Source organism: Schistocerca nitens, chromosome 2, assembly GCF_023898315.1.
Source record: "Schistocerca nitens isolate TAMUIC-IGC-003100 chromosome 2, iqSchNite1.1, whole genome shotgun sequence".
NCBI classification, from domain to species: Eukaryota; Metazoa; Arthropoda; class Insecta; order Orthoptera; family Acrididae; genus Schistocerca; species Schistocerca nitens.
Genome location: NC_064615.1, coordinates 377,198,942 through 377,271,030, shown reverse-complemented (window position 1 = coordinate 377,271,030; position 72,089 = coordinate 377,198,942). Strand labels below are relative to the sequence as shown.

The 72,089-nt window shown below is 42.9% G+C and overlaps 1 non-coding gene across 1 annotated transcript; it reads right to left on the bottom strand.

Moving 5' to 3' along the window:
• Positions 1-28,271: 28,271 nt before the first annotated feature.
• On the bottom strand, positions 28,272-28,346 carry Trnat-ugu (transfer RNA threonine (anticodon UGU)). The gene has a single exon. It is a non-coding gene; the product is annotated as a tRNA-Thr (tRNA).
• Between the last annotated feature and the right edge of the window lie 43,743 nt (positions 28,347-72,089).

Genomic DNA, 72,089 nt, shown 5'->3' with positions numbered 1-72,089 from the left:
GACATTTACACAACTTTTCATATTATGTTCAACGCCTATACAATTTATTTACTTGACAAATATTTTTACTGTATGATATGCTCAATCATGAGCAAGACTGAGTAAGACATGACGCACAAGTGTGTTCGCGTCTGCAGTGTTTAGACGTCACATTAGCTAAGTGATGTAGTGTGGTTCGTTGTGTCAAAAATCAAAATGGTACAGTGATGGAATATTGCCTCAGTTATTGTTATATCTCTCATTACATAATGCAGAGTTTCTCATTCTTAGCCCCGACGGTGAAGAAACAAACGTACAGGTACACACACACGTTTTATATATGTACGTGTGTGTGCAATTATTAAAACTAGTGGCAACTGACAGTCGAGTTTTTGTTTTTATTTGGGATAATATTTAGTCTACGTTAAAACTTTTATCCATTGTGGATACGGGTCACTACAACTGTGATGAACAAAGGTTTTCAGAACGCCTTAGTATTCCTTTTTGAGTACCTGAAAAAACTAAAGCACATTGATGTGCAAAAGTTAAAGATAAGGTATTCTGATAAAGTATGACACAGTCACGCACCCAGCAGAATTCGGACGCGAAAGTCTGCGCATTTATATTAACCTCAGTGTTCTTTGCCGAACGCAGAAGGTTGTAACATTACCAATTTGAGTGTAGATTTAAAATAAATGATCTTTCGATTTCAAAGAATATAATTTAGCTTAAAATAATTTACGTTTACCGCAATGCTACTCACAATAACCTCTATCTCGTGTGTCAAGCAAATGCAGAACAGAGCTTTTTTTCCTTAAGAAAGAATCCCTATTACTTTTTCTTTGCTCATGAAATGAAGGAAGAGAGGTTGGTTGTTCACATTTGCATGGACCCATTGTTTCTACACAGTAATGGTCATTGTTGTGACGGACGAAAAACCACTCGTCGGCACTGTGGGTGGGTTCTTAGATTTACTTCAGGAGGAGGCTGAGTAGATACAACAACACGCAAACAAAAATTAGTCACTTTATTATAAGTTGAACAAAACGAAATACTAACATTTAAACAATACATGTCCACAGGACTATGTATATTTGTTACTGTAGCTGAACGCTGTTGTATCACTTGATACAGTATAAAATAATAATCTCTTCTCTCAATATACAGTTGACTATAAACTTTGCTACCGTGCTATCTGTAGTGAGAGACGCTTCGTCCGGCGATGATTGCGGAGTGGGCTGAACGGCACTCCGCTCTGAGGGCAATCAGTCTTCAACAGTGGCGGCGTATGGAAACTCTTGGGAAACTTTACGCCGACCTTTCTTATCGCTGCGTTTGGTAGCAACTATGCTTATTTATCGTTCCGTCGCGGGGTACCAACTTTGTCATGGTACCTCGTTCTTCGCACGAGACCACAGTCGTATTGAAGAAAACTATCATTAACGGACTTACGTCAAAGAGAATAATGTGATATTTACAATCCCAAAATCGGTGAGGAAGAAAATTGCAAGCAGCCACAGTTTTTGACGAATAATTTATCCCACTGCAACTAGGTTTGGGCGTAGGCGCTTCGTCAGAGGACAACAAGAATTTCTAGTCGAAATTTCGCATTTTTGTTCTTTAATGTAACAGAACATACGGATCCATGATTTTGAGGATTACGAAAGCTTTAACACTACATTCGAGGCCTATACGTCTTACACATACGGGGAGAAATATTACTTTATACTTCACAGTGTATTGGTCGACTTCATTAATGTATCTTATATCGAATCACGAGTCAGACTTAGGACAACATCATGGACGTATGTGTTCACATATGTTATGTTTCCATCTGACGTCACAGCAGTTGAGGTATAGAGTTGATTGTACCAACGAACAAGATGGTGCACAGGTGGAATACTTATACAGTCATTGGTTTGTCTCTTACTGTATAATGCAAAGTCTCTTATTCCTAATAAATTTCAACCAGCTTCCATCATTTTGTATGTCTAGAGAATGTAGGTATACTGTAAAACACTGATAAGTCGCTGCCAAGTTATTATTGCTCAATGAAACTAGGACCATATATAAAAGAACTGGTATAGTGCTGTACAGAAGGTTACTGAAAGAAATGCGTAATGAGACGCACAGAAATGACACTTTTAGACAGAGACAATAGTGACACTGATGTTACAGCTGTTTAAGGCGTGTCACGAACATTACAAAAGGCGGGACGTGGTTGTTAAGAGGATGTGCGTTCTCCACGGACAGCAACACATGCTCTGCAATGTGATCCCTGTTAGCCACGAGCTTGGTGAGGAGTTCTTGAGGTAGGGTGTTCCACTCCTCCATCAACGCGGTTGACAAGTGCTGAACGGACGCTGGCGAAGCTGGACGTGCTGCTGAACGTGGCAACAAAACACATCCCACACGTACTCGATGGGATTTAAGTTGGAGGAATGGGCAGGACAGTCTTGTCCACGACTCAAACTTCCATTGTCACCGAGGTATCGACCTATGGTACCTGAAGACTACGAGAGGTTCTCCCAGGGGTATACGGGAACAGCAACACTGGTTGAAATGAATCGATAAAGAGATATACAGTGTGTTCCAAGACGAATACCAATGAACCCCCCAAACAGTTTCAAACGCCTAATTGCTTTACTAATGAGTTAATGTGTTAAATGTTTGCCTTCAAGCATATAAGCGAGAAAAATTTTAGGAAATATTTAGTTTTACTTAAAGGCTTTTGGAAGTCTGTTAATCTTCGGAAGAAGTCACTAAGTTCAAATGGCTCTGAGCACTATGGGACTTAACATCGGAGGTCATCAGTCCCCTAGAACTTAGAACTACTTAAACCTAATTAACCTGAAGACATCACACACATCCATGCCCGAGGCAGGATTCGAACCTGCAACTGTAGCGGTCGCGTGGTTCCAGACTGTAGCGCCTAGAACACAGTTCCGAGAGGCGTTCAGTAAGTTATACAATACATTTATGTTATTGGCCAACTTCGGTTTGAAAAATGCGGTATTTGACGTAGGGACATGGTGAAATATCCCCCCTACAGCCCTTATAGTTACATGAAGTTCCGATAGGTGGTAGCGCTATACGTAGCCTTCAAAATGGCGACTGGCGACTGTAACGGATGTGGGTTCCAAGCAGAGAGCTGTCATTTTCCTGTGGTAGAGAACCAGAGCCTCGCAGATATTCATGCTTGCCTACAAAACGTCTACGGAGACCTGGCAATCAACAAAAGCACCGTGAGTCTTCGGGCGAGGCGTCGGTTATGATCGCAATAAGGTCCCGCATATCTGTACGATCTCCCGCGTGCCAGACGGCTGCACAGCTGGGACTCCTGCAATTCTGGAATGTGCGGACACACTCATTCCAGGTGATCGACGGATCACAGTCAATCATGTCGCTGGATAACCGGACGTCTCTGTTGAAAGCGCTGACACACTCATTCACCAGTTGGGATACTCAAAGGTGTGTGTCCATTGGATTCCTCGCTGCCGGCCGGTCTTGGCCGAGCGGTTCTAGGCGCTTCAGTCCGGAACCGCGCTGCTGCTACGATCGCAGGTTCGAATCCTGCCTCGGGCATGGATGTGTGTGATGTCCTTAGGTTAGTTATGTTTAAGTAGTTCTAAATCTAGGGGACTGATGACCTAAGATGTTAAGTCCCGTAGTGCTTAGAGAGCCATTTAAACCATTTGATTCCTCGCTGTCTAACAGAACACCGTAAACGGGAACAAAGGACCATCTGTGCGGAATTACTTGGGCGTTAGAGGCTGATCGTGACAATTTCTTTGTCAAACATCGTCACAGGCGATGAAACATGGCTTCGTCACTTTGAAACCGAAACAAAATGACAGTCCATGGAGTGGCGCCACACCACCTCTTCTCCGAAGAAAAGGTTCAAAGCGCACTTTCAGCCACGACGGTCTTCTGGGATTCTGAAGGTTTTATCCTGTTTGATGTCCTTCCGAAAGGTGCTACGATCAACTCGGTAGTGTATTGTGCTACCCTCAGGAAACTGAAGAAACGAATTCAGCGTGTTCATCGCAACAAAACCGCCACAAACGAGCTTCTCCTTCTCCATGACAACGCAAGTCCTCACACAACTCTGCGCACCCGAGAGGAGCTCAAGAAACTTCACGGGACTCTTCTTCCTCCTCCACCCTACAACCCGGATCCCACACCTTCCGACTTGATCTGTTTGGCCCAATGAAGGACGCACTCTGCTGGAAGCAATACGTGGATGATGTGGACGTTATTGATGCAGCAAGACGTTGGCTCCGACGTGGGCCACTAGACTGGTATCACGCTGGCATACAGGCCCTTCCTGTAAGGTGGCGTAGACCCACCTGGATAGCCGTGCGATCTATTGCACAACTTTCTGGGCGGGAAGACGTGTCGGTCCCCGGCACGAATCCGCCCTGCGTATTAGTGTCGAGGTCCGTTGGGCCGCCTAGTCTGTGGATGGTTTTTAAGGCGGTTTTCCATCGGTCTCGGCGAATGCGGGCTGGTTCCCCTTATTCCGCCTCAGTTACACTACGTCGGCGATTACTGCGCAAACACTTTCTCCACGTACGCGTACACCATAATTACTCTACCACGCAAACATGGGGGTTATGGTTGGTGTGAGACGTTCCCGAGGGGGGGGGGGGGGGGGGGAGGTCCACTGGGAGCTGAACCGCACAATAACCCTGGGTTCTGGGGGGGGGGGGGGGGGGGGCGGTGCGGTGAGTTAACTGCTGCAGCCTGTTGTGGGCCTGTGTACCACTGAGGACGAAGCCTCTCCGTCGTTTCTAGGTCCCCAGTTCAATACAATACAAGGTGGCGTAAACCCGTCACATTGAACGGATATACAATCATGCTCATAAATTAAGGATAATGCTGATACATGGTGGTGTCTGCAGCTCGTGGTCGTGCGGTAGCGTTCTCGCTTCCCGCACCCGGGTTCCCGGGTTCGATTCCCGGCGGGGTTAGGGCTTTTCTCTGCCTCGTGATGACTGGGTGTTGTGTGATGTCCTTAGGTTAGTTAGGTTTAAGTAGTTCTAAGTTCTAGGGGACTGATGACCATAGATGTTAAGTCCCATAGTGCTCAGAGCCATTTAATTTATGAGCATGACCGTATATTGAAAAAGAGTTTTGTTGCCAAAAGAGTGGGGAGTAGTATGGTGTACTCTGAATCCTGAATAAAACCAACCTGCTTACATAAAAATGTGTTGCATTACTCATTGAACGCCCCTCGTAGTCATAATATTTCTTATGTTTTGCCTGTCAGTTGTCTGTTCTATTTTAAAGTAACTTCTATCACCACACAACACAACTATATATTCAGTGTTTGAAAAGACGGATACGCACTACATGTCCGGCCTAGCTGGTGGCTATACAACGCAGCATGTCAACTTTATGCTGAATGTTACCTTGAGAGGCAGTTACCTTGCGCCAGAAAATTTGTACGATTCCACCAAGGCTTGCGAGTAACAGGCTCATTTGCGAAGAGCGTTGCAAATGGAGGGATACCACGCGCGATGTACGAACCCCTGAGCCTGAAGAAAGGATTCTTCGTACCGTGAATGAAACTGCATCAGCTAGAACAAGGAAATTTGCGACAAGGCAAGGCATTTATCACTTGACCACCTGGAACATCCTGCACGAAAATCTTGTGTACCTGTACCAGCTACAAACAGCAAGGATTAAATAGGCTGTCTTTGGGCCAAGAATAACTCTCTGCCAAGGCATGTTTCTGCAGTTCTTAGCATCAACGTTATGCTCTGAAAGTGAATAAAATGTACATTTGAGGTAAAGTACACAACCAGGAGTCACTACAGGGAATTCTTTTCATATTTGCTTAACGAAGACCTTCGTGATCTTATAAATTTTTTGTGTTGCTTTGATGTCAAACATACGAGTAAGGTGTCTGACACATGTTTTTATATACTCTGTATTCACTATTCCTCCTATGAAGTAAATTTTTCGATAGGAATGAAATCACTGAATAAGTAATGATATGAAATAGCATTAGTGCAAATTGTTCAGATGTGTTAAAGCTGCAATGTAATGAAAATGCCTTGCAAATATATGCCAGACCGATACTCGAACATGGAGTATTGTTCGAAAATCACAGGTTTAAACACCAGTCACAATGAATATGAAGATGGTATCTGTTCTTTCCGACATGTCCGAAAGAGCAGATACCATCTTCATATAGTTAAGGCTATCCGGCCATTGACCTTCTTCTTTTGTGTGGATGCACACACATTGCCCGAACTGTTAAGGGAATCGGTAAGATTGTCTGCCGCGAGTAACCGAGTAACGAGTGTAATGGGCAGGGGCATTACGATTGTAGTGTGTGGACATTAAGTTGGGAATGTGGGTCTCACGGGGGGAGGGGGGAGGGGTCGTGCAAAGGATAAACCCTGCAGTCGCACTATCGTCTGTGGCTCCCTCTAGTACCATGAAAGTTATTTCCTGAAGTCTGAACACTTATCTTATTATCCCGTCCCTTCTTCTTGCCAGTCAGTGTTTTCCACATATTGCTTTCATGGCAGACCCTGCGAAGAACCTCCTCATTCCTTACCTCTCTGTGCCCTCGGTGGCTCAGATGGATAGAGCGTCTGCCATGTAAGCAGAATATCCCGAATTCGAGTCCCGGTCGGGGCACACATTTTCAATTGTCTCCGTTGATGTATATCAACGCCTGTCGAGAGCTTAGGGTCTTGATTTAATTATAATTTCAGTCACAATGAAAGTCCTGGAGACGTGCTGAGATACTGTAATGCTTAAGGTAAAAGATCGTGCTATGCAAAAATTCCGGTTCGCGACCCAGTCCAGCAAAAATCCGCTATCGTCCGCCATATTCATTAACATTATGAGGTTAAATGCAGAGGAGAGAGCAGATAGGTGGAAAGAATACATTGAAAGCCTCTATGAGGGTGAAGATTTGTCTGGTGTGATAGAAGAAGAAACAGGAGTCGATTTAGAATAGATAGGGGATCCAGTATTAGAATCGGAATTTAAAAGAGCTTTGGAGGACTTACGGTCAAATAAGGCAGAAGGGATAGATAACATTCCATCAGAATTTCTAAAATTATTGGGGGAAGTGGCAACAAAACGACTATTCACGTTGGTGTGTGTAGAATATATGAGTCTGGCGACATACCGTCTGACTTTCGGAAAAGCATCATCCACACAATTCCGAAGACGGCAAGAGCTGACAAGTGCGAGAATTATCGCACAATCAGCTTAACAGCTCATGCATCGAAGCTGCTTACAAGAATAATATACAGAAGAATGGGAAAAAAAATTGAGAATGCGCTAGGTGACGATCAGTTTGGCTTTAGGAAAAGTAAAGGGACGAGAGAGGCAATTCTGACGTTACGGCTAATAATGGAAGCAAGGCTAAAGAAAAATCAAGACACTTTCATAGGATTTGTCGACCTGGAAAAAGCGTTCGACAATATAAAATGGTGCAAGCTGTTCGAGATTCTGAAAAAATTAGGGGTAAGCTATAGGGAGAGACGGGTCATATACAACATGTACAACAACCAAGAGGGAATAATAAGAGTGGACGATCAAGAACGAAGTGCTCGTATTAAGAAGGGTGTAAGACAAGGCTGTAGCCTTTCGCCCCTACTCTTCAATCTGTACATCGAGGAAGCAATGATGGAAATAAAAGAAAGGTTCAGGAGTGGAATTAAAATACAAGGTGAAAGGATATAAATGATACGATTCGCTGATGACATTGCTATCCTGAGTGAAAGTGAAGAAGAATTAAATGATCTGCTGAACGGAATGAACAGTCTAATGAGTACACAGTATGGTTTGAGAGTAAATCGGAGAAAGACAAAGGTAATGAGAAGTAGTAGAAATGAGAACAGCGAGAAACTTAACATCAGGATTGATGGTCACGAAGTCATTGAAGTTAAGGAATTCTGCTACCTAGCCAGTAAAATAACCAATGACGGACGGAGCAAGGAGGACATCAAAAGCAGACTCGCTATGGCAAAAAAGGCATTTCTGGCCAAGAGAAGTCTACTAATATCAAATACCGGCCTTAATTTGAGGAAGAAATTTCTGAGGATGTACGTCTGGAGTACAGCATTGTATGGTAGTGAACCATGGACTGTGGGAAAACCGGAACGGAAGAGAATCGCAGCATTTGAGATGTGGTGCTATAGACGAATGTTGAAAATTAGGTGGACTGATAAGGTAAGGAATGAGGAGGTTCTACGCAGAATCGGAGAGGAAAGGAATATGTGGAAAACACTGATAAGGGGAAGGGACAGGATGATAGGACATCTGCTAAGACATGAGGGAATGACTTCCATGGTACTAGAGGGAGCTGTAGAGGGCAAAAACTGTAGAGGAAGACAGAGATTGGAATACGCCAAGCAAATAATTGAGGACGTAGGTTGCAAGTGCTACTCTGGGATGAAGAGGTTAGCACAGGAAAAGAATTCGTGGCGGGCCGCATCAAACCAGTCAGTAGACTGATGGAAAAAAAAAAGAGGTGTGGATTTGTAGACAAAAAAACTTTCGCCTTTGCCGTTTTTCATATTCACACCATTCGGCTGTTTATCACGTGCCCCATCGTTGCGGTGGTGTATTATACACGGTGCTTATTCAGAGTCACTGTCAGCGGAAATTCCGGCTCTTCCACTGCTGAGCAGCTCCGGTAAAACCCCTCCGCTCTTGTCACGGAGTCACACGAGATGGCGAGCTGGAGCGAGGTAATTGTCAGAGCTGCCAACAGCGGCCATCTCGCCAGTGGACGAGGTGCTGCAACTGGCGTGGTGTGCTCGCGCCCCGCTTCCCGTCCTAAATGAGGCGTCCCCTAGTCCCCACACAAACCTTCCCCCCCCCCTCCCCCCACCCTCTCTCACAGACAGAGACTATGGCCCAGGCCACGGTGCCAATTGGCCCACAGCTCGGCGCCGACAACCGTGGCTCTCAACGCTGAAAATAATGGAAGCTCAGGCAGCCAACTATCTGCAGGGGCCGTCACCCCTGATTCCTTATATCGTGTGTCACCGCAAATGTTATAAGCTGGTCTGTAGCATTCGCCCCCTCATATAAGAGCGCGTGCTGAAAAGTAATGACTTCGATATTTTTATGTGAAAAATCTTAAATATTTGTAAATAAAACAAACGTTTTTAAATTTTATTCGAGTCTTAGCGCAGTTCTTTACTAATGTCCAACTACGAAACTTTCCTGTACACAATAGCTTCCTTAGTGAAAAACCTTATTGTTTTTGTGGCCTACAGTCCAAAGAATGGTTTGATGCAACTGTCAAAGGTACTCTATCCTCTACAAACTTCCTCATCTCCAAGGAATTACTGCAACCTACATCCTTTTCAGTCTGCTTATTGCATTCACTTTTTGCTAACCTCTACAATTTTTGCCGCACGGGATTAGCCGAGCGGTCTATGGCGCTGCAGTCATGGAATGTGCGGCTGGTCCCGGCGGAGGTTCGAGTCCTCCCTCGGTCATGGGTGTGTGTGTTTGTCCTTAGGATAATTTAGGTTAAGTAGTGTGTACGCTTAGGGACTGATGACCTTAGCAGTTAAGTCCTATAAGATTTCACACACTTTTTTTTTCTACAATTTTTAGCCTAAGCTATTCCCTCCAGTACTAAACCGACAAACCTTTGACGTGTCAGAATGTGTCCTACCAACAGATCCCTTTCTTTAGTCAAATATGACACAAATGTCTTTTCTCCCCATTTCTATTCAGTACCTCCTATTGGTTACTTAATCTGCCCACATAATATTCAGCATTCTTCTGTAGCACTACATTACAAAACTTCTAATCTCTTCTCATCTGAACCGTTTATCGTCTGCGTTTCACTTCCATACAACGCTACACTCCAGACGAATGCCTCCAGAAGAGACTTCCTAACACTTAAACCTACATTCGATGTTATCTGATTTCCTTTCTTCGGAATTCTTCCGAATTGCTTTCTTCCCATTTCCATTCTACATTTTATATCGTCTCTACTTCAGCCATCATCAGTTATTTTATCGCCCAAAGAGCAAAACTTGTTTACTACTTTTAGTATCTTGACCGGCCGCGGTGGTCTAGCGGTTCTAAGCGCGCAGTCCGGAACCGCGCGACTGCTACGGTCGCAGGTTCGAATCCTGCCTCGGGCATGGATGTGTGTGATGTCCTTAGGTTAGTTAGGTTTAAGTAGTTCTAAGTTCTAGGGGACTGATGACCACAGATGTTAAGTCCCCTAGTGCTCAGAACCATTTGAACCATTTTTTTTTTAGTATCTTGTTTCCTCTGATTTATTTCGACTAGATTCCATTACCCTTTTGTCTCTTTTGTTTATGTTCTTCTTACACCATCCTTTTAAGGCACTGTCCATTCTGTTCAACTGCTCTTCCAAGTCCTTTGCTGTCTCTGACAGAATTACTATGTCAACGACAAACCTCGAAGTTTTTATTTCTTCTCCCTGAACTCTAATTCCTTCTCCCCTTCTCCTAAATTTCTTTGGTTTCCTTTACTGCCTGACTGGATAACATCAGGGAAAGGCTACAAACCTGTCTCACTCCCTTCTCAATCACTGCTTTCCTTTCATGCCCCTCGACTCTCACAACTCCCGCCTGGTTCTGTACAAACTGTAAACGGCCTTTCACTCCCTGTATTTTACCCCTCCTACCTTCGTAATTTTAAAGCGTATATTCCAGGCGACATCGTCAAAAGCTTTTCCCAAATCTGCAACAGCTATAAAAGTAGGTTCTTTTTTCCTTCAGTTCTCTTCTAAGATAAGTCACAGTGTTATTCCTGCCTCGCGCGTTTCCACATTTCTCCGGAGTCTAAACTAATATTCCTCGAAATCGCCTTCTACCAATTTTTTCCATTCCTCTACAAAGAATTCGTGTTAGTATTTTGCAACCTTGACTTATTAATCTGGTACTTCAGCAATATTCACACATGTCAGCACCTGCTTTCTGTGGAAATGGAATTACTACATTCTTGTTGACGTCTGAGGATGTTTCAGCTGCTTCAGACATCTTCCATGCCAGTTGGAATAGTTTTGTTATGGCTGCTTCTCCAAAGAATATCAGTAGTTTTCAGGGAATGGTGTCTGTTCCTGGGGCCTTTTTCGGCTAAGGTATTTCAGTAACATATCTCCTATCTCATCTTTATCTACGCCCTTTATCAGCACCATCTTATAGTTCTGCTAATCTTACCAGAAACATCGTTTATGGACATTAACCCTCGCAATACCAAGGTGGGCAGGGGGGTACTTTGTGACCATAATTTTTATATCAGATTCCACAATTGTTTTAATATTTTCAGTAAATCTGAACCCAAACATTTAAGGGTTACTAGTGAGTGTGACTTTTCACAACAAATGTCATTCATATTTTCAGGTTATGTGAATTCTTACACATCTACATAATTTTAAAAAAGTTTGTTGTGCATGGAAATCAACAACAGTTAATGAAATTAATTTTCTTTCTTTACTTTTTTTAAGTAGTCATAAAGCACCTGTCCACTCAATGTGAACATTACGGAAAATACAATGGTATTGCTAAGATCGTACTAAAAGATATTTCCAGGTACTGTATCTCATTTATATTAAAAAGTATGTTGTTAATAAGAGTCAGATAAATTTAGCGAATTTCTTTTCTTAGAGTTTTTTCTTGGGTGAACACAAGTTACTCCCTTTCCCACCCCACCTCTTCTTGGTATGATGTGTTATGGGAAATGCGTTGGTATTGCTAGGTTTAACGCTGCCTTGCGGTACAACCGATGTTACTTTCGTTAATGTGGAACATTGAACGACCAGTATAACGTAAATCACAATTCAAATATTCCTCCATCCAGCCAGTCACGTATCTGCTAAGACTCTCCGTAGGATCTTATATTGGTTACTAGTCGACGGTGTGTTTTAGTGTAGAACGTATTTCGGAAATCCAGGAAGGCGGGATCTCCTTGTTCACCACTATTATTCTTTGCCATACCACTTGTACAAATAAAAGCAACTGTGTTCCGCACGAGTAATTTTCCCTGAATAAGCTATGGGAAAAGGCTACGATCGTTCCAGTGATTGGTATCTGAATGTTGTATTTGCGTCAGTAGTATTACAAAAGAAATAAATGCCGATATAGTAACTTCTTGTAGGTAATGTCCTGTTTACTTATTAGTAACGACTCCAAAGGCTAATTTATTGGTAAAGTAAGTAGCAGGCTTCGATTTTTCTTAAATAGCAGGAAATCGCAGGTTCTCCACGGAAAGAAATCACCGGACTGTCGTGTGGACCGTACTGAAATAAACTTCAAGTTTATGGAATCCATATATTTATCGGTAGATTATTAAGAAACTGCAGGATATCCAAGAAAGACATTTCTTACGAAATTTTTGTACGAACCGTATAGTAATCATTAAATGTATTCGCAATTGCGAATATAGACTCCCATCAGCTGCCGAATGTAGTGGTGATAGTGAAAATTTGTTCCCGACCGGGACACGAACTCGGATTGCCTGCTTATCGCGAGCAGTCGCCTTACCATTCGACTATCCGTGCACGACTCACGGCCACACCCAAACTTCCATACGTCGTCAACCATGCGTCTACTTGTAACTTGTACTCGTACATCCATTACGTATATTCCTGTCCAGACGAGACATCCTGCTTGAAAGTCACTTGCCCGGTGTCGGCGAATAAATACGATATTGCAATGCCTGTGTTATTCCGAATTACGACGCAATGATCCTTTGGACATGCATGCATAATCGAATTAGGGAAAAAAGAATTTATGGCACAGCTTGACTGAGAACAGGTATGGACATACTCGAGCATCAAGGTATTGCTAGTTTGGTAATAGGATGGCGGTGAGGGGGTGGGGGGGGGGGCGGGGGCGGATCATTGTAGAGGGAGACGAAGGCTTGAATACAGTAAGCAGCTTCAAATGGATTGTAGGGGTCACCCACTATCGGGCCTGTGTGATATCGCAAGACACAATAAAACGGAAATAAATATCACTTCATTTATTTCTCTGCATAAAACTCTTTGCCGTATCGTCGTCGGCGGCAGGTTGCTTAGCACGGCGGGGAAGAATCTGCCGAACCCAGTGGCTGGCTCAGGCTGCCGTAGTTCGCTGCATCAGCCCTGCGCCCAGATGGTGACTACCAATAAGCGGGTTGCTTGGTGTGGAAGCCATACCCCGTCTGTAGCTCTGCGCGGAAATGGTGGTGGCCATTGCCCATGTCTTGCGTGTCACACGCCGTAAATAGCCTGTTCCTCCCAGATCACTGGCCGTGTTGTGCTATCAGATCAACGCGATGTCGCGCGACCGCTACGGTCGCAGGTTCGAATCCTGCCTCGGTCATGGATGTGTGTGATGTCCTTAGGTTAGTTAGGTTTAAGTAATTCTAAGTTCTAGGGGACTGATAACCACAGCAGTTAAGTCCCATAGTGCTCAGAGCCATTTTTTTCAACGCGATGTCAGCTGCCGTGACGTCGTGTTATGTGCTGATTCTGACCCGTCGGTTCGGTAGGCCGTGTGCCCCAAACGACTTTGGGTTTTGAAGCAGTTTTTGCCCCAGACTGGATCGGTGCTGCAGGCCCCTAGGCTACCCATTAGTGGCTGCTGGTACTGGAGCCTGTCTTCTGTCATCCGTGGCTACGGATCAGTGGTCATCTCGTAACGCGGCAGGAGTATAACCGGTACTGGAAAAATCTCATGCACGACACGTTCATTAATGCAATGATCAGAGAATCGAGTGCGTACGATACGAACGCCATCGAACTTACTGACTGACTCTAGCCGCCGGCCGCTGTGACCGAGCGGTTCTAGGCGCTCCAGTCCGGAACCGCGCTGCTGCTACGGTCGCAAGTTCGAATCCTGCCTTGGCCATGGAAGTATGTGATGTTCTTGGATTAGTTATGTTCAAGTAGTTTTAAGTCTAGGGGACTGATGACCTCAGATCTTAAGTCCGATAGTGCTTAGAGCAATTTGAACCATTTGACTCTGGCCAGCCGGCCGGTGAGGCCGAGCAGTCCTAGGCGCTTCAGTCTGGAACCGCGCGACTGCTATGGTCGCAGGTTCGAATCCTGCCTCGGGCATGGATGTGTGTGATGTCCTCAGGTTAGTTAGGTTTAAGTAGTTCTAAGTTGTAGGGGACTGATGACCTCAGCTGTTAAGTTCAAAATGGTTCAAATGGCTATAAGCACTATGGGACTTAACATTTGACATCATCAGTCCGCTAGACTTAGAACTAGTTAAACCTAACTAACCTAAGGACATCACGCACATCCATGCCCGAGGCAGGATTCGAACCTTCGACCATAGCACCAGCTCGGTTCCGGACTGAAGCGCCTAGAACCGCTCGGTCACCGCAGCCGGCAGATGTTAAGTCCCATAGTACTCAGAGCCATTTGAACCATTTTTGACTCTAGCCTTTCGTGGTGGAATATTTAGGGCATCGAGGACAGTCTCTGCTTTTTTATGTCAGTCGTCACGACCGGACGGTTCTGCTCTTCACGACTTGTCAGTGGTCTTCCTTTCTGTTGCATTTGCTTAACCAATTTATTTCAGTCTTTCAACTGCTTTGTGAAACCTCGTATATGCATTGTTGCATCCTCCTTAGCGTTTCTTTCGTAATTTCATGAGAGTAACGGAGGCACGTCGGTCTGCACTCGTCTAACAATTTTCTTCTGAGCTCTTTCGCACTCACACAGTAGTGTCGATGCCGCCCTGTAGTGAACGACTACCCGCGTAAATGTTTACAACTTACGCTTCCGTCGTGTTGATACTTCTGTGTGCTCGAACAATGCCATTCTGTTCGGAATTGGAAAATTTAACTCTGCTGCTCCTTTACTTTCTTGACGCGTAACAGGTTGTAGATTGCAGCAGTTACTAGGAGATGAAGAGGCTTGCACAGGATAGAGTAGCATGGAGAGGTGTATCGAACCAGTCTTCGGAATGAAGACCACGACAGCAACAAAAACAACAACAACACTCTCCAACAGGCTTAGTACGTCTCTGAATTTCTGTTTACGCAATGACTTTCTCCAAAATGGTTCAAATGGCTCTGAGCACTATGGGACTTAGCATCTGAGGTCATCAGGTCCCCGGAACTTAGAACTACTTAAACCTAACTAACCTAAGGACATCACATACATCCATGCCCGAGGCAGGATTCGAACCTGCGACGGTAGCAGTCGCGCGGTTCGGGACTGAAGTGCCTAGAACCGCTAAGTCACCGGGGCCGGCTGACTTTCTCCAAGTAATGCATTGTCCTTGCCTCTCACTGACTACTGAGCTAGACACAATGGTCAGCTTCTGTCAAGAAAAGCAGAACAACAGATATGACCCTTTTCTCAAAGTACTTCTGGTAAGTATCCTTGAGCATTTCTGAGTGGCGAATCAGCATTGGACGCCACTGATCAAACACGGCCTTTGTGCAGGATAACTGAGAGAGCTGTTGAAAATCGCAATGGCCCGGGTTACGCCACCTTGAGCGCTCGCTTACAAGGCTCGATTTCGCGGTGCGTCACGTAGCAGGAGGCTGCAGACGCGGCGACACAGCTGCGCCAGTGATCTCACGCGACCCGTGAACCACGCAGCCCTCAGGCGCGTCCCGCTCTGCTTAGCGCCAGCCGCGACCCGCGAGTCAGACGGCTCGCCAGCAGTTAAAGGCGCCTGAGTGAACCCGGTACGTCTGTGCAGTACAGACAGCTGCGACATGCCAGAAAGTACACTAGAGAGTCCAGAGCGCAGACTCGGATTGTACAGGAAATATAGGGAAGGAAGTCGACCGTGTCCTTTCCGAAGGAACCATCCCAACACGTGCCTTAAGCTATTTTGGGAAACCGTAGAAAAACCTATATCAGGATGACCGCAAGTAGATTCAGAAGCCGGCCCTTCCAGGCTAAATTCTGTGTTCCCTAAATGCGTCATCGAAAATTATGAAGCCGTCCGGGGTGGCCAAGCGGTTCTAGGCGCTACAGTCTGGAACTGCGCGACCGCTACGGTCGCAGGTTCGAATCCTGCCTCGGGCATGGATGTATGTGATGTCCTTTGGTTAGTTAGTTTTAAGTAGTTCTAAGCTCTAGGGGACTTATGACCTCAGAAGTTACGACCCATAGTGCTCAGAGCCATTTTTGAAGATGATGCAAACGCAGTTCCCACGTTCGACTGTCGCAATATCACGCAACTGGCAGATACAGGAATAACTGAGCTCCAGTTGGATTCTCTGTTAAATATGCGAAGGTACAAGCCCCTCTTACAGCGTTAATTTACAGTAGCTTGCTGGAATAACTTGAGACTTTGGAAGTTGCAATTACTCCATCTGTTAGGATTTCAATTTGTCATAACAACTAATTTTTTTTCTGATATTTCTCCTACCTGGACACAGCTACTTAAGTAATTTATATGTGGCATCAGCACAAATATTTCAAAACGTTCTCTAAGCGGAACTTCACTTCGATTCAACATAGTTCACATTATTATTTTTGATGTGCTGATTTTTATATTATATATAATATTCATGGAAGTTTTGCTAATTAAACGAAAATAGGTACCTTAACATTTTACTGCAGTATGACTTAGAAAATGTCGTGTGAGGCAATGCATATTTTGAGGATTAATGAAACCACTCTTTGTAAAGACTGGTTTTCCGGCTTGGCAGTAACGTAGTTCAACTTCTGTGAAACTGATTAACTTATAAGATAATTAGCATTACATTTCGAAAGTATCTACATTTTCCATCATAGATCTTGCCTCTGTGTTTCATACAGTCCGACGTATCACGTTATACTTCTGTTGACCTAATTATCAAGAACAAGATGGCATACTTCATTACTTGTTTAAACCATTAATTAAGAGTTGTCCGCAATCTACCATAATTTTCAATATCGATCGTGTATCTGTGAATAGGCTACTCGCAACACGAATGCATAAAATTGTTTCATGAACTTTTCTAATTTCTTCGACCACTACATATTTTCTCACAAGCAAATTTATGTTTAAGCTGAGTAGTGAAATTTAACCTAGCAACTGTCCGCCCCCGGTAGCTGAGTGATGCCGGCACGGTAGCTCAGCGTGTTCGGTCAGAGAGCTGGTTGGCCTCTGTAATTAAAAAAAAAAAAAAACTGAGTACAAGGATCAACAAACGAACTTGAACGGATGTCATGTGACGTCCGCAACAACCAAACACAACGTTAAAAAAAAAAAAAAAAGTTGATAGCGCAACGGAATGTCAATCCTAAGGGCCCGGGTTCGACTCCCGGCTGGGTCAAAGATTTTCTCCGCTCAGGGACAGGGTGTTATGTTGTCCTAATCATCCACATTTCATCCCCATCGACGCGCAAGTCACCGAAGTGGCGTCAAATCGAAAGACATGCACCTGGCGAACAGTCTACCCGACGGGAGGCCCTAGTCACACGAAATTTACATTTTTACCTCGTAATTTGTCAAGCGATTGTCTAGTTTACGAAATAACAATTTATTCATTCGCCTGTTTTTAAATAGTCGGATGCCACCAAAATAGTCAGAGCTCGAGTGTTAACTAGTTAACATCTTTGGCACAGTCTCGGTGAACGAGTAAACAAACAGCACCTATGTCAAGTCTGCTCCTGGTAATCACTCAGGTAACAGCAGTAGCGCGGGGGGAGGGGGGGGGGCGCTATTAGTGGATCACGACACAGACCCGATAGTTCTCCTGAAGTAAATAAACCGGCCACTTGCCCTGCGACTCAGACCGCTTACTTGGGTCATAGTTTCCGTTGTTTAGGGCGTAATTAATGAGCAATAACTGTCATTATAATTGCAACTAATGGCCTATGACTGTCATTATAAATGAGTCGGGAGCTGGAAAAGGGGGTTAAGTCATAGCTTTTCTGAAATCGAATTAGTGGTAGTATGACACTCTACAACACAAGACACATCTTTCTGTAGAAAAAGGAGGCATATGCCGTGCTTCGTCCTGTGTGATTTCGATGTCGTTTGAAACAGGTTAAAAGTCATTTAGCGAGCACAGAACTAACTCCTTCATCGGATGACAAACTTGTACCGCAATACCGCATGTTGGCTTTCTACTGTTGCCGTCACCAGGAACAGTAATAGTATCGATTAATGCAAAGAAGCTTGAAGATATTAGTAAAGTAAGGAAGCGTATTTCACATGAAGCGTCTGTTTTTTATTTTGGAGTGGCCAACTATCTCAGAGGAGAGTAGGTAAAATATTGCAGTGTTCGTTGCACCATATAAAATTATGTTTAAAAAGTTCCGAAAGTGTTGTTTCGGTTACAAGTAACGCATTACATTATCATTTGTCTCATTCAAAGAATGCTAAGTCTACCAAATAAATTGAACGACATATGACAGTCTTTGCTTGAAAACAATACGCAGTCATTCCACAGTCCTGTATCCATTAAAAAGCATTCCTGCTTGAAACTGTTAATAAATATTAACATCTAAGGTTTTATCTCTTTATCAAAAAAGTAGTTCCGACTGACGTAACCCCCTTTTTCCGATTCTCGATTCAATTACTACAATTTGTATCCACGATGGCTGCCGAGTAGTGCGCCTTTATTAACGCTTACCCAGGTGTTCGAGAATTGTGATAACAAAGATGATAATTTATGACCCAAACATGGCGTCTCCCCTCTCCAAGAAATTTTAAGTTTTTGCCTGTGTTGTTCATACTAGCTACATGAGAAATACTTGCTAGATTGTGGTGTTGCTTCGTGTCCTTAACAAATGGCTCTGAGCACTATGGGACTTAACTTCTGAGGTCATCAGTCCCCTAGAACTTAGAACTACTTAAACCTAAGTAACCTAAGGACATCACACACATCCATGCCCGAGGCAGGATTCAAACCTGCGACCGTAGCGGTCGCCCGGTTCCCGACTGTAGAGCCTAGAACCGCTCGGCCACCGTCCAGTTAACAAAACCGATTTGAGTGCCAAGTAAAACCAAATACATCCGGTAGTTTCCTGATTAACAGTATGTTTGCTGGGAATTTGTTTGCCTAAGTAGGCTGTAGACGATCTTTGACATGATTGCAGTTTTTCTTTGAAACTTGAACAGAATCTGTTCGATCCGCGATAGTATAGCTGCTGCTCCCTAACAAAACATAATATTTTAGGTAACGAATCATAGTCCGATTCCTTCTTATTAGCGCTCGATCACGATCGAACTGTAAATTCCTTTCGAAAGAGTAACAGTATTGGCAATTTATTCATGCGGTAATAACCGGTAGTTTTATAAGCTTACAAATGTATCGTGTTATTTGACGGTAAAAGGTACAGGTCATCCTAGTCTACGAGGAGGGCTGCAGGTCCAGTGCGCAAAAGTATTGGTCTATCTCAATGAAGACAGTTTATTGCAGAACTTAGCAAATATAGCCTACTGGTGAGCCAAAATATTCTGACCACCAGCTTAATAGAGTATAATTCCACAGGTGGAATGCAATGCAGCAGCCGTTTTGTGTGGCATGGATTCGACGTTTGCTTGATAGGTTTCCGGAGATATGTGACACGGGGTCACGCAGTTCTCTTAAATTACGGACCGTAGGTTATCGGACGCAGCGGTGCCTCTTGATAGAGCTAGACGTGTTCAGCTGGGTGAATTTGGTACCAAGACATCAATCTGAGTTCGTTACCGTGCTCCTCAAACTGCTATATCAAGATTCTGGCCATAACAGTCTACGTTTTGTCGAAGTAGCTCATGTGAGTGTATTTTCCCGTCTGCGGTCCCGAATCATCGCTAAAATGATTAGTCTACTCGTGGGTTCACCTTTCTTCAATCACTTTCCATAGATGCTCACGATAGTAGCACGCGAACAGGCAACCAGCTTCCCCAGTTACGAGGTACGCATTCCCAGCTACCGTCCCTCAACAATATGTGAGCGTATTTCCCCATTTGTGGCCCCTGCGAATGGTAAAATGACTCCCCATTCGTCTCTGCTCCGTTTACATGGTTTGCTTACCGCGTCACGTGTACTCAGCGTTACCAGGTGGCATCCACTTTCGCAATGGGCAACGGTCATAATGCTTTCGTTGACCAGAGTGTACTGTGCCCGTTTCTGATGTCTGTTGTGGAATCGGCTTCGCTCGCATTCTCATCAAGTTCCTTGATTTATATTAAAAAACTAAAAACCCGCCTCGATTGCGAAAAAAGTACCTAGTGTTAACCCAGGTTTCGGCGTAGATAACTACACCTTCTTCAGAACAACAATAAAACCCACAAGTGCCTAAGAAGACCTTTATCAATGATTAAAAGAACACCATAGCTATACATTTATAAACGAAAAAGAAAAGGAAAACTCAAACAGTATATATGTACTTAACTTAATAGTGTACGCTCCACCTCACACCGGCCTATGTTCGATGGGCCATGACCCATGGACCGAGAACACATTAGTAGACTAGTTGAACACTGTGGCGTAGAATCTAGTGTTGTTACCACGGTTTTGAATGTCATTGTCGGCTATGCTGTGGGACATGTGAGGAAGTAGGCACCACAGCCGAATAGGGCGCGTGATTCTGTGCTGTTAAACAGTTTGTTCCTGACCACTGTGCATGGCGCAGCATTGGGCATTCGCTGTGAAGAGCAGTTACAATTTATCCGTCAACATGCCCCGAGGTTAATAACATCCAATCAGAAGCATTTTAGTCATATCATAAATATAATAATCCACCTCTCTAGTTGAACGGTATCGCTCGTACTTTTCACGCTCGTGTTCGATCAGTGGTGACAGCACCAATTTAAACTGACACGCCCGTAAATGAAATGGCGTCGGATGAAAAAAAAAAAAAAACCACACCGAGCTGGGAGGCACGTGGGATTTATCATTTATTTATCTGTAGACATTATGGCAAATATTTTATTACTCTGTATGCACGGTGGATCACAATTAATAGCAATAACAGACGCAAAAAGATCCAGTAAATATGAGCCCACGACTAGCTATTTGTGAGATAGTTGCGAATTTGTGGTTACGAGCCGCCACTGACTTCACTATGAACTATTATTCCGGTTAGTGCTGAAGTTTCTGAAGTTAACTTTACGATTAATTCCCTTCGTAACTGAGCTCAAATTTCGTGAATGCGCAATGTTGGAACTAGTGGTACTTGCCTGGAGGGCAACTACTGACATAAGATGACATCTAACCCAACAGTAGGATTCACGGTATCGTTAATGATTTTGTTGATAATGCCGTTGTTATAGGGGGTGACTTTAACTTGCCAGATATAGGTAGGGAGAGTCATGTTATTGAACCTGGTGCCAAAGACAGGTACTCCTATGGCATTATTATTAATGTCTTGTGCGAAAATTGCTTCTAGCAGATAATTGGAGAACCAACTCGCGAAGGTAACGTCTTAGAATGTCTACGTCCGCAGCTCGTGGTCTCGCGGTAGCGCTCTCGCTTCCCGAGCACGGGGTCCCGGGTTCGATTCCCGGCGGGGTCAGGGATTTTCTCTGCCTCGTGATGACTGGGTGTTGTGTGATGTCCTTAGGTTAGTTAGGTTTAAGTAGTTCTAAGTTCTAGGGGATGACCATAGCTGTTAAGTCCCATAGTGCTCAGAGCCATTTGAACCATTTAGAATGTCTACCTCGGTAGCTGCGGGACCAGCGTGGCAGACTGCTAACCGAAGGGGCCCGGGTTCGACTCCTGGCCGGGTCCCGTCTTATGCACACTGTCGTATCGCCTTTTCCCTCCTGAGATTGATGCATGGGCAGGAACCAAAAGCTAATAAACTGAAATTTAAAAAATGTCCTTGACTTCCTAGCAACAAACAGACCTGAACTTACCACATCAGTTCACGTAGAGGAAAGTATCAGCAACCGTAAGCCTGAAATAGCAACTACGATCACGGGTTGTACAAGGAGTATTAAGAAAGATAGAAAAATATTCCTTCTTAGCAAGAGGGACACGATACAAATTGTAGTGTATCTCAGTAATCAACATCACATATTCAGTGACAAGGACGAGGATGTGGAGTACAAATGGGAAAAATTCGAAAGCATCGTTCACTATATCTTAGATAGGTATTTTACGAGCAAGGTCATAAGAAATAGGAGAGACCCACTGTGGTTTAATACCCGTGTTAGAAAACTGCTAAGTAAATAGATAGAGCTTCATCTGATATTCAAGAGAAGTCCAAACATTGCTGACAAACAAAAGCTGAACGAAGCGAAAATGAGTGTAAGAAGAGCAATGTGAGATACGGTCAGCGACTTTGACAGTAATCTGAGAAAAAACCCTAAGAGGTTTCGGTCTTACGTAAAATCAGTAAGCGGTTCGAAATCCTCTGTTCATTGGCTCAATGAACATACTAGCACTGAAACGGAAGACGACGGTTTGTGGAGTTCCATACCTGCTGCACTTGGTCGGTCAATACAGGGACGGCGAATGCTGTTAGTGTAAGACGTTGGAGCTGTCATCCGATGATGTCCTATATGTGCTCGACTGCAGACAGATATCATGATCGAGCAGGTCAGGACAGCCTGTCGACACTTTATAGAGAATGTAGGATTACAACAGCAGTAGTGGGCGAGCTTTACCCTGTTGGAAAACTCATCCTGGAATGCTGTTAATAATGGCAGCACAGCAGATCGAATCACCTGACCGACGTACAAATTTGCAGTCAGGGTGCGTGGAATAACGACGACAGCGTTCCTGCTTTCATATGAAATCGCACCCCAGACCATGACTGCAGGTCAGGCCCAGTGTGTCTCGTACGCAGACAGGTTGGCTGCAGGCCCTCAGCCAACAAAAGGCCATCACTAGCACCGAGACACAACTATCTTTCATCAGAAAACACAACAAACCTCCACCCTGTCCCTCCAGTAATCTCTCGCTTCATTTCACGAAAGTCGCAAGCGGCGGTGGTTTGGGGTCAGTGGAATGCACTCTACAGGACTTCTGGGTCGGAGCTGTCCTTGAAGTACCCAATATGTTGCTGCTGCAGATGCTGTACGATGCCCCAGAGTCATGCGCCGAACACGATGACCTTCCCTCTCGGTAGTTCCACGTGGCCGTCCGGAGCCTGGTCTTCTTGCGGCCGTACATTCTCGTGATCACCGCTGCCAGCAGTCATATACACTGGCTACATTTCTGCCATATCTTTCTGAAATGTCTCAGAAGGAACATCCAGCTTCTCGTGCCCCTATTACATGACCTCGTTCAAACTCAGTGAAGTGCAGATAATGGCGTCTTTGTCGCATTAAAGGCGTTCTTGACTAACATCATCTCACCACGTCTAATCACATAGGTAACCAACTCTCACCACCGTTATAGCATCTAAAGTAAACATGACTTGCATCGTAATTGTGGCACTGCTAGCGTGCTCTTAAGCGACTGGCACGAAATTTTAATAGACAACATCTTTCAGATGTAGAAACACGCCTACAAAGTTTCGTTTACGTCGCACAGCTCCTTCCTGGTGTTGCGATTTTTGTTTCCGTCTGTTTACCAAAACCGCTTTTTGTAAAGTGCCATCTGACAGACTTCTGTTCTCAACGCTTTTGTGAGTACATTCTAATCAGCTGGCAGTTACACGTCATGATAATGGCTCTGAGCACTATGGGACTTAACATCTATGGTCATCAGTCCCCTAGAACTTAGAACTACTTAAACCTAACTAACCTAAGGACAGCACACAACACCCAGTCATCACGAGGCAGAGAAAATCCCTGACCCCGCCGGGAATCGAACCCGGGAACCCGGGCGCGGGAAGCGAGAACGCTACCGCACGACCACACGTCATGATACTAACAAGGGAACCTCCCCATCGCACCCCCCTCAGATTTAGTTATAAGTTGGCACAGTGGATAGGCCTTGAAAAACTGAACACAGATCAATTGAGAAAACAGGAAGAAGTTGTGTGGAACTGTGAAAAAATAAGCAAAATATACAAACTGAGTAGTTCATGGGAAGATAGGCAACATCAAGAACACTAGGAACACAGGAGCGCCGTGGTCTCGTGGTAACGTGAGCAGCTGCGGAACGAAAGGTCCTTGATTCAAATCTTCCATCGAGTGAAAAATTTAATTTTTTTATTTTCAGTTTATGTGACAAACTCTTATGTTTTCATCACTTTTTTGTGAGTGATTATCACATCCACAAGAAAACCTAAATCGGGCAAGGTAGAAGAATCTTTTTACTCATTCGCCAAGTGTACAAGTTAGGTGGGTCGACAACATATTCCTGTCATGTGACGCACATGCCGTTACCAGTGTCGTATAGAATATATCAGATGTGTTTTCCTGTGGAGGAATCGGTTGACCTATGACCTTGCGATCAAATGTTTTCGGTTCCCATTGGAGAGGCACGTCCTTTCGTCTACTAATCGCACGGTTTTGCGATGCGATCGCAAAACACAGACACTAAACTTATTACAGTGAACAGAGACGTCAATGAACGAACGGACAGATAATAACTATGCAAAAATAAAGAAAGTAAAATTCTCACTAGAGGGAAGACTTGAACCAAGGACCTCTCGTTCTGCAACTGCTCACACTACCACGAGACCACGGAGCTCCTGAGTTCACATCGTCCATGATGTTGCCTATGTGGCCCATGGGCTACCCAATTTATATATTTTGCTTATTTTTTCACAGTTCCACACAACTTCTTCCTGTTTTCTCAATTGATCTGTGTTCAGTTTATCAAGGCCTATCCACTGTGCCAACTTTAACTAAATCTGGAGGGGGTGCGATGGGGAGGTTCCCTTGTAAGGATGAGGAGATACTGTGTATCTAGATATGTTAGACAGATACATTCTGCTGTTTGTTATCCTTAAAACATTGTTTTATATTTTTGGGTAAGTGTTAAGTTTCATTTGCTTGTCAAGGTGTACTTACTATTTTGGATCTTACCACATATTTCCTTTGGATACCCATTTTATTGTAGACCGTTTGAAAATGTCGAAAAGTGTAAGGTGTAATAAAGGCAATAAAATACTGTGGTCAGGACGAAGAGTGTTAAGATGTAATCAGTAAGTGCAACAATAGCAACGTTTGAACTGTGTTTTTCTAATTCAGACTTTGCCCTTGTGCAGTCACCCCTCTTGTGTAACTGCTATCTATTAACTAGGGATGTGCAGTTCATGACCGAACTAGTTCCAATACTGGGAAAGGAACTGTTCAGAGCGATCTTTCTTTCAGTGAACTATTCCTCGCTTATCCTGTCTACTGGAAGTTAAAATGCGCATGCACGATTCTCCCCTCCGTTGATACTGAGTACGGGGTCTCCTATGACCTAAGCGTCGATGGTTCTGAACTCTTAACAGTGAACTACGTCAATTGCGTCTCATCGGAAGACAAAAACAAATTCCAAAGTTCACTTAGTTCAGTTGAGGCTCCAGGTCCCAACTGCATCAGATCAAAGGGCCGAAACAGTTGCGTTATTTCACTTAGTTAAGTTCAGGCTCCAGTTCCAAACAGTGCAAGCTGCGTCAAATCGGAAGACCGAAACAAATTCCGTTAGTTCACTTCCAGTTTCAAACTGTGCGAACTGCGTCGGATATGAAAACCAAAACCGTTCCATTAGTTCAGTTAGTTCAATTCAGCTCCAGTTTCGAAATGCATCATATGAGAGGACTGAAATCCTTCCTTTAGTTCAGTTCAGCTCCTGTTCTGAACTGTGCGGATTGTGTCGGACTGGAGGTCTGAAACTGTTCCCTTAATTCACTTAGTTCATTTCAGTTCCAGTTCCAAGCAGTGAGGACTACGTCGCATCTGAAGATCGAAACCGTTCTTTAGTTCAGTTCAGACTCCACTTCCGAACTGCGTCGGATCGGAAGACCGAAACCACTTCGTTAGTTCAGTTCTGTGTCCAGTGCCAATCCTCCCCTCCCATGCCCCTGGGTACGCCCTTGATGTTAGGTCCTACTGGTTGGCAGTAGCTGCATATGACAAAAAGGCTTCTGATTTCTACCGACAAGTACAGATCAGAACTATTGGACTCGTGGGTCAAGAAAACGTCGACAACAAGTAGATATTCTGTGTGTGTACATTTTAATATTTAGAAACAATTACAGTGTATTATTCTTTGTTTCCAGTTATTTGCTTCTAGTTAACAGTAGTCAAAGAATACATTACATTTCTTAAAAGAATACATTTTTGTAGAGCACATATTCTTCCATAGTTGTTTGTCATTCATCAAATAGCCATAAAGCTCTTTGGAACTAACAGTTATACAGTTACATTCTAGCAGGCCCTACACTCGCATTCAGATTCATCCCTGTTCTCAGTCTTGTTCAGAAGGACCACCCATTATGACACACAGGCTGTTAGAACTGTTTCAGCCCGCATCTCGTGGTCGTGCGGTAGCGTTCTCGCTTCCCACGCTCGGGTTCCCGGGTTCGATTCCCGGCGGGGTCAGGGATTTTCTCTGCCTCGTGATGGCTGGGTGTTGTGTGCTGTCCTTAGGTTAGTTAGGTTTAAGTAGTTCTAAGTTCTAGGGGACTTATGACCACAGCAGTTGAGTCCCATAGTGCTCAGAGCCATTTGAACCAAGAACTGTTTCGTCCTTAAGGTCAGTTAGACCACGGGCCACGTTACCCATCACACTCCACAAATTCTCGGAAAGATTGCGTTACTGCTCTATTAACGTAACGTACTTTAATGATGGCTCATTTATTTAGGTATATTTTAAGACCTGTAAGCCACAGCAAGAGCTTAAAATGATATGCATTCTAATGTACTCATATAACAGCAATTCAGCCGTTCAGGATTGTGATCATCATTTTATTGCGAAATTCTGCAGAACTAACCAAGTTATGTACAGAGAATTGTAGAACTATAGCACATCTATAAAGAACCCTGAAAAAATGTATATTTCTCGAAAGCTGGATGATAACTTCACATTACCTGTACAATGTGAGTCGGATGTCTTAAATATCGCTCCAACTCGCTCAGTATGTTGGAAAGGGATGTGTGGTAGTAACGTGCTTCGCAATAATCAACATTGCCTTGTTGACGGAGTACCTGCCGAAAGCCGAAACAGTTGTGGTGTGTCAGCGTGGCTTTAGGGGAGAGACTTGTCTGCTGTAATACACGGCGGCCTTACGGCTGTCAGTCACAGCAGTCGGCGAGCGGTCCTCATTGATCCAGCGCAGAGGGCTGGGTAGGCCTCATCCGTAACAGCCATGAATACCGACAGCGGGAACCAGTCTGTGGGTCCGACTTTCTTCTCTGGCCGTATGTTCAAATTAAAATATGTGTTACTGTCTTGAGCAGCGTCAGACACTAATGCGTACATACCATTACATTTACTGTAAATATGCTGTCGATCTACGAGGGTGTGCTAAAAAGTAATACTTCAGAATTTTTTATTCTGTTGTTAATAAAGGAGGCTGCCAGCAAATTTGGGCTAAACATAAACGAAGCCAAGACAGAGTACCTCGTTATGACACGTGGTCATTGTCAGACTGCTGATCATCTACAGTCACTGCAGGTTGGGGACCAGTCCTACAAGAGAGTGCAAGAATTCAAATACCTAGGGGCACTTTTCACTGAGAACTCGTCATGTGAAGCAGAGATCAATGGCAGAATACAAGCAGGAAACCGATCTTACCACAGCCTAGCACAACTGCTTCGGTCCAGATATCTCCCCAGACAGTTCAAGATCCGACTGTACAAAACCCTGATCCAGCCTGTCGTTCTATATGGCTGTGAGACATGGAGTATCCGGAAACAGGACTTCCATAAGCTCCTTGTTTTTGAGAGAAAAGTGCTTCGGAAGATCTTCGGTCCATTCCTGCATGCAGATACAGGGGAATGGAGGATCAGATGCAACCAAGAGCTTGAGGAACTATACCAGCAGCCCAACATAGCAGGAACCGTCAAAGCCAAACGAATGCAGTGGGCCGGCGATTTGGCCCGGCTGGAGGATCACAGATGGCCTCGGAAGCTCCTGGATTTCACACCTACAGGAAAGAGACCGCCAGGGAGACCCAAGAAGCGTTGGAGGGATGGACTCCATGAAGATTTAAACTAAGTGTCAATAGATGTGAACAGATGGCGGATAGCAGCAATGGACAGAATACAGTCGAAGAGGAAACTTGTAGAAGCGTGCGGTCCACTGGGCCTGATCACGTAGTAGTAATTGTCAATACCGGTTGAGGTATTACATGTAATGCATATTAATCAGTCGATTTTCCCGCTTCGCTGATGCAGGATCCAACCTTCTGCGGCTAGAGGCCTCCGAAACGTAGAATGTAACATGACGGTGCATATTGTAAGTACTAAAAAAATGAAATGATAGTTAAATAGACACCTTAGCTGCAAGCAGGCGTTGATATACTTTATTGGGGACATGTTGAGAATGTGTGCCCCGACCGGGACTCGAACCCGGGATCTCCTGCTTACATGGCAGACGCTCTATCCATCTGAGCCACCGCGGGCACAGAGGATAGTGCGTCTGCAGGGACTTATCCCTTGCACGCTCCCCGTGAGATCCACATTCTCAACATGTCCACAACACTACATTCGTAGTTCGCCACGAGTAATGAGTATGATGGGCAAACATCTATTAGGCGAACTACGAATGTAGTGTTGTGGACATGTTGAGAATGTGGATCTCACGGGGAGCGTGCAAGGGATAAGTCCCTGCAGACGCACTATCCTCTGTGCCCGCGGTGGCTCAGATGGATAGAGCGTCTGCCATGTAAGCAGGAGATCCCGGTTTCGAGTCCCGGTCGGGGCACACATTCTCAACATGTCCCCAATAAAGTATATCAACGCCTGCTTGCAGCTAAGGTGTCTATTTAACTATCATTTCATTTCTAGCAAAGCTGCATGGTCATTGACGGTAACTGTTCTTTCGGGAACAGATACTACCGTCATATATATAGTTAAAAATATGGGTTCCCGGCCTTTGACCTTCTTGTGCGAACGCACACGCTATGCCCGAACTCGTACGGGACTTGGTAGATTAATCTGCCACGAGTAATGAGTATGATGGGCAAACATCTATTAGGCGAACTACGAATGTAGTGTTGTGGACATGTTGAGAATGTGGATCTCACGGGGAGCGTGCAAGGGATAAGTCCCTGCAGACGCACTATCCTCTGTGCCCGCGGTGGCTCATATGGATAGAGCGTCTGCCATGTAAGCAGGAGATCCCGGGTTCGAGTCCCGGTCGGGGCACACATTCTCAACATGTCCCCAATAAAGTATATCAACGCCTGCTTGCAGCTAAGGTGTCTATTTAACTATCATTTCATTTCTAGCAAAGCTGCATGGTCATTGACGGTAACTGTTCTTTCGGGAACAGATACTACCGTCATATATATAACTAAAAAAATACTAAACTCCGTCCGAACAGGCCATGAAGGCCCAAAGGTACCGACAAGCTGCCGTGTCATCCTCAGCCCACGGGCGTCACTGGATGCGGATATGGAGGGGCATGTGGTCAGCACACCGCTCTTCCGGCCGTAGGCAGTTTACGAGACCAGAGCCGCTACTTCTCACTCAAGTAGCTCCTCAGTTTACCTCACAAGGGCTGCGTCCACCCAGCTTGCCAACAGCGCTCGGCAGACGGGACGGTCACCCATCCAAGTGCTAGCCCAACCCAACAGCGCTGAACTTCGGTGATCTGATGGGAACAGGTGTTACCACTGCGGCAAGGCCGTTGGCTTGTATTGTAAGTACACTGACGGAAAAAGAAATCGCAACACAAAGAATGAGATGTGGAACTAAATGAAAGTTGGCAAGCATGTTTCTACACCTACACAATATCTATTCAAATTTCGCGCCAGTCGCATGACAATGGCGCTAATAGGCCCATCATTATGGTGCAGATCAGCTTTGCGTCGATTTAAATACGCGCTGTAACGGTCGGGAGGGTTAGTTACCTTTCAGACTGGACGTGGTGAGTCGATGTAAGTCAAAAGTGCCTTCGAGCTGACAAAGACATATGGTTTAAACGAGGTCGTGTAACAGGGCTACTAGAAGCTGCACGTTCCTTCTGTGATCTTGAGGAAACACTTGACAGGAATGTAGTCACTGTACATGACGACTGGCAGCGGTGGTCACAAGAATGAACGGTCGCAAGCAGACCGCACTCTGAACGGGCCCGTGGAACTACCGAGGGGAAGACCATCGCGTTCGGCGTATGGCTCTGGCGCATCGTACTGCATCTGCAGCAGCAATTTGAGCGACATTTGGCACCACAGTGACACAGTGAACTGTTAAAAATCTGTTACTTCAAGGACATCTCTGAGACAAGCGCCCTGTAGGGTGCATTCTACTGACCACAAAGCAACGCCATTTGCGACTTCAGTGGTGTCAAGCGAGAGCTCATTGGAGGGCAGAGTGGAGGTCTGTTGCATTTTCTGATGGAAGCTGGTTCTGCCTCGGTGCCAGTGATGGCCGTGTGTTGGTTAGAAAGAGTCCAGTTTAGGGCTTGCAGCCAACCTGTCTGCATGATCGACACACTTGATGTAAACGTGGAGTAATGGTCTGGGAGTTAAACTATGTCGGCGATTGCTGCGCAAACACTTTCTCCACGTACGCGTACACCATCAATACTCTGCCACGCAAACATTGGGGTTATACTCGTCTGGTATGAGACGTTCCCGGGGGGTCCACTGGGGGTCGAACCACACAATAACCCTGGGTTCGGTGTGGGGCGGCGATGGGGCGACTGGACTGCTGTAGCCTGTTGTGGGGCTGTGTACCACTGCGGCTACGGCTGGGACGAAGCCTCTCGGTCGTTTCTAGGTCCCCAGTTCAATACAACACAATACAATGGTCTGGGATGCGATTTTATACGACAGCAAGAAACTTTGGTGGTTATCCCACGCACCCTGACTGCAAATTTGCACGTCGGTCTAGTGATCCGATCTGTTTTGGTGCCATTCATGAAGAGCATTCCAGTGGGCGTTTTCCAACAGGATAAAGCTCTCCCACTACCGCTGTTGTAACCCAACATGCTTTACAGCGTGTCGAGATGTTGACTTGGTCTGCTCAATCACCAGTTCTGTCTCCAATGAAGCATATATGGAACATCATCAGACGACACTCAAGCGTCATCCACATACAGTTCTAAATCTTCCCTTTATTGACCGACCAAGTGCAACGGGCATCGATCTTCACCCTACAAACTGACGTCTGGCACTTTACAACACCATAAATGCACGTTTGGGTGCTTGCATTCAATACAGGGTGTACATAAAGTCCGGGAACACTTTCAATTATGTATTGCACAAGAACTAAACATTGTATAGATGTCATACATATTGCATTCTGAAGAGAAACTCTGAAAGTTTTTTTTACAAACATTCGATATGCGAACTATGAGTGACCCGGCAGACGTCAATACGGTAATCGAATTCTTGCCATACCCGTCCCAGCATGGCATCGTCGACTGTGGCTGTCCCTTCCCATATTCTCTCCCAGAGCTCTGCTACATCAGGTGGTAGAGGCGATACGTACACCAGATCTTTAATGTGTCCCCACAGAAAAAAGTCACAGGGAGTGAGATCTGGTGATCGGGGAGGCCATTTCATGAGACATCTGTAGCACGGCCGATCCATTGGCGCGGCAGCGCCATGTTCAGGTACCCACGAACTTCACGATGAAAATGGGGTGGACCCCAGCCTGCTGAAAGATGAACGGAGAGTCCGATTGCGTTTGAGGCATCAGCCATTGCTGCAACATGTTCAAGTAGGAATATCCAGTGACGCTGCTCTCAGTGAAGAAGAATGGCTCGTACAGTTTTCGACGTGACAAGGCACAAAAAAAAAAAATACCTTTAGGGAATCACGCTCAAATTCGATGCATTCGTGTGGATGCTTTGTACCCCTGGTTCGACAATTGTACCTGTTCACTTTCCAATTAGTGTGAAAAGTGGCTTCGTCGCTAAAAATTAAACGATCAATAATGCCATCCCCATCCTCATTCAGTTATTGCAACTGCGAGCAAAACTCAAAACGCTTGTCTTTGTCGTCGTCATTGAGCTTCTGCACTAGCTCCAATTTCAATGATTTCGTATACAGCTTCTGTCGCAGGACTCTCACACCGTTCATTGGAGCAATTTCACGTTCACGGGATGCACGACGCACCGATCTCTTTCGACTCCTTATGAATGTCTCTCGTAAGTGCTCCACATTCACTTCACTCACACGGGGACGTCCGCTTCTCTTTGCTGGGCACAAGCAACCCGTCGTAACGAATTTGTTGTCGGCTGGTCCCGGCAGATGTTCGAGTCCTCCCTCAGGCATGGGTGTGTGTGTGTTTGTCGTTAGGATAATTTAGGTTAAGCAGTGTGTAAGCTTAGGGACTGATGACCTTAGCAGTTAAGTCCCATAAGATTTCACACACATTTGAACATTTGAATTTGTTGTGCCAGTGGTAAATGGCCTTCCTTGTCAGTGGCTTCTTACCGTACTTGGTTCTAAACATCCGTTGAACAGCTGTAGCACACTTGTTTTTGTCGAACCCCAACACACAGAAAGCTCGTTCCGCACCTGAACTCGCCATGTTTGGGAATAGCGCTGACTATCGGCAAATTGCCAGACTACGCTGTGGCGGTGTACATGAAAAAAATTTCAGGGTTTCTCTTCAAAATGACATATGTATGATATCTGTACAATGTTTGGTTCTTGTGCAATAAATAATTCAAAGTGTTCCTGGACTTTATGTACACCTGGTATTATGGCTGTTATTGATGTGCCAGCATTCCACATTTGCAAATGCTTATCTCGCTCTTAAATTAACCTGCGATCTTGCAATGTTAGTCACTTAAGTATGTTACTTTGACAAATTTATTTCCGAAATTTCAGTACTCTACATTAATTATGTTTTGTTGTTGCGATTGTTGTCCCTTCATTGTATGTCGTTGTGTGAGAAGTAGCATGCTGTAATCGATCTGCTAACTGCAGGAAACTGAAAGCACTAATTGGAAGAGTTCGTCCACACGTGGATTGCCGTCTTCTTCAGCATGATAACGCCAGACCACACACGAGCAGTGGGACATCTCCAACAATCTGACGCCTCCATGAAGTCCCGATTTGGCACCATCCGACTTTCATCTCTTTCCAAAACTTAAAGAGCACCGTCGAGGACTTGACTTTGATAGTGATATTGTCATGAATCCAGAGGTGAGGTTGTGGCTCCACAAAAAGTCAACCATTTTACAGTGACTGCATCAACAAACTGATTTCTCGCTTGAAGATATCTGTTTATCGCTAGGAGGGGGGACTATGTTGAGGAATAAATATGCACACATGAAGAATTATGGTGTAGAATATTATGAAAGTTGTTTCATTTAAAAAGCTGTTATTGAGTAAGTCATGTATGGGACGTCTCAGATCTAAGGGGCAAAATTATGCAGATCGTAGAGGATCTTTTACTGAGTATTTTGATACAAGAAACTAAAGACTGGGAATAAGTGTACAGCTTGAACCAAAATCCGCGCACTCAGACATGATAGCAGATTCCTTGCATCTAGCAGTATGAAGATGTCGTTAACAAAATTTCGTCCCATGCACATCCATATCAACACAAATTTTAAAAATGTATGTATGTATGTACGTATGTACGTTCCATACTTCCTCCTAAACCACTGGTCCGATTTCATCCAAACTTGGTACACATATCAATTACCGTCTGAAAAGAATAAGTGTAGAGGTATGAACCACCCACCTATCAGAGGGGCGGGTGTTGGGATGAAAAAGCAGTGTAGCTCACAGCGTGAGAAATCCCATACTTCAGTCATTCAATACTTGAGAATAAGAGCACTTACAGACTTGCAACAAACTTTACTCGTAATTTCAAACCTTTACGAAAATTCTATCGCTGACGACCTCCACAAAATGATAAAAGGGGAAAAGTTTATCACTACATTTTCTCTGCTCGTGCAGTAGAACTGCCAGATGAAGCACGACGTTTTAATTTATTACTTATTCACTATTAACTGTATTCGTGACACATTTTGCAGACAGTATTCACTTAAAGCGCTGAGTGAGAAAAATTACATCTCTGTACGACACACAGTTCTGGAGATACGACATCATAAACACTGAACGTGTGGAGAACTATCGCATCGTGCAAGACGTTTAAATTGATTACTTCGTTGCTATTAAAAGTATTCGCAATTCTTTTCGCAGATAGTATCCAAATTTGTCGCTGAATGTACCTACAAAATTGTATCATTGTGCGACACGTAATTAAGGAGCCGTGAAGTCAAATACTGAGGTGCGAGAAAAAACTGCTCCACCACGCATGACGTTCTAATTTGTTACTTCTTTGCCCACTAACTGTATTCACAACACATTTCTCAGAGAGCAGGCTCACGTGCGACAGGTGGTACCTGCAAAATTATCTCTTTTTACAGCGTAAAATTTAGGAGTTACGACGTCATAAACGGTAAGCTGTGTGAAAATGAAGCTGCATGGCGGAATTCTCTAGACATACATATGAAATATGTGTACAAATACGCGGTTCAGGGGCTTTCAAATTATTTGAATTTAATTATCTTTTTTTTAAGTGTTGAAATTCATAAGGGATCAAACGTATAATGAGCGTAAGGCCGGCCAGTGTGGCCGAGCGGTTCTAGGCGCTTCAGTCTGGAACCTCGCGACCACTACTGTCGCAGGTTTGAATCCTGCCTCGGGTATGGATGTGTGTGATGTGCTTAGTTTAGTTAGGTTTAGGTAGTTCCACGTTCTAGGGGACTGATGACCTCAGATGTTAAGTCCCATAGTGCTCAGAGCCATCTGAACCATTTTTTAATGAGCACAAAATGATACGAATAGCCATTTGAGATGATTTCCAGAAAACAGTCAAATACTCTATTAAATGAAACATCGAATACCAGATTTTTGTTGCCCCTGGAAGCCGTTAGACATGGAACCTACAACTAGGACTGTGCTCAGTGAATCATGAACGGGTTAGAAGTTTACTAACACATATGAGGTGACGGAGAATATCTGCAGCAGTATGAGGCAGGTCTCTGACGACGTATTTGTGTATAGAGATCTTCATTATTGAAAGTTGTCCGAAATTCCAGTCCAACCTAACAACTTCTCTTTAGTGCGTAAATAGCAAGAGTCACTTTGTAATAACAAAGCCGTGTGACCCTCTTTCAGGGACGAGGGTAAGAACCATACGTCGTGCATTCTCGCCACAAGAAGAAACAGCAATAGCACCCAGTACGTTGTCCTCGATGGTGAGTGTTCATCGGAGGTGAGGGTATCATCTGGAGTGACCCAGGGAAGTGTGGTAGGTCCGCTGTTGTTCTCTATCTACATAAATGATCTTTTGGATATGGTGGATAGCAATATGCGGCTGTTTGCTGATGATGCTGTGGTGTATGGGAAGGTGTCGTCGTTGAGTAACTGTAGGAGGATACGAGATGACTTGGACAGGATTTGTGATTGGTGTACAGAATGGCAGCTAACTGTAAATATAGATAAATGTAAATTAATGCAGATGAATAAGAAAAAGAATCCTGTAATGTTTGAATACTCCATTAGTAGTGTAGCGCTTGACACAGTCACGTCGATTAAATATTTGGGCGTAACATTGCAGAGCGATATGAGGTGGGACAAGCATGGAATGGCAGTTGTGGGGAAGGCGGATAGTCGTCTTCGGTTCATTGGTAGAATTTTGGGAAGATGTGGTTCATCTGTAAAGGAGATCGCTTATAAAAAACTAATACGACCTATTCTTGAGTACTGCTCGAGCGTTTGGGATCCCTATCAGGTCGGATTGAGGGAGGACATAGAAGCAATTCAGAGGCGGGCTGCTAGATTTGTTACTGGTAGGTTTGATCATCACGCGAGTGTTACGGAAATGCTTCAGGAAGTCGGGTGGGAGTCTCTAGAGGAAAGGAGGCGTTTTTTTCGTGAATCGCTACTGACGAAATTTAGAGAACCAGCATTTGAGACTGACTGCAGTACAATTTTACTGCCGCCAACCTATATTTCGCGGAAAGACCACAAAGATAAGATAAGAGAGATTAGAGCTCGTACAGAGGCATATAGGCAGTCATTTTTCCCTCGTTCTGTTTGGGAGTGGAACAGGGAGAGAAGATGCTAGTTGTGGTACGAGGTACCCTCCGCCACACACCGTATGGTGGATTGCGGAGTATGTATGTAGATGTAGTAGATGTAGACTTACACCCTACTTAAAGTAAACTAACTTATGCTAACTCACAAAGAAAGGTATAAAATTCGACTTGATTGTAATAAGGATGCAGGTGTATCGCTGACAAGGAATGCGGAGCCTCCACTAACCGCAAGAGGTAGCCTGGCACTTGGTTAAACCCCCGGTAGCGGGTGAACGCCTGGCGCTGCCGGCAGCCGGCAGCCGTGGAAGAGCGGCGCCTCGCGCCCCGACGGCGGACCCCGCCCTCCCCCACTTCCCCCCCCCCTTCCACCCTCCCTCCCACACTGGCAACAGAGTTATGCGTCTGGCGACCCCTCGCCCAGACGGCGTCGCTCCCACAACACGTGGGCCCGCTTCACCTCGCCCACGCGCGCAGCCCTGTCCTGCCACTTCCCTGGTCAATGGCATCGCCGCAGTCACTGCAGAACACCTCGTCAGCTGTACTAGCTGCCGCAGTCACTAACAGGAAAGTTAATTATACTACTAAGCGGCTAACCCGGTTTGCGGTGGAACTACGGCCGTAATTTTTCCCGAGGGCATGCAGCTTTACGGTATGGATGGTGTGCTCTTCGGTAAAATATTCCGGAGGTAAAATAGTCCCCCATTCGGATCTCCGGGCGGGGACTACTCAGGAGGGCGTCGTTATCATGAGAAATAAAACTGGCGTTCTACGGATCTGAGCGTGAAATGTCAGATCCCTTAATCGGGCAGGAAGGTTAGGAAATTTAAAAAGGGAAATGGATAGGTTAAATTTGGATATAGTGGGAATTAGTGAAGTTCGGTGGCAGGAGGAACAAGACCTTCTGTCAGGTGAATACAGGGTTATAAATACAAAATCAAATAGGGCTAATGCAGGAGTAAGTTTAATAATGAATAAAACAATAGGAATGCGCGTAAGCTTAAAGTAGTAAAGGACTTTTGCTATTTGGGGAGCAAAATAACTGATGATGGTCGAAGTAGAGAGGATTTAAAATGTAGTCTGGCAATGGCAAGCAAAGCGTTTCTGAAGAAGAGAAATTTGTTAACATCGAGTATAGATTTAAGTGTCAGGAAGTCGTTTCTGAAAGTATTTGTATGGAGTGTGGCCATGTATGGAAGTGAAACATGGACGATAAATAGTTTGGACAAGAAGAGAATAGAAGCTTTCGAAATGTGGTGCTACAGAAGAATGCTGAAGATTAGATGGGTAGTACACGTAACTAATGAGGAGGTACTGTATAGGATTGGGGAGAAGAGGAGTTTGTGGCACAAATTGACTAGAAGAAGGGATCGGTTGGTAGGACATGGTCTGAGGCATCAAGGAATCACCAATTTAGTATTGGAGGGCAGCGTGGAGGGTAAAAATCGTAGAGGGAGACCAAGAGATGAATACACTAAGCAGATTCAGAAGGATGTAGGCTGCAGTACGTACTGGGGGATGAAGAAGCTTGCGCAGGATAGAGTAGCATGGAGAGCTGCATCAAACCAGTCTCAGGACTGAAGACAACAACAACAACATTCCTGGTTGCAGGTTGCCTAACTAACGGCTTCCAGGGGCAACAGAAGTTAGATTTTTCAATACGTCATTTAATTATTGATCGAGTTTAATAATTTAATACGCCGTCATAATCTATTCATTAAGATACAGGAGTCAGCTGCATTAATGTGACCACTACCTTTGTCCGACGTCAAAGTGGAATAACCACTCACAGACGGCAGGCAACAGCACTAACAGTGGAGGATCTATAAACTGTGACCGGGGGGGTGGGTGGGGGGGAGGTGGGGGGGGGGACGCGGAAAACAGTGCACTCGTTGTCCTAATGTGGAAACTGAGTGATTTATCCTATGATCATTGGCTTCTGGCCCAATAGCCGAAGCATTTCAGAAACGGCTAAGTCTATAAACTGTTCGCGTGCCTTTATTGGTTGAAATATACGGGGTGTTCAAAAAGTTTCGCCGCAGTGCCGTATGATTGTTAGCCGTGCGTGCCGTATGCCTCAGTGAATATACCGAAATGAAACTCAGTGAAATATAAGTTATTAATTTATCCAATATTCATTTTTACTTACAAATTTTCACATTAAATGTTGAAAGTGTCCCTCCTGTTATTGAATACACATTTCAATTCGTCTAATCATGTTTCCAAACACAAGGTGCAACATTTGTTCCGTAACACAAGGAGTGAAAGTGGATATTGCAGCTTTCAATTCGTCGATACATTTTGGACGGTTTTTACAGACAGTTGCTTTCGCTGCACCCCAGAAGAAAAAGTCAGGTAGTGTTAGGTCAGTTAAACGACATTTTTGAACCATTGACAACAATGCAGTATCTTGGCAAGATAAGTATTTTTCAGTTCTTCCACGACTGTCACTTTGTATGGGAAAAGTTCTAATTTTTTCCTAGCAGTTTTGTGGGCCGTTCCGACACTAAAATCAGTTTTCTAGGCGAGTTTTCTTACTGAAGTGTTCGGACTCATGGACATTTTATAGGAAATATCGAGTAGTTTATACTCAGACAAAACGCTAGGACGACCACTTCTCGGTGCATCTGTCACTGAACCCGTGCTTCGAAATTTGTTAGTCAAATCTCGCTCAGTATCGCGATGTAGGAGTGTTGCCGGGAAAACTGAATTAAATGTTTGACGAATTGAAACTGTGTATTTACCGCCAGCTTTAAACACTTGTTCGGCTAAAAACACGCGATCTTCAATGGTTAGCATTTTAACAATGACAAAAACGAAACAAACGAACAAAGGAACTAAACTTAAACGTTCACGTCCACACGTAACGACACACACGAACGATACTGCTGACGCTGGCTGAGATAAACGAAACAGTGGAATGTTGGGAGAGTCCACATGAAGGGAAGTAACCCAGGCAGGCGAACAATCATACAGCACGCGCTTCTAACAATCATACGGCACTGGGGAGGGACTTTTTGAACACCCCGTACCACGCAGGGCAAAATGGCGCTACTCAAAACTGGCGCCCAGGTAGCTGCGGTGCACCACGGGCCATAGATGACAGAGGTGAACGACGGTTGCGTAGATGTATGCGGGCAAATAGGCGTGCAACTGCTGACCGCCCAGACAAATCAAGGTGGTTCCAACAGTGTCTCTTCAACGACCGTACACCAAAAGTTGCTGTGTACGGGCCTATGCAGAGAGCGCCTGTTTCATGCAGACGTGCTGACTGCACTTCGTCGGCGACAAAGATGCAATTTGCACGCCAGTGCCACAACTGGACGTCCAGCGGGTGGCATCACACGGTCTTTTCAGAAGAATCACATCTTTTGCTCTATTGCATAGAATGGTGTGGGAGTGTTCGGCTTGAAACATTTGAAAGCAAACAAGGAGGGAGCGTTATGGTCTGGAGAATGTCTTCGTGCCATTCCCTAACTAGGTGTCCACACCCACATGCGACTTGTTTCTTGTTGGCATGATGGTATCTTCCAGCAAGACAATGCAGCATGTCAGACAGCTCGCAGTGTACGTGCGTGGCTCCAGGAGCAGAAGGATGAACTTACTGGACCCCACTGGCCACCAAACCATACCCAGCGGAGAATCTGTGGGACCATCTCGATCGGGCCATGGATCCTGAACCGAAAAACCTATGCACCGGAGTCGGCATGGCTTCACATCCCTGTCCGTACCTTCCAGTACCTCACTGACTCTATTCGTGCACGTCCGGAAGCGGTCAGCGCTGCAAAAGGTGGTTTGACTAAAGGTATAATTACATTTTAAAGGTTTACTACAGTAGGACAAGTATTAGACTAAGAAACTGTGTATACGTTTTAAGGCAACATATTACCCAGAATATATTTATTTAGTATAAGAGAATGTGAGCTCTTGCTGACTTCCAACAAACTTAACACGTAATTCGAAACGATTATAAAATTATTTCTTGCTCACAGCCTCCACAAAATTATGAAAGGAAAACAGTTAACCGATTACTACATTGTCGCTTTACATGCAGCAAGACAGCACCATCAGGCATGACATTTAAATTGATTACTACTTTACTCCCAACTCTGTAATGCATTTTTTAGACAGTGTCCACTTATACGACTGGATATACTTGTAAAAATATATCATTGTACGATACATAGTTCACGAGACGCGAGGCGCGATGTAATAAACACGGAGATGGCTAAAAAATCTGCTTTTACATGAAACAAATCACAAATTATCCACACTATATTCATCGGGTGTTTGATAATAATAGCATTTATCGATTTCCGACCAACTTTAAACATAATTTCAAACTTTTTCCCGCTTGCATGTTTAACTTCAAATATTTTGTTCATTAATTGATTTGTAACGAAATTTTTTTAAAAATAATTTCAAACTTTTTCCCACTTACATGCTTAACGTCAAATATTTTGTATATTAACTGATTTGTAACGAAATCAAGTGTTTGGAGCTGTTTTATACATGGGAGGTCGATAATTTAAAGAATCAGTGTACTGTGTTACTAGTTTCAAGGAGTACTGGTAAATAGCACTTGAACGAGATATAGTCTGTTCGAATTCAGTTTTCTTAATTTGTTGCTTCGGACTCCGTGAGAGTACGCTCCGTCGAGACTTTTCGCCAATACTTCCATGTCAATGGATGTCACTATTCATTATTTTTCGTTTGCCAAACCTCCATACTATCCAGTTCGACGCTGCTCTTCATCTGCGGCCGGTCTCCTGAATACCACTAGCGCCATTTTTTTATATATGGCATCAACCTTGCACTTGATGCCTAGATATGAAAACTTTATCTCGTCTTATTAACTCTGACAGGATGCGAGCATCAGCTGGTCAGTCTGTTTTGTGATCTCATTCACAGTAACACCCCAGAAGTTCGATTACACCGATCAATCGGAATGTTATGATCACCTACTTCGAAGTACAAGGTGACTACGAACATCATGAAACATTTCAAAACAATCGGTAGAGATAAATGGCCAAGAACAAATGATATACGAGAACGTGCTGAAAAGAAGTAATTCCTCCGAATTTTTTATGTGAAAACTCATAAGGCTTTTCAAATAAAACACACGTTATTCACATTCTACAACTTTATTCTCCGTGTTACACATTTATTTCTCAACATAGTCACCCGGCGGACTAACACATTCCTCCCAACGAGAGACCAGTTTGTTGATACAGACAGTGTAGAATGTTTGACTTGCTTGACGGAGCCACAACCTCACCTCTACTTGTACCGCTTCATCACTTTCAGAGTGAAGTCCTCGAAGGTGTTCTTTAACTTTTGGAAACATGAAAATTATATGAGGCTGCATGGAGAATGGTTGATGACAATGAATCCAAGGCGTCGGCCTGTTGCAGATGTTGCATCGGTCCTGTGTGGTCTGGCATTGTTATGCTGAAGGAAACGGTGCTATATGTGTGGATGAATCCCAAACTCGATTACAAAATGGTTCAAATGGCTCTGAGCAGTATGGGACTTAACTTCTGAGGTCATCAGTCCCCTAGAACTTAGAACTACTTAAACCTAACTAACCTAAGGACGTCACACATATCGATGCCCGATGCAGGATTCGAACCTGCGACCGTAGCGGTCGTGCGGTTCCAGACTGTAGCGCCTAGAACCGCTCGGCCACCCCGGCCCGCAAACTCGATTACAGCGTACTGTTTCTCATATAAGGAAAACAAATTTAAGATTATTGTAAGCGAATACCCAGCACACTTAAGAACAAGCAGAAATAGTGAAAGACTGATCAATATGTGTAACATGTTCCAGCTGAAAATGTTGTCTCTTTTCTTTCTCGCGAAAAGGATATCCAGGGTCATCGTTGAATTCCCAAAAGAAGACCACGTTGTTAGCCTGGAATTTTTCTTATTTGGCTGCCGTTAACACGTGGAATAGCCGCCTCTTTCGCCACCTCCGCCATTCCGAAGTCCATCTTCTCCGCCCTCGCTGATGTTGAAGTCTTCACCGTAACCCTCGCTATAGGCCCTTACATGGTACTATCAACCGAGCCATATAAACAATTTTTTTTTCTGGCCTTGGACAGGCGACCTCGGATAAGTTACGACCCAGGGAGTTTTCAAGTTATTATTATTGTTATTTTTACTATTATTATTCAATACATTTGTTTTTCGTCTAATACAAAATGTATCATGTGAGAATAATACGTTTGTCCAACTGAAAGAAAAGTAATTAAATATCAGTGTCATACGCCCTGACTCCAAGAGATACCACACAGATATTGCAGTTTATCTTGGGCCACTGACACGCAGTATAATGATTAGGTACCGTATAGAGCAACTGCAGCTCTCGTTACTGGCTGAATTCTGATCTTTTTGTACCGCCAGGATTTCACCCGACTGCCTCGCCTGCGCAGCGAGTACACTGTTCAGCGAGCACCTGAAACTTATGAACAGACCCGACGGGCGTGACCTTTAAAGTAACAACTTAGTAAAAGGCTACAAACAACGTTATTATGCCACAATGAGGCACGAAGACCATTATTGCAGATTGCTTTACGAGAGGTATTACAGCTTCAACATCATGTATTATTGGAGGACTGGGTTTCGTGACAACAGCTCGAGATCTCGACTGGAATTAGCGTGTGCTGTCACGCCCGACGTGAGTTCAGTTTTAAAAATTCTGTTGTTATGGACAAAAACAAAATGGTAGAGGACACTTGTATTAAGTCTCGATGTTCTCGAGGTGATTGCGAAGTTAGTATCTGCAGGCTCGCAATTTCGGCTTTGCAGTACATTATATAGCGGATTCAGTTGCCAGAAATAAAATTCTGGCCATCTGTTTTAATCATCTTCAAGGTTCTTGTATGACATGTAACTCAGTCATGAGCATAAAAGTTGACATTGTTCAGTACCCAACATACGAAGCGTCTACACGGAATGCCTGTCTCCTAACATATCAACCGAGCTTCTGTCTCACTAGGAGTTCAAGAACAGACAAGATGTACTTAGTCCAAATATAATACAAATCTTACACTTTACCCGCCTTACGCAGGTCGCTATCGAAATGTGAATAAAAATAAAAACACTCAACGCTCAATAACCATTTGAATTATAATAAAAATTATAATAATTAAAAAAGTAAGAATGACGAGATGTTTCCAAAAGCCGCATAGCTATATGAAGGAGTTTTACTCGCAACTACCAGTTTCACGTCAGTATAAAGCGTCTCTAGCGACGTGAAACAGGTAGGTGCATGTATACTGAAGTGAAACCGGTAGTTGCGGATAATGCTCCTTCATACAGCTATGTGGCTTTCGGAAACACCTCATCAATCTCGTGTTTTTCTTATTCAAACTGTTATTGAGTGCTGAGTGTTTTTATTTCTATTCACGATATGTGCGAGCTGTAGTTACCTTCCCCTGAAGTTGTTTGCAATATTAATAAATGTTTCGATTTATGTTGAATACAAAACAGATGTTCGTAAATTTTCATATGATATTTCTACTTATTGGAAAAGAATAATAACTATGAAAATATAACAAACATTCCTTTTTAACGGTGCAAGAAACTTGATTTAGGAAGTTATTTTGATAATCTCAAAACAAAATTACAATCTAATGATAATTTTTTTCTAAAAATGAGTTTCTAGGTTTTATTGTTCCGGTATTGCAAAAACTAGAGTACGTTGTTAGAACCAATATTTGTATGAAATGAGTGCGTTATAGAATTGCCGTTTGAAACGCAGTTTACGTATCGAATACTTGGATTGTAATTCATCACAACAGTTTCGACGTGATATAAATTGCATTCTGAATACTCCGTCCTCTAATCTTTCTAACGAGCTGTAAATTACCATATGGTAATGACATTTTACAAATACGTAACTTCTGAAGCTAGATGTTTCGTCAGATTTCGTATCAGTTTCTGTACCATAACATTTTAGATGGCTATTCTGTTCCTACACAAGATGTGGTTCAAAATGGTTTAAATGGCTCTAAGCATTATGGGACTTAACAATGGTTCAAATGGCTCTGAGCACGATGCGACTTAACATCTGAGGTCATCAGTCCCCTAGAACTTAAAACTACTTAAACCTAACTAACCGAAGGGCATCACAAACATCTATGCCCGAGGCGGGATTCGAACCTGCGACCGTAGCGGTCGCGTGGTTACGGACTGAAGCGCCTAGAACCGCTCGGCTACACCGGCCGGCAAGATGTGGTCATTACCGAATTAAATCAAGTATTAGTCAATGTCAAATTGCTTCTAAAAATGTTATCTTCAAATATTTAGATGTTGTAAATTTGTTTGTAATTACAGCTCGTCAGAAACCACTCCTTCCGTTATTAACTTGCGAGAATATAAAGTGAACGTTATAAAATTATGTAAGTGTAAATATCAAAGACAGTATTCTGATGTTTGTTTCTTCGTCTATATGCCGAAAATCAAGCGTGCCGACTTCTAGTGAAGAAGCCGATACACAGCAAAAAGTGTTGTACGATCCAATACACGACATGATTCACTATAGTAGTCTCCGATACACTGTCTTAAACATTATAGTGTCTAACTAACCGATCATGTTTTACGACTGCCGCATTCTATATTTTCATGAAAACAGTGAAAGAAATACAATTGTTTCGTACAGATCGTTGCATTGTTTTACAAAGTATTCACCTTTAAAAATTATAAAAATTTTGCATGCGTTCAAACCAATCCTAGAAATGTTTTCTTCTATCAGATATACTGGTATCTCAAAAATATGGTTTTGGAAGGATTCGATGCTTCTTGAGGTGATGGAAATCACTAGCCACGTATTTTTTGTTTTAAATCAAATTTTTCTACTATACGTGGCGTATCAAAAAGAATCATCCGATTTAAGAAATTGTAACTATTATGCTATTTGAGATATGTGCTTGAACAACGTACTGTAGGAAAGAGGAAACTGTCGAGTTTTGTGTGTTTCTCGCTATGTAGCAGCAGTGTGCGCCCACTTCAGTTCTAGTAAAAACGGTCTCAGGACAACAGAAAGCGTTTTGTACGTTTTTTCTACGGTTTGCGCACTGCGAGTCAGTAATAATTGTTCAGCACGACTTTCGTACTAGATATTGCGTGGATCCTGCGGTAGCATAGAGCATTAGGCGATGGCATGAACAATTTCGAGAAACAGGTTGTTTGTGGGGAGGCAGATTGCCGGGCCGTCCCGAGTGTCTGACACAGACTTCGAACACATCCACCACAGTTTCACAAGGAGTCCGCAGAAATCCGTTTGCCGTGCAACTCGACAGCTCAACATGCCCCCGATGTCCGTCTGGCTTGTGTTGCGTCCACGTTTACACTTGGAACCACACAAAATTCAGCTACTGCAAGCTCTTCGTGAAGGTGATAAACAACAACGCGTGGAGTTCTGTAATTTCGTTCTTGGCAAGATGTAGGATGACAATTTTCTTCCACGCTTAGTGTTTGGTGACGAGGCAACATTCCGTTTAAACTGAAAGGTAAACCGTCATATGTGAGAATATGGGATACGGAACAACTACATGAAGTTGTACAACTTGAGAGTTGTTGTTGTTGTTGTTGTGGTCTTCAGTCCTGAGACTGGTTTGATGCAGCTCTCCATGCTACTCTACCCTGTGCAAGCTTCTTCATCTCCCAGTACCTACTGCAGCCTACATCCTTCTGAATCTGCTTAGTGTATTCATCTCTTGGTCTCCCTCTACGACTTTTACCCTCCACGCTGCCCTTCATAATTAAATTGGTGATCCCTTGATGCCTCAGAACATGTCCTACCAACCGATCCCCAAGTTGTGCCACAAACTCCTCTTCTCCCCAATTCTATTCAATACCTCGTCATTGGTTATGTGATCTATCCATCTAATCTTCATCATTCTTCTGTAGCACCACATTTCGAAAGCTTCTATTCTCTTCTTGTCCAAACTATTTATCGTCCATGTTTCACTTCCATACATGGCTACACTCCATACAACGACTTCCTGATACTTAAATCAATACACGATGTTAACAAATTTCTCTTCTTCAGAAACGCTTTCCTTGCCATTGCCAGTCTACATTTTATATCCTCTCTACTTCGACCATCATCAGTTATTTTAATCCCCAAATAGCAAAATTCCTTTACTACTTTAAGTGTCTCATTTCCTAATCTAATTCCCTCAGCATCACCCGACTTTATTCGACTACATTCCATTATCCTCTGTCCGGAACGGCGCGACAGCTACGGTCGCAGGTTCGAATCCTGCCTCGGGCATGGATGTGTGTGATGTCCTTAGGTTAGTTAGGTTTAAGTAGTTCTAAGTTCTAGGGGACTGATGACCACAGATGTTAAGTCCCATAGTGCTCAGAGCCATTTTTTGAACCATTTTTTTCCATTATCCTCGTTTTGCTTTTGTTGATGTTTATCTTGTACCCTCCTTTCAAGACACTGTTCATTCCGTTCAACTGCTCTTCCAAGTCCTTTGCTGTCTCTGACAGAATTACAATGTCGTCGTCGAACCTCGAAGTTTTTATTTCTTCTCCATGGATTTTAATACCTACTGCGAACTTGAGAGAGATTCTCCAAAATTTAATTTGTTTTGTGCAGTCTCACGGGAAAAGCTGTATAGTCCATTTTTCTTTGCCTAGAACTCTGCCACTGGAAGTACATATCTCGATATGCTTAGGACTTTTTTCCCACAGTTGGACATTGGTTCGAACAACTTCGTTTAGCAACAGGATGGCGCACCGCCACTCCGGCATCTGGAAGTGCGGGATTTTTTAAATCAAAGGATTTTTGAACGATGGATCGGTCGCATTGGACCAAATGATTCAGTCTTACATTACTGGCCTCCAAGGTCACCGGACCTGACTGTATGATTATTACTTATGGGGGTTTATAAAAGACTCTCTTTATGTGGCTCCGTTACCAGCAACAATGATTGAACTGAGACATCGCATAATAGCAGTTGTGGAAGCTGTAACTCAAGACATGCTCATTGCAGTGTCAGAACAATTTAATTACCGTATTGACATATGCCGTGCATCTCAAGGCGGGCGTACTGGACACCTATGAAAAGGTATGAAAAAAAATTTTTTTTGAGTTTCCCGTTCAACAAAAAACAAAAGTGACTGTATATGTTTATTAATTTTAGGAATATATACGTGCCAAATTGGATGATTCTTTTTGATACACCCTGTGTTACGAGGGTCACTCCAAAAGAAATTCACACTATTTTTGTAAAAATTCAGTTTTCATTCTGCATGTCTGAAAGTTTTACAGTGTGTAGATTCATCGTTCCGCTTATTTTCAAACTTAGTTCAACCTGTTCCCGTGAGTGGTGCCGTCACAGCGTGTCTTCAAGATGGCTGCTATACTTTACGTTCGTCAGAAGCAACGTGCTGTCATAGAATTCCTGTGCTGTGAACACGAGACAGTGGGAAACACCCACAAGAGGTTGAAAAAGGTGTATGGAGATGCTGCTGTCGATCGCAGTACAGTTAGTCGGTGGGCAATCAGATTACGGGATGAAAGCGGGCAGCGCCAATACTCAGGATTGTCCTCGCAGCGGCAGGCCTCCTACTGCACACACTCCAGACAATGTGCAGAGAGTTAACGAATTGGTCACTGCTGACAGACGCATCACAGTGAACGAATTGTCACGCTACGTTGGGGTAGGGGAAGGAAGTGTTTGCAGAATACTGAAAGTGTTGGCGTTAAGAAAGGTTTGTGCCAGGTGGGTTCCCAGAATGTTGACAGTGGCTCACAAAGAAACAAGAAAAACGGTATGCAGCGAACTTTTGGAACAGTACGAGAATGGTGGAGATGCATTTCTTGGAAGAATTGTGACAGGTGATGAAACATGGCTCCATCATTTTTCACCAGAGACGAAGAGGCAATCAGTGGAGTGGCATCATGCAAATTCACTCAAGAAAAAATACTTCCAAACCACACCTTCTGCTGGAAAAGTTATGGCTGCGGTGTTTTTCGATTCCGAAGGACTCTTGCTTGTGGACATCATGCCAAGTGGAACCACCATAAATTCTGATGTATATGTGACGACACTGAAGAAACTTTAAGCTCGACTGAGTCGTGTTCGACCACATCGGCAAAAGCAGGATGTTTTGCTGTTGCACGACAATGCACGGCCGCATGTCAGTCAAAAATCCATGGAAGCGATCACAAAACTCGGATGGACGACACTGAAACACCCGCCTTACAGTCCTGACCTGGCTCCATGTGACTATCATCTCTTTGGGAAACTGAAAGAGTCTCTTCGTGGAACAAGGTTTGAAGATGATGACTCCCTTGTGCACGCTACCAAACAGTGGCTCCGACAGGTTGATCCAGAATTTTACCGTGCGGGGATACATGTGCTGGTTCCAAGGTGGCGTAAGGCAGTTGAGAGAGATGGAAATTATTTGGAGAAATGAAAATATTGTTCCTAAGGATGTATCTACACACTGTAAAACTTTCAAACATGTAGAATAGAAGATGGATTAAAAAAATAGTGTGCATTTCTTTTGGAGTGACCGTCGTATTTACTGCAAAACTTACTGTGAATAAACCACTCAACCCGTTTTTGAGCAACCAGCGTTTTAACAGTAACACGTGAGAAATTTTATAACAATAGCGATATCAAACTCAACATTGCCATCCATTGTCAGTTTCTAAAAAAGAATTAAAAGGTGGCGCTCGCAGCTTTCTCTGGTATTTTCAACTGCTTCCTGTGTCCTTAAATACCCTGGATCCTGGATTTGCTTCTCTGTTAACTGTCAGCAGATTCTCTCGGCAGTGACGGTTTTCTCATTGGGAAACAGTCTAAAAGATTAAAAACAATGTGTGATACGTGAATTCAATACAACTCATTAAGGGACAATAAACTGCAGCCTAAAAGCTAAACCCTCAACTCTCAGCTTCACAATGGCTATTGTCCGTGTCGCGTAACGAAAACACGGCGATCCCGTGGGGTCTGCGGGTAGACGCCACATGAAGAATCATTGGACATCTGGCGTATCGCACAATGGCCCTGCGGGAGACAATCAGCAGTGAGCAGTGACAGCGCCGTATCAGGAAACAAAACGATCCTGTGCAGTGAGCACCTGCTGAATGCGTGCGGGAATTCCACATGCCGGATATTACGCACTAAATATAGAGGGAGACTTAACGAGTCGCAACGGAACGCATTTCATAATTCACCACGTGATCCGACGGTAGTAAAAAATATTGACAGTAGCGCGAATCGGTTTCTACGGCGGACACCGTGGTTTTTCTCAATAATGAAGAAGTGACTCTTCAGGGTTTCCAGGTGGATCTGTTGGATATATGGCTCTAGGGCCTAACGCCGGATCACGCTGTGTAAATTCCATAGTGTTTCTTTGAAGGCAATGCTCAACATCGTCGCTGGTTACTGCTACCAAATAGTTGCTACTGGCGAGCAGTAAATAGCAGAGCAGTTGCATCGAGATGGCACTTACCAGCAGTTAAGCAGCAGCAGTCCCTTGCCGATGTCGAGCAGATGCCTCCAAGCAGTACTGAGGTATTTACACAACGTGATCCTGCTACAAGCCCGAGATCCACACAGTCAGTGATGAAACAGTATTAAATCCAAAAGATTTACATTTTAATTAAAAAATAACGCCCAAGTTAAATACGTAGTATTCTTTTTTAAAGTAAAATTCTATTGTTGTCAGTGTTTCCTCTCAAATACACACATGTTGCAAAAAGATTCTGCATTAAGTAAACACAATTTTGTTCTTTAGAATCCATACTTATCGTACAGAAGTTTCATCATCGTCAAGGGGTGCATTTTGTTTTGATAAAATTATAAACAGCCGACCAGTTGCAATGGATAAAGAAATTCTTTACCTAGGTTTCGACAAATATAAATTTGTCTTCTTCAGAAGGTAACCTAAGGGCAATGAACATCGTAGCTTACATTAGAAAAGTATGAAACTTATAAGCCTAGAATAAATTTTAAGACAAATTAGAGAACTCTTGCGTTACAGAAGTATGATAACGACGACTGGTACTTACAATTTTACATTAGTAAGGACTAATGTACCATCGCCGTTTTTACAACTGTCGGCGTAGATCGGTGTGTCAAAAATAAAATACAGCCCTAGAATTAGGGTTTGTCGCGTTAATATAAAATAGCTCATGGATCTTACAGAGCTCACAACCGACTGAGTGTAATCGGCGAGCGTAGTTACCCTGAAAACAGGGCAGGTGGCGCTAGTGCCGAGAAACATGTGCTAATTGGCGTAGAAAGGCAACGTGTAAATTATCAGTATTAATAACGGTCTTAGGTAGAGAAATAATAAAAAAAGGAAGGAAATTAACACTCCCGTAATAACAGTATGGGAGCATCGGTACAAATAATGTAGTTATACATCAAAAAAGGCAGGTGGCGCTTACGCCGAGACATTTACGCCCAGTGGCGTATACAGCCAAAATATAAAAAATTACATTACCATATTAGTGAATCCCACAAACGATATACATGTCAGAACTTTAAAATTGACAATAATGACTCTTGTCAAGAAAGAATTACGAACACTGGTACACGATCCTGTTAATACACATTCGCCGGCCGCGGTGGCCGTGCGGTTCTAGGCGCTGCAGTCCGGAAACTCGGGACTACTACGGTTGCAGGTTCGAATCGTGCCTCGGGCATGATGGATGTGTGTGATGTCCTTAGGTTAGTCAGGTTTAAGTAGTTCTATGTCTAGGGGACTGATGACCTAAGATTTTAAGTCCCATAGTGCTCAGAGCCAATACACATTTACAGGAAAAACAAAATTTTAGAGCCAGCAAAATCACATAAGGGCCGATGTAGTAGCAAACATACATCGTGACAAAACCAACATTACATAAGGGGTAGCGAGGTTAAAGCACTGAAGGTGCGTCATAGCTTCCTGAGGAAAGAAACCACTAATTTGTCTTAAAATTTATTCTAGGCTTATAAGTTTCATACTTTTCTAATGTAAGCTATGATGTTCATTGCCCTTAGGTTAGCTTCCGAAGAAGAGAAATTTATATTTGTCGAAACCTAGGTAAAGAATTTCTTTATCCATTGCAACTGGTCGGCTGTTTATAATTTTATTAAATGAAACCGTTGCTGTTGTGCAGCTATGTTTAAAATATTGCATTTTATTTTCTTAATCACACGCACTCTTAAGTCTGCAGTACAGCTGGCATTTTCGTACAATTTATCATTCGTTATTTTTGTGGTTTCCGCGTTGTCATACCTCTGTCAAACAGTACTCGGGAACACACACTATGTCACTGTTACAGTACTCACAAACACACACGATGTCCATTAGGTCGTCTTCTAAGTCTTTACTTACCACGAAGAACCCTGCGCAGAGGATCCTCAGTCCGCCTCCCATCATTTCGCCTCGCTACGTGCCTGTTCCAACTCCATTTCAGTTCTGTAAACCACTTTTGCGTTCTCAACTCCTGTCGTTTTTCTTATCAATTTGTTTGTATGCCTGTCCTTTCTTGTTACAACCAATATACATCTTTCCACTATTCGTTTCAACATTTAATGTCTATGCTTCATTTCCAAACAGTAGTACTAACAGTATACAGTAGCTACTGACCTACCAGTTAGGGTGAAACTTCCACTTTGAATGTAAAGAATGACTGAGCCGCTAAAATTTCCACGTTACTTGATCTTCAAACTCCGGAGTGAAACTGAACGTACTGAGACAGTTTTCCCTTTACATATTCTGATCATTTCTAAACTGACAAACAACATTTTAGCGCAACGCAATCTGACTTTTAATAATCCCTACAAAACAATAGCCCTGATTAACAATAACCTATACCCTTCATGAATCACTTACCTCACAAAAATCTTCGTTACTCGAACTACATAGATGTATGTGTGTGAAATCTTATGGGACTTAACTGCTAAGGTCATCAGTCCCTAAGCTTACACACTACTTAACCTAAATTATCCTAAGGACAAACACACACACCCATGCCCGAGGGAGGACTCGAACCTCCGCCGGGACCAGCCGCACAGTCCATGACTGCAGCGCCCTAGACCGCTCGGCTAACCCCTCGCTTACTCGAACTACTCGATACAGCTAGCGCCAATACTGCCACATAAATAAAAGATTCTAACTACTGAAGACACTAACTACTGATAGGCGTATCGTTAGCAAATGAAAGATTTTGGCAGAGAACAAACAATGTATTTACTTTAATAATGTGTTCAAAAGTCATTATATATATATACGAGGGCTATCCACAAAGTACATTACGTTTTGGAAAAAATTTTTATTATATACAGATGAAAGGCACACTTAAATACTACTTTTCTACATAGTTGCCATTTAAATTAAGGCACTTATCGTAGCGATGGACGAGCTTGGAAATTCCTTCGTCGTAAAATTCGGCCGCCTGCGCCTTCAACCACGTGGTTACCTCTTCTTGAAGCTGTGCGTCGTCATCAAAACGCTGCATAGCCAACCACTTCTTCATTGCTGGGAATAAGTGGAGGTCGCTCGGTGCCAGGTCGGGACTGTACGGCGGATGAGGAAACAACTCCCACTTAAAAGATTCGAGAACTCCACGAGTGGCATTTGCCGTGTGGGCCCGGGTGTTGTTGTGAATCAGCAAGATCTTTGAGCCCAACTTTCCCCTGCGCTTGTTTTGTATTGCTCTACTGAGGTTGTGCAGAGTTTGGCAATACCTTTGAGAGTTTATTGTAGTGCCTCTTTCCAGGAAATCCACAAAAATCACACCTTGTCTGTCCCAAAAGACAGTCGCCATCACCTTCCTTGCCTACATTGTCTGCATGCATTTCTTGGGTTTTTGGGGGGAATTTGTGTGCCCCCACTGCATTGACTGCAATTTTGTCTCGCAGTTCACATGTTTAACCAATGTTTCGTCAACAGTAACGATGGGATCTAGTAATGAGTCGCCATCTTTCTCCTAAGCGTCCAAAAACGTTAACGCTGCAGCCATTCGCTGATTTTTGTGAATCTCTGTCAAGATTTTTGGTATCCATCTTGCACAAAACTTGCACAAAACTTGTGGTAACCAAGCTTTTCGGTAATGATTTCGTGCAAAAAACTTCGTGAAATTTGTGGAAAACTCATAGAGGATAATGGAATGTAGTCGAATTATGTCGGGTGATGCTGAGGGAATTAGATTAGGAAATGAGACACTTAAAGTAATAAAGGAGTTTTGCTATTTGGGGAGCAAAATAAGTGATGATGGTCGAAGTAGAGAGGATATAAAATGTAGACTGGCAATGGCAAAGAAAGCGTTTCTAAAGAAGAAAAATTTGTTAACATCGAGTATAGATTTAAATGTCAGGAAGTCGTTTCTGAAAGTATTTGTATGGAGTGTAGCCATGTATGGAAGTGAAACATGGACGATAAATAGTTTGGACAAGAAGAGAATAGAAGCTTTATAAATGTGGTGCTACAGAATAATGCTGAAGATTAGATGGGTAGATCACATAACTAATGAGGAGGTATTGAATAGAATTGGGGAGAAGAGGAGGTTGTGACACAACTTGACGAGAAGAAGGGACCGGTTGGTAGGACATGTTCTGAGGCATCAAGGGATCACCAGTAGGTATTGGGAGATGAAGAAACTTGCACAGGATAGGGTAGCATGGAGAGCTGCATCAAACAAGTCTCAGGACTGAAGACCACAACAACAACAACAACTGTAAGTAGGCTGTTTATGTTTTCTTATTGGTAACGCCACGTAGCGCTCTATATGAAAAATCACTGGCTGTGCTGTGTGCAGCCTGTGGCCAGTTTGCATTGTTGTAATACTCGCCATTGTAGTGTTAGGCAGCTGGCTGTGAACAGCGCGTAGCGTTGGCAGTTGGAGGTGAGCCGCCAGCAGTGGTGGATGTGGGGAGAGAGATGGCGGAGTTTTGAAATTTGTCATGAACTGCTATATTTATATATGATGATATCAAGGTAAATACATTGTTTGTTCTCTATTAATATCTTTCATTTGCTAACTATCCCTATCAGTAGTTAGTGCCTTCCATAGTTTGAATCTTTTATTTAGCTGGCAGTAGTGGCGCTCGCTGTATTGCAGTAGCTTGAGCAGCGAAGATTTTTGTGAGGTAAGTGATTTGTGAAAGGTATAGTTTAATGTTAGTCAGGGCCATTCTTTTGTAGGGAATTTTGAAAGTCAGATTGCGTTGCGCTTAAAATATTGTGCGTCAGTTTAAGCACAGTCCTGTAAAATATTTCAAAGGGGACGTTTCACAACAACATGTTTCTTAGTTCCTAGTTGCTGCTAGCACGGATATTATTTTGACAGTAACAAGTCCTTCTCACAGTGTACAAGCATCATCATACAAGGTGGTAGCTGATATTGGTTTTTCTTTCTATAGTTTCGTTGACAACTTGCAAGTGCCCCATTCAGGTGTACCCACTTCTAAAACCATCTTGCTCTTATCCATGGTTAAAGTCTTAGGTTTTTCGTAGTTGATTCGTGTGTAACACTGGCATGGCTGATGGGCCTACACTTCTTCACATTTTCCTTGATCCCTTTCTTGTTAACTGTAAAAAATGGAGCACATATATTTATGCTGAGGGGCAGCTGCTAATGTTTACACCAAGCGCTGATCAGTGTCAAGTCTTCTAACACTTCGTAACAACTTTCTCACGACTTTTTTCATGTATATAACAGCGATATCTGGCGAATCGCTTTCGCGCACAGTGTTGGAAACTCACGCCCGGTATTCTCCTCAGGGAGTCACACCTAGTGATACGTGGCTGGCGACCACGGGGCCCCGAGCTGAGTCCTGGCGTTGCTTCCACTTACTTATGCCAGGCTCCTCACTTTTATCTTTCCTATCTGGCCACCCTCGGCCAGCTCTTGTTCTTTTCTGACCCTGACGCTACTAGGTTTCGAGGGCTAGGGGTCTTTCATTTTCCAACCTATACTTCTCATGCAGCGTCTGACCCGGAGCGGGCGGCTGCAAAAGGCGTCTGTATCCCATGTTAGGGGCGGCCTCCAGAACTGCGGAAGGCAACGGAATACCACCGCAGATTATCTTCCCTGCATAATGCAGTCTCCATTTTATGCACAAAAAATGGCTTCCTCTCATGTTAAATCAGTGTCCGGAGGTGAAATAGTCCCCCATTCGGATCTCCGGGGGGGGGGGGGGGGGGACAACTTGAAAGGAGGCACAAAAAATCAAAACGAGAATTGGTACCTGGAATGTCAGAACTCTGCTACAAGCAGGAAAACTAGAAAACCTTAAAAGAGAGATGGAAAAGAATCATATGGACCTCGTAGGAGTTGCTGAAGTAAGATGGAATGGACATGGAGAGTTGCAGTCAGATGAATATGTATTCTACTACTCAGGAGGAGAAGTAAAAGGAATTAATGGAGTAGGAATGATTATGACAAAGGAATTGGCTAAATGTGTGGAATATGTAGACTATGCAAATGACCGAGTTATTGGTGTAAGGCTAAAGGAGCACAAAAGATTTACTGATTGTCCAGGTGTATATGCCAACTTCAGAACATGATGACCAGATTGTAGAGGAAACGTACAATGTAATAGAGATAATATTGGACGAAAATAAAAAATGCTGCAAAATAGTAATGGGAGACTGGAACGCCATTGTGGGAGAAGAGAAAGAGGGAAACATAGTAGGCAGTCATGGTCTTGGAAAGAGAAATGACAGAGGTGAATGGTTAATTGACTTCTGCAGGGAAAGGCAGCTGATAGCGGCAAACACATAGTTCAAGAACCAAAAGAGGAGGCTCTACACTTGGAAATCACCAGGGGATAAATACAGAAACCAAATCGATTTTATACTGGTAGAAGAAAGATACTGGAATGGAATCAAGAAGGTGCACACATTACCAGGTGCAGATATTAATAGTGACCACAACTTACTTATGGCAGAAATAGAAATAAGAATGAAAAAACTGAAAAAGGCGACAATGGTGAAGAAGTGGGATTTAGAGAAGATAAGGTCCAACAAAGAACAAATTACAGAAATGCTGTCTCGGGACTTTCTAAACACATTACGAGACAAAGAAGCACCTGATAATGCCAACGAGTACTGGAATATGCTGAAAGAAGGAATCATTAAAGCAGGACAGCAAAATATAGGATATGTAAAAAGGAAAAGGTCAAAAAAACCATGGGTCACACAAGAAATGATTTCCAAGATGGAGGAGAGAAGAAAATTGAAAAACAAGAACACTGAAGATGCAAGAAAGATATACCGAAGGTTAAATAACGAACTGCGAAGAGAAACAGAGCAGGCTAGGAAAAAATGGCTAAAACAGGAATGTGATGAAATTGAAGAACTGGACAGGAAGGGAAGATACGACTTACTATACAACAAAGTAAAGACTATGACATGGGAACAAAACAGAGCAGGAAGTGCTACTATGGAAATTTTGAGTAAAGACGAAGAGGTAGTGTACAAAGATCGTGACGATGTCCTCCAGAGATGGGAAGAATATATAAAAGAGCTATATGACACAAATAGCAAACCAGAAACTCTGGAACTTGAATCACACAACAGTGTAAGTGATGAAGAGAAAGGATCGACCATCATAATGGAAGAAGCAAAGTCTGCCATTGCTGCAATCAAAAATGGCAAAGCAGTAGGTACAGATACAATACCGGGAGAAATACTAAAATGCTTGAACCACAATGGAATAAGAGAAATATTGAGGTTATGTAATAAAATATATGACAGTGGTGAATGGCCTGAGGACTTTTTGACAACAGTAATGATTCCATTACCGAAAAAACAAGGAACCAAGAAATGCAGCGAGCACAGGACAATCAGCCTCATTTCACATGCAGCCAAAGTGATGTTAAGAATAATTAATAAAAGACTTGAAAAAGTAATAGAGGAGAATCTCGGTGAGGAGCAGTTTGGCTTTAGACGAAATACGGGCACCAAGGATGCAGTAGGGCTCCTACGAATCTTCTGAGAAAGGCTTATTGAAAAAGGAAGAGACCTATATATGTGCTTCATCGATTTAGAAAAGGCATTTGACAATGTGGTTTGGGATAAGCTGGCGACTATTATGAGGGAAAAGAGAGTGGACTGGAAAACCAGAAGACTTATAAACTCATTATACCTTAATCAAAAAGTTTCAGTTAAAGTGAGAGGAGAAAGTACAAACTGGATCAGACTAGGGAAAGGAGTAAGACAAGGATGCTGTTTATCACCTACTCTTTTCAACCTGTACTTGGAAAATATGATTGATCAATGCTCATTACATGACAAAGGAGTAGAAATTGGAGGAAGAAGAGTAGGGTGCTTGAGATTTGCTGATGACATGGTCCTTCTAGCCACAGGGGAAAAAGAATTACAGGATTTGGTGGACACCATTGCAACTAACGGAAAAAAATATGGAATGAAAATTAACACAAATAAAACAAAAGTATTGGCAATAGGAGGAAATAAGGAAATAAAAATTGTGCTGAATGGAGAAACACTAGAACAGGTGCAAAATTTTAGGTATCTTGGAAGCAGGAAAGACACCGACTGGAAGTGCACCACAGAAATTAAAACAAGGATAGCAATGGCAAAAGAGGCGTCTTATAAGAAAATGAGAATCTTCTGCAGCGGTCTGGACAGAGAACTCAGAAAGAGACTCATAAAATGTCTTGTATGGAGTGTTCTTCTATATGGCGCTGAAACATGGACTATGAGGAAAAAAGACAGAGAAAGGCTGGAGGATTTTGAGATCTGGACATGGCGGAAGATGGAAAGAATAAGTTGGATGGACTGAGTAAAAAATGAAGAGGTACTGAGAAGAGTGGTAGAGAAAAGACAGTTACTAGATGTAATAAAGAGAAGAAAAAGAAATTGGATTGGACATATATTAAGAAAGAATGACGGACTGATAAAAACAGTTTTAGAAGGTTATGTAGAAGGGAAAAGGAAGCGAGGAAGGAAGAGATTCCAGATACTGGATGACATGATGGACGGTACAACATACAGCAGCCTTAAGAAGGAAGCAATGGATCGCAGAAAATGGAGAGGCAAAGGACCTGCTAATATAGCAGATAACTGATGATGATGATGATGGTTGGAAACCATGAGCAAGTGTAGTAATCAGTTTTGAGGTGTAACATCACACTATACCGAGTTCATTGGAGGTAGATGACGCACTCTAATTGGATACTGATGGGGAAAAGATTTAGGGTTGAACTGTAATTACTCTTACCACGTTTAGTTGATTGATTCTGAAATTGTGTCACTGGACTTTAACTGTGCTTAAATCAGTCACGACTTTGAATACCTTGTGACATCTATGAAATGAACTTAAGATCATTGGGATTAGGCAGTGTTTTAGTGAACTGATCTATGTGCTAAATATCGGTCGATGTTCTTCAGCATTGAACAACTTTTATTAAAACTTATATTGTGTTCAATATCGCCACTGGGGGCTCGAGCAGTAATTAAACCGGCACGACACTATTGGGAAAGTACCAAAGGGCTTCAAATGGCTCTGAGCACTATGGGACTTAACATCTATGGTCATCAATCCCCTAGAACTTAGAACTACGTAAACCTAACTAACCTAAGGACATCACACAACACCCAGTCATCACGAGGCAGATAAAATCCCTGACCCCGCCGGGAATCGAACCCGGGAAACCGGGCGCGGGAAGCGAGAACGCTACCGCACGACTACGAGCTGCGGACGGGAAGGTACCGCCATTGAACTGTATTTAGTTATGAATAAAAGCTTGTGAATTTTAAGTATCTTAACACACGCATCCAATTCGTCATTTGACATCGGGCTCCTTGACTGTACGCTAGCTGACATTGTACTTGTCGGTCACCAGCATCGAGAGTATATCATTTATATACTTCAAAAGGTGTTAAGCGTACATGGCTTGCGGCAGAAAGGGTAGGAGATCATCCCCAAGTTAGACGACGAGAGGCAGCGAGCAGAAAGAAGCATTTGTAGCTCCATTCCATTTTCCATCCACCGACCGTCGCAGTATACCCCCCTCCCCCTTCCCAACATCCATGCTGTTGAAGCGTTAAAATGTTGATGGGCAACAGACTCACACAGCGTTTACCTGTGACAGCTCTGATAACAGGACCTGCAGGATCTCGTGGAAAAAATACGGCCCTACGATAAACGATGCCGTCAAGCAGCACCATACAGTCACCTTTGCCGATTGATGTGAGTGCGTATTTTCCGTTGCCAATATTCTGCAATTCGAGGAACTGACATGTTCTTGAAGATGGAAATGGGCTTTGGCTGTCCACAGAACGTTTCCATGGCCACACATTGCCCACTTCCATGCGAATAAGAAATTCCACAGCTAAAGTTTGTCTTACTAGCAGGTCAGCAGACTACAACCCCCGACAATGGATTATTTTGCATGGAGAGCAACGCAGAATGTTTCGTATGATTTTATGCACCGTGCTCGCAGGCACGTTTGGGCAATTCTCCCTGCACATAATCGTGAGAATATACGCAAAACTAGATTCGATAACATGTCATGGAGATCAAGAGATAATGCGGTAGTTCGAACAGACATGGATGAGCATACAAATCAATTTGGTCTTCTCCACAGCGTCATCCAAATTTTTTTTTTTTTTTGCACTAATAGAAATATAGTTTCAGTAAGATTGTACCGAAGTAAAAAGTTCTCAAAAATAGCCACACAACACAACAATTGTCAATTTGAAACGTCCTGGCAGATTAAAACTGTGTGCCGGACCGAGATTCGACCTCGGGACCTTTGCCTTTCGCGGGCAAGCTTCTGTGAAGTTTGGAAGATAGGAGACGAGGTACTGGCGGAATTAAAGCTTTGAGGACGGGTCGTGAGTCGTTCTTGGGTAGCTCAGATGGTAGAGCACTCGTTCGCGAAAGGCAAAGGTCCCTAGTTCGAGCCTCGGTCCGGCACACAGTTTTAATCTACCAGAAAGTTTCATATCAGCACACACTCCACTGCAGAGTAAAAATTTCACTCTGGAATTGTCAATTTTCCTATTCTGTCTACGTACGTTGAGCTGTTTACGAATCCTAACGAGCGTCCATATTTCATGCCTCACCCGGAGTCCAGACTACTTTATCAGTAATGTACGTTGTCACTGCGATAAGTCATGGGCAATAAATGGCGAAATATTTATGATTTTATCTGTACATTGTACAATGTATTAAACAAAACAAATGGAAAAAGAAATTGTATTCAGTTAATAGGTCCACCAAATAGTTTTAAATCTACATTTGCTCGTGTAATAGCAAGTGCTATGATAAATACAGGATGGTGTAATAAAAATAATGAACATTTTACGTTTGGGTTGATGGAATGTGCTAATAAACGATTAATATGTATGGATGATCCCAATTTTGATCCAGGATCATTTGAACAATTAAAATGTATTTTTAGTGGTGATCCTACTAATATTCAAACAAAGTTTGAAGGAGATTTTACTCTTGATAAAACTCCTGTATTTGTATGTTCTAATATTGAATATTTCAAAGGGGATGTATGGGAACAAAGGATTTATAAATATTATTGGACTACATGGGATATAAAATTAGAAAAACAACTAAATCCATTTTCTTTGTACAATTTGTTTATTGAATATAAACTGTTACAAAAATAATACATAGTCTTTTATCGTAAATCCTCAACATCCTTTTCACCTAAAATAGGTGATCTACTACGATCACGATTCCTACCTTTTTTTCTTTATTTTTTGGTACATTTAAATTACTAGAAACACTTGCAGAAGACCCAGGTAATATATCAGTACTATACATTGCATTAGAATCAAAACAAACACCTCTAAAATCATCTACAAATGATTTAGTAGAAGTCATCCACATTTCGTCAGTATGACTTAATGTACGTGTTTGAGAATTATATGTTTCATAGTTAGTGCCTATAGTAATTCTAGTTGTCATCTGAATTACCATTTTAGCATTTACAAATGAATTTCCTTCTGTAGGAGTATTATTTGGTACAGGATTAATACCTAAACTGAAACTAGGTATTTGAGGTGCTTGATGAATTTCATTTAACTTATCTATTTCCTGACCTTTTTCAATACACTGGTCATACACAAATAATGTTATATTATTAGATATTGGTTTTAATTTTTCGTTTTCTTCTTGCATTGCAAAACCAGATGGACTTACATTTTTCATTACAGTTGAAAAAGCAGGTCTATTCATTGAACCTAACATATATGTATCATCTGCTAAACCAATACCATGAGCACGCCGTGCTGTTTTAATTATACCTATTTGTGGCTTGTAATTCCATGAAAAAATTTCTGAATTATCAACTGCCCCACTTGCTATACCTTGTGAATATATTTTATTTAATAATACTGGTCCTCTTACTTCATTCTGTATACTCCACATATTCTTTTTTCCTGAACCATTATTATCAAATGGTATAATCCATGAATCATAATTAGGCCAATTACGTACTACTGTTGTACAAGAAGGATAATCGTTATATCCATCTCCCCACATAATTTTTGATACATATTTCTTTCCCTTAATACCACTAATTAACATTGGATTAGCAGATGTGCTACTTATTTCAACTATTTCATGAGCAACAGCTAAATTTCCACCTTTATTATAAATAATAAATGGTACATGTGTTATAGATCCTGATCCACTTAATGTACTACTTGTGGAAAATGAAGCTTCTAATCCAACAGGAATTAAATCAATAGATATAGATTTAACATAACAATAATCAAGTAAACTATGAAATTGAGCTTTAGATAAAAATTTACTTAATTGATTAGAATACCATTGAGCTGCAGACGTTACATAACGTTTACCATAAATATTACCTTGAGCATCTTTAATATCTTGCCAGCTGTGTCCATAGCCACATATTTGGAACAAATGAGTATTAATAAAATGTATATCACCATTTTTAATAGCATCTACACTTTTCCACATAAAAAACTTTGATGACTGATCCACACTACTAGTACCACCATCAGTACCATTGTCACTATTTACAGAACGAATTTGTGCAGAGTATTCTTCAGCCATTTCTATTTCGTTACCTGAAGTTTCCTCACGTGGTTGCTTATGTTCTGCTGAATCAAGCCGAAGATCTTCTTCTGCTTTCCGTTTTATTCCAAAATGTTTATCTGTTTCCTCGATAGGTGGAGTGTTTAATTCGCTACTATCAGACTATGTTGCAGCACAAACATAGAAAGATTTCTTTCTAATAGCACTGTAACGACATAGAGTAGAAGGTCTGTTTTGTGCAATTTGACAGTGATAAAAAACAATGTTTTCAAAGAGAAATCCTAATGGTAAATCAGCAATAGTAGTTACAGTAAAGGCAAGAGCAATAATTTTGGAGTGTTACTACAATCAGTTTTTATTACATGCATACGTATAAATTCAAACATTTGTGAAATAACTAGACAGAAAGGATCCACGCTGAGAGATACGGAACTTTCAGGTAGGTGGATTAGAACTAAGTGAGACAATTACTTTCGTCATTCAGGGAAATCGACAACTTGGAAACCGCTTAGTAACACAGGTAGCCTTCTTCAGTTGCCTTAAAAGTATAGCTATGCAGAACAGTAATGGCGCCCGTAAAATGTTGCATCTCTAGCAATATGCGTCTGAAGTCAAAAACAATCACTCCACTACTGTGTTACGTGTTAATTTCAATATGTATTTCTTTAATTCCTACTTCTTTTATGTACCTATTTTATCTGTATTTCTGCGACAATAATAACTTGACAGAATAAATTCTGATTACAGAAGTGATGAATACACCATTCAAGTGAAACATTCTCAAGAAATTCACTGCAGAAGGCTTCAGATCATGAACAGTTGCGTCGCAGAGTCGACAGAGCCTACGGCGAGTTTTTCCCTTTTAGTGTCCGCGTCCGCTCCCTCCCTAGTCGTCCCTTGTTTGCACTGACTCTGGTTGTTTGATTTCCGAGAGGAAGTCTCTGTTCCATTTTTAATCTGCTACATCTCCCCGCTCTGTCATTGAGTTAATATGCAACGCGGGGCTAGTGATCGATTCAGAGAACTGTAAAGAGGTTCGTGAATTGAAAATGATACGAGCGACGTTGGAATAAGAAGTACACGGAAGGAGTACGTTTTTGTTCGTGGAATTGTAAATAACTGGACCGCCTTGCTGGATGTGTCTGTAATTATGCGACAAATAATTCAGATTAAGGAAACACTGGTTTCAAGAATTCAGAGAACACTGTGAAACAAATTTACTTACTTTTATCAGCGCTCTTTTAATGCAACACACGATATGAGTTCTTTGAGTCAACAACTCGATGGTGGTCTACGCTGTCTCACATAAGGTTGTTCTCGATGTCGTTGTTATTTCTAAATATACTTTCGATGTAGCGACAGTTTCTGGAGTTCCGTAAAATCGGAGGGGGAGGGGGGGGGGGAGAAGGAGAAATAAATAACAATTTTTCCGAATAAGGGACAGATGTTATTTTTCTTTTCGCAGTATTACAGTATAAATACAGATTATTATTTAGTGACGGAAGCAGCTGATATAGAAAGATAGTACAATAGTTAAAATGGAAAATATACCATTTTTCTTACCGCGGAAACTGAAGTGTTTCATTTTTTGTATACTATAGGATGCATAGTTCAGTTTTTGCCACCCTCAGCATGCTGATGGAAGAGTAACACACAACGAAAAATTTAATTACTGCATCCCATTAACGGTATAATACCTCTTTATTGCCATTACAAATAATGCCTCTAATCTTAGTACTTAACTTCCTGTTTGGTACAGAGCTGTAGTTTACCCGGCCAAAAAACTGGAAGGGATCGTTTTTACCTGATCAAAAACCCAGCAGGTGGCGATTGACGGAAGTGTTCGAGGGAAAGGTCGGAAAATTTAATCAATACCGTTGAAATCGAATTGGTGGCAGCTTCGACTCGAATACGAGGCCAGTGTCCTAACTGCGACAACACATCACAAGGTGGCAATATTGTATGATAATCTAAATTTTTACGAATCTCGTGACTTCTTTTTATCTTACTGATGTTAACTGGAAATGCAGGTATATGGTTATACAATGCACAGCGTATTTCGATTTACAGCCTTTATCCCGAAATATTAATGCAATCCATGTTCGAGATATCAACAGATTTTTAAAAAAATATTAATGTCGTCACCCTTAATAGTAGAGATAGCTCTGAATTAGAAAATAAAATAGAGGATATATGTGCCAACGATAAGTACATGTCAGATCATATTAAGGTTTCAAAGCTAAATGCGAGGATTAATCCGAAACAGAAATATAACGGGAGAAAGTAGATACTCCCATTTGTAAGACATAATTAATATCGGTAAAACATGCAAATAATATGTGTTTGCTATTGACCTCATTGTCTAGGAGAGGGATGTTTATTAACAGCGCTACACGAAACCAAACGTTTCTGCGTAAAACTGAGAGAAAAATAGTATTTTGGATTTTTCTGCAAGTAAGTTAATGAACAAGATATTGGGTCAAAATTTACCTAATGTCTGCGCTTTCTTCCTTTCGCTGATAGAATTTTGCTTCCTTTTTTCGAACTAGGGATACTTTGGAAGGTAACATGACAAAAATGTATAGCTAACGTAACACGTATTTGATCGCTGTTATTCATTAGATCTTGGTAGGGGAGGGCCGTGTGTTATGATGTCGTTATGATGTTTCTCCGAGGGTAATCTGTTCATACTTGTTGCAACTGACACTCCATATCCAGCAGCACTATCAAAGTCATCCCAGCACGTAATGATCATGCTCCATCAGGGAGCAGCCCATTGAGCTAACGAACCTTGGAGGTCTGTTAACAGCACTCAGGCCATATTGGATGCTGGGTGGGCATTCTCTTGTGGAATCTTCGCATGTTGGAACTGCTCCACGAAGGGACCTACATAAGACCTGAAAATGACATGAACCTGCTGCTGCCGCGAAAGCTTACCCTGGTTATAAACCCAGGACACCAGGAATTATAAGGGTTTGCTTCCCAAGCAATAAATAGCCCATTTACGGTGATGTTTCGTTGAACGACCAAGGTTGAACTTGCGGGATTATAAGGAAGATCAAATTTTGATTATTCTCTGAATACATTCATCTGCCTGTCTACACTAGTCCGTATTTCCAGCTCGCAACAAAACTTCACACAGGTCAACGCAAATCCTGTTCAGCGAGGCGCATCGCTATGCTTTGGATGACCACTCAGGCCTGCAGTGATGCCGCTTCATGTTATCTGTGAGTGGGTAATAGCAGTGTTATTACCTCCGCGTCTGTCTAATGGCGAGACGATCTTCTCGTCTGCACCGCCCAGAATCTTCCTGGCGCCCGGTATTTCGGATTGACAATTCAAGTGTCGGGGATTTCCTCAACTCGGTGAGCCTCTGATAATCCTGCATAACGTCTAGCCTTGGCATATTAGCTACTCAATGACCTTTCCTCTACAAGGACACCAGCATCAATGTGTACCGCATTCTCCTAAAGCCGTTTACTAATTTTGTGGTGTGTTATTTATAAATAGTGCATCTTCTGGATTCACCATAGTCCAACACTTATCAACTTCTGCATTACTCTTGCTTGGATATCACCTTTCATATTTTCGATAACTTTTTTCAGATTTCTTCCACCTGTTTTTTTTTTTCGGAGTTCGAGGCTTCATTGTGAGAAACTTTCAAAAAATTTACAATTCAAAGTAGTGGCCTTCCCGCGGTGCCAGAACTGGGCATATTTTGAGGAGAACCATGAATCCATTCAATTTTGCACTTCATATGACCGGAAGTGCTGTTCAGCCAGTGTGTGTGTCATCTATCGGCAAAGGTGGTAGTCAGAGGGAACAGTGTCTGTAGAATACGGCAGTTACGGTAGGAATTCCTATTTCGACGTTTCCAAGGACATTTTGACGGGTTTTGCGATATGGTATCCAGGATTGTCATGTTGAAAAATCACTTTTTCATATGTATCGCTGTATTGCGGTCGTTTGTTTTTCAGTGTTCCAATGCCTCAACTGCTTTCGATAACGATCTTCTGTGATTCTTTCCGTCGGTTTCAGTAGCTTCGAAAACTTTCTCTCTTCCACCACCATGAAGGTGTTCGATTTCAAAATCACCGCTCTTGAAGCACTGAAATCAGTCTATGTACGTTCTTTCATCAATCATCAATAGATGTCTCACCATAGTTAGTCGGCATGATGCTTCGCCGTCGCACGCACCGTGTGTATCGCTCGCGTCCTACGATCTACAAAACAGTTGTAGACGTTGAGACTGATTTTAATATGAATGTTCATCCTGCCAAAACAATCAATGTTCTACATGGACCATCTGTCTTTCGTGGTGGACGTGTCGATTCTACTCTTACTGATGTTCATGTCGACGTTGGCCAAGTATGGCCTACTGTCGCCATTGTATGAATTGATTCAGCTCTGCGTTCACTGGCTACGAGTTTGGAGAATTTTCCACCAAGGGATGTGACTGCCTATCGCACTTTCATGATAAATCAATCAGGATCTGCAACCAGAACCGATCAATCTACCAATTTCTTTATTGATAAACCTGTGAGTGTTCGCACTAGACGTATGTGCAAAATTGTCAAAAGATGACTCTGTATCAATATTTATACGTGGAGGGGTATTGCAATGAAACTTAAATTTATTGGTGATTGTACTGTGTACTAGTATATAGAACGCTAGCGTCAGCCGAGTTTAGTTCGTCTACATCGAGAACCTGGGGCTCAAGAATGCAACAGTTTCGTCAATTGATTTGATATGTCAGAAAAGTATTTTAATTTCTAGTCTTATAATTTGACCATTTTATGAGACGTAGTCGCAGATTTCTTCAAGTTAGAGTAGAAAATTAAAACTTTCCGAAGATGACTAGAATTGGGTTTACTTATTCAATCGAGAATGACTTTTTGGTGCAATGACAAATCGACTAATATATTGATGCCTTTCTGTTTATAAATACTTAAGCTCACTGTACGACACTTCATGACCTACCACCTTCACTACCACTTTCCTCTACTGCCATCTATTGCAAAAAGACGGAAGCAAAGTTGTAGATCTAATACACTGTTTTCGATTACTGTTTACGGCTATACGGTGAATATTTAGAACTACTGTCCAATTAACTACACATGTCTGTCGAGCAACTCATCTGTGGTATGGAAGCTGCCAAGCAGGAAAGAATCTAACACACAAGCAGTCTAATTTCTGCTATCTGAATTGCTTAAATAGGCAGCAACAAAACGAATGTGTGTGAACCCTGCCCGTTTTCTTGCGTGAAAGTCAGATTTTTTTCACTTAGTGAGTGTTAGCCCAAAATGTTATTCCAGGAATGAAAAGTATGAGAAGTTGTTAGCTTTGTTGTTGCGTCCTTTATGTCCAAAAATTAGTATCAATCTCACTGAGTCGTTTACATCAATATGTAGACCCCAAAACTAGGCGCAAATCTATTACATATTTTTGGTATGTCTCGACGTAGCATTTTCCGTACAGCAGTACTGGACAATCAATACCTCTACAGAATTTAAACGAGGCCTGTTTGTTCAAAACAGTGACAAATTTTGAGTTGATTCTCTTCACAACAATATTTACATCATCCACAGAGAGAATTAATTTTATCCAGTCTTCCAGGGGTTCATTGCTTTCTTCTGTATCTATCGCAGAAATTAAAAATAGCTATCATCGTCTAAGCGCTAGCTTACAACCACTTGCACCCCTCTGTGAATAGACGATGCACGAGCAATTAACATTTACTGTAGGTTAGGTTTGTGGAGTTCACTTCAGTCTCCAACAGATCTACACGAAGCAGCAGTGAGTGCCTGCAAGGGCAAGTGTTGCGCATTAGTTCAGAAGCGAAGCCTGAGGACAGAGTAGCTTAAAGCCGATGCCAACGTGTAAGCGGTTTCTCTTGAAATGCGGGAAGCAAACTGCAAGGGATTAACGTGCTCATGCGACGCACTCATCACAATTGTCAATATCGCACTATTTCACTCCAAACGATACTTCTCAAGATTTAGATTATAACCCACGGTATCAGCGCACACTGTAATGGCCACAATCGGCACCTGTCCTTCTCTTGGTACTGGAATTACGTAAATAAACTTTTGTCAGCTGGGATGTGCAACACTAGAAGACCGTTAGCCGTCAACACAGCTGCCTATAAAAAAGTAACGTCGTTTGGCGATTGCAAGGAATTTCTAGTTCGTGTAACGAGTGGCAGCTCTCTTTACATGTGGGCAAATACAACAAATGCCCGTAGCGAAGAGGAAGAACCGTTTATCGCCTCATTATATGATCAATAGTGGACATCTTGAAAACGTTAATCAGTGTAAGTATCTGGAGTGATACTAAGCTGTACATTTACTTATACAGGGTGTTATAAAAAGGTACTGCCAAACTTTCAGGAAACATTCCTCACACACAAATAAAGAAAAGATGGACATGTGTCCGGAAACGCTTAATTTCCATGTTAGAGCTCATTTTAGTTTCGCCAGTATGTACTGTACTTCCTCGATTCACCGCCAATTGGCACAAATGAAGGAAGGTAATGTTGACTTCGGTGCTTGTTTTGACATGCGAGTCATTGCTCTACAGTAAAAACGTAGCATCAACAGGTTAGTGTTCATCACGAACATGGTTTTGTAGTCAGTGTAATGTTTACAAATGCGGAGTTGGCAGATGCCCATTTGATGTATGGATTAGCACGGGGCAATAGTCGTGGCGCGCTACGTTTGTATCGAGACAGATTTCCAGAACGAAGGTGTCCCAACAGAAAGACGTTCGAGGCAATTGATCGGCGTCTTAGGGAGCACGGAACATTCCAGCCTATGACTCGCGACTGGGGAAGACCTAGAACGACGAGGACACCTGCAATGGACGAGGCAATTCTTCGTGCAGTTGACGATAACCCTAACGTCAGCGTCAGAGAAGTTGCTGCTGTACAAGGTAACGTTGACCACGTCACTGTATGGAGAGTGCTACGGGAGAACCAGTTGTTTCCGTACCATGTACAGAGTGTGCAGGCACTATCAGCAGCTGATTGGCCTCCACGGGTACACTTCTGCGAATGGTTCATCCAACAATGTGTCAATCCTCATTTCAGTGCAAATGTTCTCTTTATGGATGAGGCTTCATTCCAAAGTGATCAAAATGTAAATTTTCACAATCAACGTGTGGGCTGACGAGAATCTGCGCGCAGTTGTGCAATCGCGTCATCAACACAGATTTTCTGTGAACGTTTGGGCAGGTATTGTTGGTGATGTCTTGATTGGGCCGCATGTTCTTCCACCTACGCTCAATGGAGCACGTTATCATGATTTCATACGGGATACTCTACCTGTGCTGCTAGAACATGTGCCTTTACAAGTACGACACATGTGGTTCATGCACGATGGAGCTCCTGCACATTTCAGTCGAAGTGTTCGTACGCTTCTCAACAACAGATTCGGTGACCGATGGATTGCTAGAGGCGGACCAATTCCATGGCCTCCACGCTCTCCTGACCTCAACCCTCTTGACTTTCATTTATGGGGGCATTTGAAAGCTCTTGTCTACGCAACCCCGGTACCAAATGTAGACACTCTTCGTGCTCGTATTGTGGACGGCTGTGATACAATACGCCATTCTCCAGGGCTGCATCAGCACATCAGGGATTCCATGCGACGGAGGGTGGATGCATGTATCATCGCTAACGGAGGACATTTTGAACATTTCCTGTAACAAAGTGTTTGAAGTCACGCTGGTACGTTCTGTTGCTGTGTGTTTCCATTCCATGATTAATGTGATTTGAAGAGAAGTAATAAAATGAGCTCTAACATGGAAAGTAAGCGTTTCCGGACACATGTCCACATAACATATTTTCTTTCTTTGTGTGTGAGGAATGTTTCCTGATAGTTTGGCCGTACCTTTTTGTAACACCCTGTACACTCCTCAAACCACCGTATGGTACTTGGCGGAGGATATCCTGAACCACTACTATTCATTTCCATTTATGTTCCACTCGCAAACAAGCAAGGCTAAAACTTTTCCATACAACCTGTAATTACGGAGTCACCTGCATTAAATTATATTTCTCTATATTTACAGCAAGTTCCATTTCACATCGCTTTGTAACGTTTTGCCCAGATATTTAATCGATGTTCCTGTGTTGGGTAGTACATTACTAATGCTGTATTCGAACATTACGGGGTCACCTGCATTAAATTATATTTCTCTATATTTACAGCAAGTTGCCGTTCATCACACCAACCTGCCATTTTGTATAAGTCATCTCGTATCCTCCTGTAGTTCGTGAAATACTACACCTTCCCTAGCACCACAGCATCGTCAGTAAACAGCTGTATATTGCTGCTCACCTTGTCTGTCAGATTATTTATGAATGTAGAGAATAACAACGGTATTATCACACTTCCCTGGGGCATTCCTGACGATACCCCTGTCTCTGACGAACACTCGCCTTTGAGGACAACATACTGGATTCTGTTACTTAAGAAGTCTTCGAGCCACTCACATATCTGGAAACCTATTCCGTGCGCTCGAACCTTCGTTAACAGCCTGCAGAAGGGCATCGTGTCAAACGCTTTCTGGAAATCTGGGAATATGGAGTCTGCCCGTTTCCTTCATCCATAGTAGTGTATGGTGTGAGACAAGAGCAAGCTGAGTTTCGCACGAACAATGCTTTCTAAATCCATGCTCACTCGCAGACAGAAGCTATTCCGTCTCAATGAAATTTGCCTGTGTGTACATATGTGTGCGAAATATACGATGATACCAGCATAGTGATCGCACAGTCTTCTTCTTCACCCGGTCGTCCCATTTCATGTTGCTTTTTAGCGAAAGATCTTGCCGAAAACCCGAGAAAATTCTGGTGATACGTAAAATCACTGAGATGGTCAAAGACTTCTATACAGTTGCTCATCGACCAGTTTAGGGTGGTAACAGAAGACTGCAAAAGGAAAGCTGAAGTTTGCAATTTAAAGTTTAAGAAATCATTCACACAGGAGGATAGTACAAACATACTGTCGTTTGACTGTCGCACAGACTCCCACACGGAGGACATAGTAATGGCATACGGGGCGTAGAGAAGCAGCTGAAAGAGTTGAAGGCAAATAAGTCGGCAGGTCCAGATGGAATCCAAATTCAGTTTCACACAGAGTACTCTGTGGCTTTGGTCCCTTAGGTTGCATTTATCGTGAATCACTCGCGCAGTGCCAATTCAAAAGCGACGGCAAAGAAGCGCATGTGATTTCCGTATATAAAAGGAGTAAAATAACGGACCCGCATAATTACACACCAATATGCTTAACAGCGGTTTGCTGCAGAATCCTTGAACATATTCCGAGTTCGAATATAATAAATTTCCTAGAGACAGAAAAGCTTCTGTCTACAAATCAGCAAGGATTTAGAAAGACAAGCTTGTGCGAAAGCCATCTTGGTCTTGTCTCACATGATATCCCGCAAACCGTACATGGAACGCATCAGGCAGATTCCATAGTGCTGCATTTCTGGAAAGCGGTTTGACACGGCGCCATACTGGAGACTGTTGACGGAGATCCGAGCGTACGGAGTATGTTCCCAGGTATGTGAGCGGTTAGAAGACTTTGTACGTTGCCCTTGACGGCGGGAGTTAATCAGAGACAAGGGCATCGTCAGGGGTGAACAGAGTAGTGTGTTAGGACCATTCTTATCCTCTACACACATAAATTATCTGATGCACAAGGTTGACATCAGTTTACGGCTGTTTGCTGATGACGCGATGGTGTATGGGAAGGTGAGGTCGTTGAGTGACTGTAGGAGGATAGTAGATTACTTAGACAGAATTTCTAGTCGGTGTGATGAATGGCATCCAGCTTCCTAGGGAAAAATGTAAATTAATGAGGATGAGTAGGAAAAACCATCCTGCAACCTTCGAATACAGTATCAGTTGGGTACTACCTGAAACAGTTACTTGGATTCGATATCTGGGTGTTACACGGTTGGTTGGTTGGTTTGGGGAAGGAGACCAGACAGCGTGGTCATCGGTCTCATCGGTTTAGGGAAGGATGGGGAAGGAAGTCGGCCGTGCCCTTTCAGAGGAACCATCCCGGCATTTGCCTGGAGTGATTTAGGGAAATCACGGTAAACCTAAATCAGGA